The sequence below is a fragment of the Camellia sinensis genome, chromosome 14 (assembly GCF_055761805.1).
Source record: "Camellia sinensis isolate YWXY chromosome 14, ASM5576180v1, whole genome shotgun sequence".
NCBI lineage: Eukaryota > Viridiplantae > Streptophyta > Magnoliopsida > Ericales > Theaceae > Camellia > Camellia sinensis.
This window is the reverse complement of record NC_138974.1, coordinates 43,307,767-43,379,855: the sequence shown is the minus strand read 5'-3', so window position 1 is coordinate 43,379,855 and position 72,089 is coordinate 43,307,767. Positions and strand designations below refer to the sequence as shown.

Sequence of the window (72,089 nt, the reverse complement as noted above, 5' to 3'; positions counted from 1 at the left end):
TAAAAAAATTAATAGCTAAATCATGTACTTTTGCCAACTAATATAATTTTTGGTCACAAATTCCACAACTTTTGGTAACTAAATTTTTTTTAACCACCGCAACTGTAATTTCCTATAGTGACAGAGGGCTTGATTTTTGTAACTTAATAGTTATATTTTGTATGAAATTATTAAAAATGTTTCGACTATGTAATACATGTTGGACTATGGTTTGTATGGAATTTTATATTTACAATTATACATTTTGGATAGTTAGAAGTGAAATGGATGGAAATCTATTGTGGAATGGTTGATAATAGATGTATTGCTTTGTTCAGATACATAGTATAGGTTGCACGGAATACATACACGTTGAAGACAAATTATAATTTGGAGAAAAAACATAAAATTATGTTTTTGGCGACTAAACAATTCGTAGGCCAAAAAGAAGTATATAATTTAGCAACTAAATAGTTAGTAGCAAAAAAAAAAAAAAATTTGGCCACTACAGGCTGGTTTGGGAACATGCTTTTTAAATATTTTTTTTGACTTTTTGACTAAAATATGATGTAAAAAAATTAGTATGCTTGTGATGACTTTTTAATTTTTTATGAAAATATGTGCAAAAAGTAGAAAAGAAAAGATAATTTTTGATTTTTTGGTATAAGTTGTTTACTTTTTGATTTTTTTTAATGACTTTTTGACTTTTAAGCTAAAAAGTGATGTTGCCAAACGAGAAAGTTTAGTAGCCAAAAAATAAATCACACTTTATGGGACTAAAATTTTTAGTAGCCACAAAATTGCAAACAAACAACAAACATATTTTGGCAACTAAAGATTTAGTAGGCAAAAACAAGTTAGATTTTAGACTATTAAAACTTTAGTAGCCAAAAAAAATCAAACATTAGGTGACTAAATTATTTAGCCTCCGTTTGGCAAGTTGGGTTGGGAGTTTTTTTGGCTATTTTAGCTACAAAAGACAAAATAGGTTATTTTAACCATAAAAAACAAAACATCACATCCAACCTATAATCATTACACTCTTCTCTCACAAAAAAAAGTCAAAAAAGTCAAAAAATCAAAAAACCCTTCCCAAACCAAGCTTTTTAACTCAGATTAAAATAACCAAAAAAAGTCAAAAAGCCAACTCACTTCCCAAACCAACCCTTAGTAGCTAAACAAAAACAATCTGAACAACAAAACATTTTTTGTGACTAAAGGTTTAGTAGGAAAATACAAATCAGACTTTCGGTGGCCAAGAGTTTAATAGCGAAAAAAAAAATTAAACTTTAGGTGGCTAAAATATTTAATAGATAAAAAACAATAACATGAAATAAAAAAAAATTATTTAGCGACTACAATTTTAGTCGTAAAAATTAATTTTCAAGTTTTGGCAACAACAAATTTTAGTCGCTGAAAATGTTATAGATAATTTTACTTTAATGCTTTTGGCGACTACAAAAATGGTTGGCAATTTATTACTTTTGGCGACTAAACGTTTTTTAGTCACCAATAACCTTTCTTGACAATTGTTCAGTGACAAACCCGGCGACCAAAACTTTTAGTTGCTAAAAACCTTTGCCAACTAAAACATGACTTCTGGCGACCAAAAATTTAGTTGCAAAAAGTGTTATTTGTTGTAGTGATGTCTTTTGCAACAAATTTTTCACTTTTAGAAATCAAAAAAATTAATTTCTAAAACTCTTATATGTTGCAGTGTTACATGTAAATTACGGTTTGAATTAGTGGAGAGAAGTTTTTTTCCTATAGTTTGGTCCGGCACACTCATACAAACTCTATTTTCATGATTTGAATTGTTTATTTTTATATGTGTGCACAGATTGTGCTTAAAAAAAAATTAATAACTTTAAACATATCATCTCGTCATATGTAATGGTCAACAAGTGTGAAATAAAAAAATAAAACAATTCATTTTTATTTATTTTTAAATTTTTTTGTTTAAAAAATATTATTACACAAGAATGATAATGATTTGTTTGAAAAATATTATTACACAATAATGATAATGATATGAAAACGATGAATGTTTCTAAATTTTTTCATTACCTTTTGTTTTTAAAAACACAAGGGAAAAACAAATTTTAAAAATGATAACAAATTAAAATTTTGCATTTTTTGGCCATATTATGAAATTTGCCAACACTTTTCTCAATCAGTTATTTAAGATTGTGATTAAATTTTAAATTTATAGCCAAAAAAGAAAGAAAGAAAAAAAAATAAAATAAAATTTTCCACCAATCTCTTCTTCTTTTCTTTTTCTGTTTTTTTTTTTTCCAACAAATTCATTTATAAATTGAAGATTTAACCATAACTTATTGTATTTATTTTTTTGTAATATTTTGGTCGACATTAAAAGTAGTAGTTGTGACTTGTGGTTGTTGAGGTGTAGTCCAACTAGTGGTTCATTCTGGTTCTAAACTCAAGTCCCCATCAATCAACTACAAAAATACACATTTCAATTCAAACCACAAATTCACCCAAGACAGTTGGTTGAGTTGTTATAATCATACAAGCCCATGTTTGGACTTTGCAGTTAAAACCTAAAAATTGCTTAACCGACCAGAAAATAAATAAGTAAATAAAACCCAAAAATTAAAAATTTATTTGGGATGACCTAAATAAGTGCGTTTTTTATCTTTTTATGAAAAGATGTGCAGAAAAATAGAGAGGTGATGTGATGAAAAAAAAGATAAAAAGATAAATTATTTGGGACTTCCCAAACTTGGCCTTAAAACAAAAAATTTTGGTAGACTTGCTTGTATACAAAAGATTTGATTGGTAAGTGATAAAAAATATTATAAATTGATCGATATTGATTTATAAATTGAAAATTTCAAATTGGTATTTTTTTTGGGCTTATTTTTTTTTTCCTTGATCGAATTTTTTCCAACTTTGAGTCAATATTGACTCAAAATTAGAAAGAAAAAACAAATATAGAACCAAAAAAAAGTAGGCTAAGCAATTTTTTATTTTTTTTTCGTAGGTTAATGAACTTTAAATTTTGTTTATTTATAACTTTTATGATAATCTAGTCCAGACAGATTTAAAAAAATTAAAAAATAACCCAAAATTAGAAAAAATTCACTGAAGAGAAAGAAAAAAAGAAAAATAAAAAAGTAGCTTAAACTAAATTTTACAGACAAGTTTTACATGCATTTACCGATATAGATTACAACATTTTGTTTTGATTTAATTTTTCAATAGATACAAAAATAATAGAGCATAAAAAGTTACATCATATAACGTCGAGACAAATGCAAATCAATTTTTCATAAAATAGAATCAAAAAATTATAATCTATATTTTATTTGAAGAACATCTTATTTTTACGAATTGTGGGTTTGATTACTCTTTTACTGACATTTCCCCATAAAAAATAAGTTATGATATAATAAAAAATAAATATTTTACATCTAGATAAGTTAAAATAATATATATATATATATATAATCTCTACACCTTCATACGCAGGAATTATCATCCGCGTGCTAATGAATCCATTGTCCATTGGACGGACTGGAAAATGGGGGATTAGAATCCATCGGACTTGAGTCCTGGGACTGTGAATCCCCCGGACTATTTGGTCGGATTGGATATGTATCCTGTGTTTGTTTTTTCATGGGATTAGATGTCTGGATAACACTATTTTCAGTGAATCCAATGTTTGGTTGGACGGACTGGATAGGATAAATGAACAAAATACTATTTTGCCCTTTTTCAATTGTTTACTAAGTAATAGTAATATTAAACATATCTTTAATATTTTAATTATTTTTAATTAAATAAATTTGTTTTTTTAAATTAAATAAATAAATAAATAAAATATCAATAAAATTTGTTTTAAATCATTACTGTATAACAAATCATTATTTTTTTTTACATACAAAACTTTACTGTGTTTGTTTATTTACACAATTAAATAATTTACTGTGTTTGTTTATTTACACAATTAAATAAATTTATTTTTTTACACAATTAAATAAATAAATAACCACTAAATTTGTTTATATTATTTTGTAATTGAAATTTTAAATAAAACACCTATTACAATTTAAATAATGAAATTAAATAAATTATAAACAAAATTTTAAAATAAAACATCAATAAAATATCTATAAAAAATTATTTTAAAAAATTAAATAAATAAAATATCAATAAAAAGTTAAATAAAATTATTTTATTTTTAAATTGAGACATTTAAATTTTATTGAATTTTATTAAATATAATACATAATTAAATAGTAGAGGGTCAAAATGGTCATTTTCGCATCTAATCCCAACAGTGGATAGTCCCCCACTTTCTGTCCCACCCCCCAGGACACAATAGTCCCCCATATGGGGGACATGGAGTCCGGCCGAACATGGAGTCCGGCGGACTAAAAAAAAATCAAACAACGGATAAGGAGCACTATTTGGATTACAATCCAAATAGTGGATAGTCCCCCCAATCAAACAAGGCCTTAAAGTTATGTTTTAAGTCTACAAACTCATTCACTGTGTTTGGTTTAAGTTTTCTGGATTATGTTTTTTGAAAATTGAATTTTTTGATTTTCGTATTTTTTTGTTTTTAGTGAATTTTTTTAAATTTTTAAACATTTTTTTTACTTTCTTAGATGCACCTTACTTAGATGTGTCTAAAAAGTTAAAAAATTGTGAAAAAATATCTTAAAAAATTAAGAAATATATAAAAATACAAAAAATATACTAAATTCTTGTATTTTTTTTTTTATTTTTGGTATTTAGTGAATTTAAAAAAAAAAATTCAATTTTTTTACTTTTTAGGTGTATTTATGTTAGGTGTGTCTAAAAAGTAAAAAATTTGCATAAAAAAATTCAGTAAAAATAAAAAAATACGGAAAATAAAAATGCAGAATTTTCTGAAAACTGTTTTTAAAAAATGAAACCAAACAAAGTTATTGCTTTTTCTAGTTTATATATTTTTTTATTTATACTAAAAACTATATTAATATTGTTTGCAAACTTTATTATTTCAGTGATGTGGAATTAAGAGAGCCTACACTCTTGTTGGTGTCAAGTGGAACTTCTTTTTTATAATGATATATTAAACAATACAATTATTGTTATCTTAATTAATTAGTATTAATGTAAAAGTAGAATAAAGAGTGGGGGGGGGGGGGGGGGGGGGGGGGGGGGAAGAATAATATTTACTACTTTTTGTTTCCCCTCAAAAGATCATAGTATTGTTGGAGAGAATAATATTTAAAATCATAACTTGGTTGTAATGCATGAAATGCTTTACTAGGACTAGATATTTTGAGCAAAACCTTTAACATTAAAAATCAATAATATATAGTGTTAGGGGACATTTTGCTCAAATGCTTGACTTTTAACATTCAAAATTAATCTAATTATTTTCTTTGTTTGTTCTATTTATATTGTTAATTTGTAATATATTTGTCCTTTTCACCGGTATTTAAACTTAATATTATCAATAATTTTTTTGAATAAACATCTCATACTTTATGCTCATGTATGGCTGATCTTTTTTAATATGAAATGGAGTATATACATACACATAATTATTTAGTATTAAATGCAATCAAATAGACACTTCCTTTTATAAAAATGTTATAGAAATATCTACTCTCAATAATTGGATCTTATCTTAAGAGTCATATGGTTTCATAATTCTTATATTATTTAATAGTTTACAATGCATTAACATGATAATTAATTATTCATTAATTTTTTAATATAGTAATTGATATTGTCCATACGCTACCAACTAATAACGCTGTGAAATTTTTATAAGTCTGACACTGTAGACTCATCTTTATTAGATAATTTAAAAATAATGAATAATCCATTTACATTGTGTTTGAATTGTGAATTTTTGTAAAAAATTAGCTTATATTTTATTTACATTTGCCTCATCTTTTTTCTTTTTTATTTTTTTCCTCCCAAATATCTACTTAAACTCATGATCCAAAAACACAATCTAGTGTATTTTGTGATTTATTACTTTTTGAGAGTCACTTAAGCAATATCACTTAATATTTTGGGACTAACTAATTAATTTTCTAACATAAAGAGAAAAAAAAGAAAGAAAGAAAGAAAGGAAAAAAGAAAAAAAAACCTTATCCAAGCACAAGTAAAAGGATAGAGAAAGTGCTTTATCAACTAATTCCTTAGACCATCTTCAATGGTTCACCAAAGTTGACATCAAATTTAAAATTTAGTGAAAAAGTTACTGTTTGGTGCTCCAACGGTTGCACCAAATCGATATCAAATTGAGATTTTAGCAAACGATTCATCAAACTGAGGACATAATACATATTTCATCAAAACACTGTGAGTGACCGTTGAAGCAGAAAAGCTTCAGAATTTTACACATGGGTCGACCACTTGGATGACCACCTGGTCGACCACCCGGTTGACCAACTGGTCGACCAGTGCATGCGAAATTGGCCTGGTTCAAACAGTTCAAAAAGGTAAAAAAAAATAAAAATTGGCTTTACCGGTCGACCAACCGGTTGACCCACGGAGGTAGGTTCAAACAGTTCAAAAAGGTTTAAAAAAAAAAAAAAAATTCCTCCTAATCGGTCGACCATCCGGTTGTCCTGAAGGAGATTTGATGAAGGTGAATCGTTGGAGCATTCAGTATCAAATTGAGGAAATGACCATTTTTTTACTCAGATTTGGTGAAACATTAGGTGAACCGTTGGAGATGCTCTTAGAGCTAAAAGGGAAATGAAAAGTTTGACAATTTTTTTATTATTATTCATTTAATTTTTGAATTATATTTCAAAGAGTAGCCAACAAAGATGGAGAGTGCTTTATTAGGGGAGGGGGGAATTACAACCCGGTGGAAGGCAGGAAAAAAAAATACAAATTGATGAAAAAATTTATAAATTTAATTATTAATATTTATAATTTTTTTTACTGATTTTTAATTATTTTTTGAAATATCTACTTAGAGAAAAAAGTAAAATAATTATGATTTGAATGTGACATTTTATCTTATTAATTTTATAATCTATTTTGTCTTTTAATAACTAATTTAATCCTAATTTTTTTGCCAAACAAAGTTTAAAGTAAAAAAGAACCAAATATAAAAGGAGAAAAGGGTAATTTAGCTTTACTTTTTCACGTGGGAAATGTAACAGTTTTTGTGTTTGAATGAAAAATACAAAATAAAATGATTTATTAATTGAACAATGCAAAAAACTTTAAAAATTTTATTAAAATTTTTATCATTTCCTATAAATGTGTAAGATCCACATTATATGAATCTTATACGAGTCTCTCGTATAAAACATTTAATAAAATTTTTAATATTTTTGGTTTTGGTATACATGCATGGGCAAAGAGCCAAAAGACACTAAATGTTGTCCCGTTTTGGATGTTTGGTAAAACGCCACGTTTTTTTATTAAAGAAAAAAAAAAACTTCCGGCCAAAAACGCCACAAAATTCATTTGGGAAACCAAAAGCGAAATTGTTGAAATTATAAATTGGAATCTATGACAAAAAAATAAAAAAAAAGTAAAAAACAAATGTTGGGTAAGGATATTTTGATTATTTTAATTTGATTTGATACTATAAACAAATATTAAATCAAAAAGTCAAAAATTAACTTTTTACTAACTTTTCAAAAAATTAAAAAATTTGATAAAAAATAAAAAATAAATTTTTTATCAACTTTTCAAAACATCCTAACAGAAGCTTAGTGCTGGCGTCACATCGCCACCGCCATGCACACAACAACAAAACAAAAGCGAACTGTTTAAAAGTAGCAAACAGCTCATCAAAACACAAGCACGCTCTCGCTCCCTCTCCAAAATACTAAAGAGTGGGCTCATCCGCCTCGTCGTCTCGTCATCAATTAATTATACCGACAAAATTATGTATAATTATATTGTATAAAATGTGAATAAAAAAATAAAAATATTAGAGATTTAAAATTTTGTATTCTTAGCATTGTTTATAAAAAAAAAATTAAAAAATATCATTTAAATGGAATGTAAAAAAAAATAATAGTATGTTAATGAAAAACTTCAAAACATTAAAAATTATTTTTATAATTTTTTTCATGAAATTGCTATTAAGCACTATTTGGCATAAATTAAATAAATGCACTTATTTAAATCATATCATCTATTTATTTTTCTGCATATCTTTTCTTAAAGAGTTAAAAAATATATTTATTTAGATCATTTCAAATAATTCCTTATTCCTCCAAAAACATCTAGTATAAAATAAATGAAAAATAACATTTCAATGTGATAGTCTCAAATAATATATGAATATTTTTTAATCGTATAGAAAAGACTTGTATCAATAGCGGCTCAAGATTTTTTGAAGTCTCCAACTAAATATCAAAATGAAATTTTATTTAACTAAACATTTAAAAAATTGAAGCATTCAACAATAAGATTTTTTATTTTTTTTTTATGAGTCAGGTGACATTTTAAGTAGTTTAATGGTCCAATCACCTCTAATTTGTATACTTTGTACAAGATATGACTTGCACCATCCATAAATGATATTACTTTGGGTTGTTTTGAGGAATTTGTTAAAAGTTGATTTTTTAATTTTTAAATTTTTTTATAAAAAATATGTAAAAAAAAAAAAAAAGTGATACGACCCGAAATAAGTTAAAGCCAAAAAATAACTTTTTACTTTATTCCCAAAAGAGGCCACCACTTTTTAACTTATTTGTAATTTTCCCTAAAATGAATAGCATCAATATGGGAGTTTCATCTCATTAAAACAAATGTATCCGATTATATGATCTCATAAACAATTAACAGAAATGGATAAATTACAATAATTTTTCATAAAATAAAAAATACAATAAGTTATAGTTTTAACATAATTATATCTTTTTAATTTATGTAACACTTAATTTTCTTTTCATCAATAACCATATAAATGAAAATTACTATTATCATATATCTTTCATATTAAAATATATATTATTTTATTTTAATTTTTTTAAAAAATTTATAATATTTGTGTAAACTTGAGGGAAAATATTATTTAAATTAATAATTATTTATTAGTTATGAAGAATGAGTGAATTTTGCTTTAAATACTAGAGAGAACTATATACAGGTAGGAGTTAAAAAAAAAAAAATATCACTACATGCTATAATATTTTATTTGTATCCCAATATATACTTATACCTCTCCCTCTTTACATATTTATAATTTTTTAAGTAATGCCAGAGATCCAAAATAAATTATGACAGATTTGATAATCCATTTGAGATCTATAATATTTTTTTAATTTTTTTTCCTGATAAATGTAGTTCTTCCTTAATACTTCTCAACAAAGTACGTCTACATTCAATCTCATCCTCCATTCAACAAAGTGCCCATTTTTTAAGTCCAAAACTCTCACACGACTCTCACAAGTGTAACCAACAAATCATATAGTATCAAGGAACAAAATATAGATATTATAATGTACTTATGTTGTAATGTAGGTATTAAATACAATAATGGAGCATGGTGGATTCCTTTTCTCTCTCTAAAATATTCCAGCAGCCTACTCATCACCCATGATCTTGTTCAAATGGTGTTGTATTGTGTAGTACACAGAGAGATAGAGAGAAAGAGTGGGTGTTGTGTTCTTGAGATCTTCTCTTTATAAAGGAGCTTTTTTGTGCTCTCCCAACTGACTTTCTTGCCGAATTTACCCAGGTCAGTATTTTTTGGATTTTCCATTGGGTTTCAGATTTCAATTTCACGGACTCTTTCTTTCTCTCTCTCTCTGTCCCCTTCTGTTCTGCATAGAGGTAAGTTATAATAGAAAGAGACAGAGAGATAGAGAGAGAGAGAGAGAGAAGCGTTCTCTTTCTCTTCGTGTTTCCGTGTTGCGTTTTTGATGATAAAAATCGCTTTGTTTTCATGTGCAATGTGTCCGCAGATTCTCTCTCGACGAACACCTATTTGTTTTTTTCTCTGCGACTTGGCATCGTTTTCGCGCATTTAACACTACAATCATCACCAGATGGTGAAATGCCCTTCTCACCATTCGATCTCTCTCGCCTAGACATTCCTAATCTGCACCGACTCCTCGATATCAATTACTCTCATCCTTTAAAGATTGATATCGATTATGGGCATGAGCCTCTTGTTCGCTGAATTCCCTGCTCTGTTTTCAACCCAAAACAATCTTCTGGGTGGGTTTCTGGGTTTACCCACATTGGAACTAGCGTCAATTTGCGTAAACTTGACATTGTTCTTCGTGTTTCTCTTCATTGTATCTGCTCGACAGATATCGGGGTGTGTTGGTCGAATTCGAATCTCCAAGGACGATTCAAATGCTAATTCAGTCCCAATTCGACGCGGCGTTGATGGTGAAATTCGGATTATCGAAATTGGTACTGGTTTCAAAGCTTCAATCTTCTGTTGCTTCTATGTGTTGGTTTTGCAAGTACTGGTTTTGGGGTTTGATGGTTTTGGTTTGATTAAGGGTTCAAATTGGGTCCTTGTAGTTTTGCCTGCATCTCAGGGTTTAGCTTGGTTTGTGCTGAGCTTTTCAACCCTTCACTGTAAATTCAAGGCCTCTGAGAAATACCCATTTTTGTTGAGGGTGTGGTGGGTTTTGTCTTTGCTCATTTGTTTGTGTACTTTGTATGTTGATGGGAAAGAATTTCTAATAGAAGGTACAAAACACTTGTTGAGTTCTCATGTTTTGGCAAACTTGGCCGCCTTGCCTGCACTTGCTTTCCTCTGTTTTGTTGCAATTAGAGGTGTCACCGGTATACAAGTATGCCGGAACTCTGATCTTCAAGAGCCATTGCTTGTTGAAGAAGATGCCGGGTGTCTTAAGGTTACTCCTTATAGTGAAGCAGGGTTCTTTAGTTTGGCCACACTTTCCTGGTTGAACCCAATTCTCTCAATTGGTGCAAAGAGACCTCTTGAGCTGAAGGACATTCCTCTTCTTGCACAGAAAGATCGTTCCAAGACCAATTATAAGATTTTGAATGCAAATTGGGAGAAATTGAAGTCTGAAAACCCTCAGAAACAGCCTTCCTTAGCTTGGGCTATTCTCAAGTCTTTCTGGAAAGAGGCAGCCCGCAATGCCATTTTTGCTGGCTTGAATACTGTTGTTTCTTATGTGGGTCCATACATGATTAGCTACTTTGTGGATTACTTAGGAGGAAATGAGACTGTCCCTAATGAAGGTTATATTCTTGCTGGAATATTCTTCTCCGCAAAGTTGGTGGAGACCTTAACAACCCGGCAGTGGTATCTTGGGGTTGACATTTTGGGTATGCATGTGAGGTCGGCTCTGACAGCAATGGTATATCGGAAGGGACTCAGGCTCTCAAGCTTGGCCAGGCAAAATCACACCAGTGGTGAGATTGTTAACTATATGGCAGTTGATGTTCAGAGAGTGGGGGACTACTCTTGGTATCTCCATGACATTTGGATGCTTCCATTGCAAATCATTCTTGCCCTCGCGATTCTGTATAAGAATGTTGGGATTGCATCTGTTGCAACCTTGATCGCTACCGTTATCTCCATCGTTGTGACTATCCCATTGGCACGAGTTCAGGAAGATTATCAAGATAAGTTAATGGCTGCCAAAGATGACAGGATGAGGAAGACTTCCGAGTGTCTTAGGAACATGAGGATTCTCAAGCTGCAAGCTTGGGAGGATAGGTACCGAGTGACGCTTGAGGAAATGAGAAACGTGGAATTTAAGTGGCTCCGGAAAGCTCTTTACTCTCAGGCGTTTATAACATTCATATTTTGGAGCTCCCCAATTTTTGTTTCAGCGGTCACTTTTGGTACCGCCATATTGTTGGGTGGTGAGCTTACAGCAGGTGGTGTTCTTTCTGCTTTGGCCACTTTCAGAATCCTTCAAGAACCGCTTAGAAATTTTCCCGACCTGGTGTCTATGATGGCTCAGACAAAAGTGTCTCTTGATCGGATTACTGGGTTCCTTCTGGAGGAAGAGTTGCGTGGGGATGCAACCATTGTCATACCACGAGGCTCCACGAATGTGGCTATAGAAATTAAGGATGGGGAATTCTGCTGGGACCCAACTTCTCCAAAGCCAACATTATCGGGCATCCAACTGAAAGTGGAGAGGGGGATGCGCGTGGCAGTCTGTGGCATGGTTGGTTCTGGGAAATCGAGCTTTCTTTCTTGCATCCTTGGTGAGATTCCAAAAATATCCGGAGAAGTAAGTTGTTTTTAGCTATAATTTTTATGTTCGAGAACTTAGACCAACGCTTTATTTGATATAGCTCACTCCAATGGTGAGAATAAAATATTTTCATCAACTCTTTTTAAAAATACCTAACCTATCCCAAAAACCTCCTCTAATCAATTTAGGTGTATAAAAACCAATATCCAATCCTACATCTTTTAACAATTTCATCAGACTTAAGTGAAAAAAGGGTGGTTGGAAATTTGGTGATTCATACATGGTTTGATGAAATATTTGGTGAAAACTTGATTTGATACTAGTTTGATGAAAGGATTGGACCTCATTTTCACCAAAATTTTCATCAAATTTAAATTTGATGAAGGATTGGAGATGCTCTTATGAGCTCCTTTGTATCTTGGATTTCAGTTCACAATGTAATTTCTTTTGTGTGTGTGTTTGTTTAGGTTAGAGTATGTGGTTCTGCTGCTTATGTCTCTCAATCAGCTTGGATACAATCAGGAAATATAGAAGAAAATGTACTCTTTGGTGGCCCAATGGATAAGGCCAAGTACAAGAATGCTATTCATGCTTGTTCACTGAAAAAGGACATGGAGCTTTTCTCACATGGAGATCAGACTATTATTGGTGATAGAGGCATAAATCTGAGTGGTGGACAGAAGCAACGTGTGCAGCTTGCAAGGGCACTTTATCAAGACGCAGACATTTATTTACTTGATGATCCCTTCAGTGCTGTTGACGCGCACACTGGGTCGGAATTATTTAAGGTTGGTATTACTTATTGCATAATCCACTTTGCAAATGAAATGAGTAGAGTTTGGCTAAGCTCTTGGCATGGAACTGCAGGAATACATATTGACAGCACTAGCCACAAAGACTGTGATTTTTGTAACCCATCAAGTTGAATTTTTGCCAGCCGCTGATATGATACTGGTATGGGATGAGCTTTTCTTTATACATTTATATGACATATTATTAATTGGGGTACATCATTTAAATTTTATTCTGAAGGATTTTTTAGTATGTCTGTTGGTTGTTTAAGTTCATTAATTTAAAGCTTTATAGCTGAACTGCTTTTGTTAGTCTCCGCCCCATTCAGAGTTTGTTTCATTTTTCACTCGTAAACAATTTTTGTAGTTTAATTTTCTGCCTTAATTTTGGGATGAGAGGCAGAACAATGGCTAAAATGGTGATACAGGTTTTCTACCTGGCTTATATTACAAGCTTGAGAATTTCCAAACCATAAGAGAAAGGAGAGAGGGAGGCTAAGGTAGAAGCATTCCTTATTATTGTTTGCAACATTTTATTTTCTTATGACTCTGGCCTCTAAGCCCAATGTAGCCACTTTTGGGTATCAACATGGAACTCGAATTTTTTTGGTCTTTTAAGAGCTGTAGTATTAAATTGATTCTTTTCCTTCTGTTTGCAGGTTCTTAAGGAAGGCCATATCATTCAGGCTGGGAAATATGATGAACTGTTGCAGGCAGGAACCGATTTTAAAGCTTTGGTTTCAGCTCACCATGAAGCAATTGAATCTATGGATATTCCCAATCACTTATCTGAAGAGTCAGATGAAAGCAACCTTCATGATGGATCTGATGATATATTGTGTAAAAATTGCGATGCAGTTGAAAATAAAAGTGACAGTTTGGCGAAGGAAGTACAAGAGGGTGTATCAACTTCAGACCAGAAAGCAGTTAGTGAGAAAAAGAAAGCAAAACGTTCAAGAAAAAAGCAACTTGTTCAAGAAGAGGAGAGGGAGAGAGGACGAGTTAACATGAAAGTGTACCTGTCATATATGGCTGCAGCCTATAAAGGCTTACTGATTCCACTCATCATTCTTGCACAAACACTGTTTCAGGTGCTTCAAATAGCTAGTAATTGGTGGATGGCTTGGGCAAATCCTCAAACTCCAGGAGATCAACCTAGAGCAAGTAGCATGGCCCTTCTTGTTGTTTATATGGCTCTTGCTTTTGGGAGTTCTTTGTTTATATTTGTCCGAGCTGTACTTGTAGCTACATTTGGTCTAGCAGCTGCGCAAAAATTGTTTCTAAAAATGCTTATAAGCGTGTTTAGAGCACCAATGTCCTTCTTTGACTCCACTCCAGCAGGAAGGATCTTGAATCGTGTAAGTTATATGTTAGAGCTGAAAGATATGTCCACTTCAACAACTATTGGCACTTCAGATCAACAAATTAGTGATGCCTTTGTTCTTGTCTCTTACCACCTGTTACCATTATTTCACACAATTTAATGTAATAAATTATTTTCAATTTTCCAGGTGTCCATTGATCAAAGTGTTGTTGATCTTGATATTCCTTTTAGACTTGGTGGGTTTGCTTCAACAACAATCCAGCTTCTTGGTATAGTTGGTGTAATGACAGAAGTTACCTGGCAAATCTTGCTCCTTGTTGTTCCAATGGCCATTGCTTGCTTGTGGATGCAGGTGATTAATAGTCTTCTGCCTTAAATTTGTAATCTAAAAATTTCAGTGTGAAACTACCAGCATGTAATGCACGTTTTGAGTTCTGAAAGAGGGTTCATCTGAGCTGAAGAACCATTGATTTGCTATTCATTTGGTGTTTCTAGCTGAAGAATATTTGTTAATCAGCTTTACAAAACCCAATATTTGTGTCCTTTCTTGATTCTTAACAACAATATTCATTAGCGTCTTTCTGGAGTATTCTCCTATTTATTCTTAAAACTCAACTTCTGTGTTTTTTTTTTAATTTTATTTTATATTATTATTCCTTACAAGTGTTATCCTATTTCTGGTTTGCTTGTGCTTGTGCTTGTGCTGTTGACCCAAAAGGCATGACTTTTCTTAAATCTGAGGTATATACATTAATAAAGTGGAGTGCTACATTTGTTGCCATTTTATGGTCATCTGAGTTGTCAAACCCTAACGATTTGTTTCCAGGTATTGACAGACTATCTTTTCGGAGAAATATCTTTGTGAAATCTTCATAATAAATGCCATATCGTAAGTTCATAAAAAAGAAGAAGAAAGATATGAGTTCATTTAATTTAATTGAGCATATAGTCCTTGACAAAGCAAAATGGAGAAAAAGATTCATATTGTCGACCCCACTTGATTGGGATACAAGGTTTAGTTTGGTTTGTGATTGTATTTAAACATAAATGTAAAGAAAGGGTAATATGAGAAAATAATGATTAAAATTTTAAACCTTCCAAACAAATACACAAATGGAAACTCCAAAAAAAGATAAGTTGTATACATATAATGGGATGGATGGAGTACTAATACCATGGGAGCTTCTACCTGTACACAACTACTTTTAGTACACACTGTTTCTGAATTTTTTTTTAATTACGTTTGTGTCCATTGAACAAATTAGCATGGAGGACAAAATGTACATGCCTCCCTCCAACCACCTCCGCTATCGGTCGTCACCCTCTGCCGCTCCCCACCTCTGCTAGTTGTCACCAGCCACCACCACTGCCCCCCTGCCCCCTGCCCCAGCCACCATCGCAACCCCCCTCACCCCTTACTGCGCCACCACATTGTAACTCCCCACCGGTCACAAAGCACCACCTTCACTGCCCCCACGTCAGCAACCCCCACGCTGCACAGAGAGAGAGAGAGTTTCTAGATGTAGAGTTTGAATGAGGAGGAGGAGGAGAGGGGGCTGCAGGTAGCGGTGAAGGGGGTTGCAGGGATAGAGATGGAGAGGGGGAGGTTGTTACATAGTTTTGGGTAGACCTCAACACCAAAAGCTAGATGTTGAGGTGAAAGTACACTTACGCTTATATGCTTAACATTACTTCCCTACTTAGGCGATGTGAGATTTCGCTTCACACCTTCCCTTACTGCAATGTACTTACTCGGTAGCACCTTCTGCATGCATGCCAAGGACATGCACCTTGCCTATCCCAAGTACTTTGGCTCTGACACCATGTGAGTTAGTTGAAAAATCAATATTGCATTAACTCTCAAATTGTGTTTACAAGAGTGAATGACTCGTAAATAAGTAGAAAACCTAACCATAATAGGAAAGCTCTTAAAATCAAAGTGCTAAATTGGATTCATTCACAAAGCGAGGCGAGGGGTGTCGGGTTGGGGAGGGGACTGGGATTATTGTGGAAGTTGAGGAAGGGCGGAGGAGGGGAGGGGCATGGCGGCCTAGGTGGCAACAATGGGTGGCTGATGGGTTAAGGTTAGGGTTAGAATTTGAAGATGGGGTATTTGGGGATAAATGATATGAATTAAGCAAAATTCAAAGAATCAAAATGTGTGTAGGTGTGAATTGAGTAATGGTGTGTACTAAGATAGATTGTGGTGTGTAAATAGAAGCTCCCTAATACCATAATCCATGTTAACATCTCAATTGTCAAACTTTCCCCCAAAGTTAACCTCATTTCTACTTTAAATTTTTATAATAATTACATACATGCTGCATCATGTTAACACCAGGATTATCAATACGTTGTTGCCTCACCCCTAATTAAATTGCCATACCTTTTATTCGGAAGGTTTCTTTCCAAAACCATGGGATCCTCTTTGGATTTCCGAGCTAGTTGTAGTCAATTTTTATTGACACTATCCTCAGCTCCTGCCTTTGTAAAAGCACAAACTTTTCTTTTCTGTGCTATAGCTTTGATGGTAAGAAAAAGTGGATGGAGTGGCTGCTGACTTTACCTTCCCTTAAATTAAGCCAGTCTATGGATGAAAAAGTTACCATTTAAGGATTCAAACAATTTAATGTAGCTTACATGGTCACTGGACTGGTTCCTGATGGAGGTTAAATTGAAATGAGAAAAAAATGGTCTACTTAGGAAATTGGCCAACGATGCTATTTTCTTCACATATCTTCTCATTTAAAATTTTCCCAACTTACGGTCCATCTCATTTGAGTTTACCAAATTAAAGTAATTTTACCTGCAAATAAAAAACATAGCAAAGGAAAAATTTGCTTTGTTTTTTCTTGTGAAATTCCCTTATTTGTCCTACATGCATCCCTTATGATAACCACCAGTGAGCTGATTTTTTCCCCTAACTTTAGGTCAGACGCAGCCACGGGCGGACCCATGTTTAGACCAAATGGGGCTGCTGACGCCCCACAGCTTTTGAGTAAAACCCCTTATATGCAATTTGTACAAGTATTTATGGATCTTTGTTCTTACGTGGCCCCTCATCCCCATTCGTTCTAACGGAACCATTATAGAATAGATAATGTATTTGGGATAACTTCTAACAAAGCATTGGCTTTTATAGATAAAAGGATTCATCTTGCATTCTTGTTCTGATGATGTAGCTCTGAAAACTAAAGCATTAGCTTTTTATGACGATAAGGACTTAAGGCTTGGTTTGGTTTGATGAAATACCTCCTGCATTCTGGTTTTTCTAATGTGGGGCAAGAGGCTAATGGTTTTTAAAGTTCTAACCATAATTATTTAATCCATGTGTATATTGAGTAATATTTTAATAATTATTTTATCCGTTTAAACCTGGCCCAACCCGCCTGCCTGACGGGACCCTCCAGCTTCTGTTCACAATTTTTAGAAAAGCAGTCCTTGCACTTTCAATCATTACATTTTTCAGCTTTGTTGGATATAAAACTTGTTCCAGGTTATACGTGTGCCTCTTGTTCTCATGCATAGAATGGAAAATTTTGGAATGAAGGTTGCAACTTGCATGTGAAACGCGATTACGTCTGCCTGTCTTGAACTATTAAGAGGCATCTTCGCATGGAAGTTTAGTTTTAATTGATTGTTAGAGAAGAGCAAGCATGACCTTATACGCAGTTCTAATTTTTCTACTTGATTGTTTTGACTTCTAATGCAAATTTAAGGGTTCAGCAATTTACATTTAATTTAACTGCTTAATGGTGTACAGTTAATATATCTCCTGATTAAATTATAATATCCGAGTTGCAGAAATACTACATGGCTTCGTCAAGGGAATTGGTCCGGATTGTAAGCATCCAGAAATCCCCAATCATCCATCTTTTTGGTGAGTCAATTGCCGGAGCAGCCACAATTAGAGGATTTGGTCAAGAAAAGCGGTTCATGAAGAGGAATCTTTATCTTCTTGATTGTTTTGCTCGCCCGTTCTTCTGCAGTCTTGCAGCCATTGAGTGGCTCTGCTTACGCATGGAGTTACTCTCAACCTTTGTATTTGCTTTCTGCATGATTTTACTCGTGAGCTTCCCTCATGGAAGTATAGATCCAAGTAAGTATACAAATTATTTAAATTCAGAACAGCTTTAGTTATTCTCACAAGGAAATTCACTGGATCTTTGTGTCATTAAAAAATTTGTGGTTTATAAGACATTATATTCGGCATGTTATTCACCCAAAAATATTCGGCATGTTTTGTGCCAATTATCAGTCCAAGTGGTAATGCAGAGTCACCATTTAAACAATACTGATACTAGGCATTAAAAAATAGGAGTAAAAAAAAAAAAAAAGGAACGTGATAGTTCGAAATTTAAATGGAGTTAATTGCTGTTATGACTTTTTTTTTTTGGGCATGTGAACTGTGAGATGGCTTCATCCTGATAACCTGAAAGGTAAATTCCCCAGATGGTCAGGATAAGTAAGATTGTCCTTTTTGAGAAATAATCAGCTGTCTTATGTATTATTAGGTATTGCTATAGATGGTTTGACATTGGTTTGTACTAAACCACAAGCTTGTTCTCTATGCCACACTTGAGAATCTTAAGACAACTGGACTGGTGGACCCTTCCTAGATATAAGTTCCTGAACTCGTAATGGGAAATGGCTTAAATGCCATTGAAAACCATCTAATAAAAAGAAGAAGAAAAAAAAAAAAAAACTAGTACTTAAAAATTGTTACAAAATGTCAGTTATTCTATGCAATTTCTGATCAAGTGTGTTTTTCCCATGTAGGCATGGCAGGCCTGGCTGTGACATATGGCCTTAATTTGAATACACGGTTATCACGATGGATACTTAGCTTTTGCAAGCTTGAAAATAAAATTATTTCCATAGAAAGGATTTATCAGTACTGCCAAATCCCTAGTGAGGCTCCACCAATAATTGAGGATTCTCGTCCACCATCGTCGTGGCCTGAGAGTGGAACAATTGAATTGATTGATTTAAAGGTATGCTGTTCACTTCCACCTTCTGCTTATGCCTTCATTCTGCTTCTAGATTAAGGTGTCTAGTGCTGGTAAAGAGACTTATCTGTTCTACTTCCTTTTTGTTGGAAACTTAATACATCTTTTATCTGCTTTTTGATTATATTGATTCATGGGATTATACATTCATCATGCAATTAGGTTCGGGTACTGAGATGGAAACTTACCCAATCTAGTTGATTTTTGTTGAATGCTTACTTGAGACATCTTTTATCTATTTATTGTTCATTTTGATTCATGGGATTACACATTTATTGTGCGATCAAGTTTACTTCTAAGTGATGTATAATATATTATTTATGCTAATTCTAAAAACACCGGTTGATGGGATTCATGTGTGAGACCCTGCCCTACGTGAGACGGGGGCAGAAGATTCAGCATTGATTTATTTTATGTATGCATGGTTTTAAGATTTCTTAATTTTATGAGTTAATTATGTAGTTTCATTTATTTGGGGATTTATATTGTTTATTTCCATATTTGGAACCTTGGGGTTTGCCTATAAATAGTCTGCTTATTGTTACTGGGAGGCACCTTTGATATTGAGAATAATGTTGAGTTCAGAGAATTGATTTTGTTTATTTTCTTTTATGCCTTTTTCCCTTTGCTTGTTCCAATTTCAACTGCCATCCCACGTCATCGATTTATTCCAAATAATAGAAATAGTGACCTCCAGCAACTTACTTGAAGTTTGTGTAGAATTTTCAAGAGTGATTGTACATTAATTGCATTAGTTTTATCTTGTGTTAAATGGAGATCTTTTTTCCACTAAGAGGCTCATGCCATGTGAGCCGCATACTAATGCCTTGACTCTTTCCTGTGAATTAGGCTTGTAATTCAATTTTTTTTTTTAATATATTATTTTTAAGAGTAAGGCTTTGTACTTGACAAGGGGCAGTCCCTTCTATTATAAAATATTATCATGACTATCTCTTGGAAAAGAAAAATCTAATCTGATTAATATCTTGTTTTCTGAAGGTTCGTTACAAGGAGAATCTTCCTACAGTGCTTCATGGGGTAAGCTGCACATTTCCTGGTGGGAAGAAGATTGGAATTGTTGGGCGCACTGGAAGTGGTAAATCTACTTTGATCCAGGCATTGTTCAGATTGATTGAACCAGCAGGTGGCAGAATTATTATAGACGGCATTGATATTTCAACAATTGGTCTTCATGACCTTCGTAGCCGTCTGAGTATCATACCCCAAGATCCAACCTTATTTGAAGGGACGATTAGGGGCAACCTTGATCCCCTTGAGGAGCTCTCAGATGAAGAAATTTGGCAGGTTAAAATCTACTTGGCCTTTTCTTTCTTTGTTTTGGTATATCCACATAACTATACAATTTTAGCAAGTCCTTAAATTTTTGAAGTTGAGAAATATCCCATATATTGTGGATATCTGAATTGATTTTAAATTAGGGAAAAGCGCATTTAAATGGTAACAGTTCAAAATAATTGCACTTTCAGTAGTGAGAGTATGTGTCCGGTGCAAGTGAAAATTGTGGCATGGGATGGGACACAACTCTCATTTGCTCCGGCTCGCACCTTTATGAAAGTGCAATTATTTTGATTTATTTCCATGTAAATGCAATTTTCCCTTTAAATTATTCCAAAATCACAGTGATCCCATTTTTGTTACTTGACTTGCACTTCCCTCAATTTCGTTTTTGAACTCTTCATATGTTCCTCAGTTCCTTTTATAAATTATTGCAAAAATAAGTACATAAATAAATAAAATTGTGCTGTTAAAGTCTGGCTTTCCAGTGGTTTCATTTATTTATTTTTGGGGAATCTCAAATCTGTGAGACTGTGGTAAAGTAATCTCATTTTCATGGGGGTGCAAGCATATCCTATGCACCTAAAAGATTCCCATATGTAGTGCAATTGTCTTGGGACTGTCCCACTGAAATGCCATTTCCCCTTTATTTTTTGTTCGCCTGTTTAACATAGTACCAGAGATGACTTGCTTAGCACATGTCCATTTTTCACATTGTGCCCTTTTAATTATCGTATTTTTAATTGGCACAGGCACTTGACAAGTGTCAGCTCAGGGAGATAGTTAGGCAGAAAGAGCAAAAGCTTGACACACCAGGTATGCTAAATATTTGAGTATTAAATTTAAGCTCTATTAATATTAATCTGGATGCTTTCCTTGTAGCGTTGTCTGTGACTAATCAAGATATTGTATTTTCTTGATATTTTAGTCCTAGAGAATGGAGATAACTGGAGTGTTGGACAGCGGCAACTTGTTTCTCTAGGCCGGGCTTTGCTAAAACAGGCAAGAATTTTGGTTCTTGATGAAGCAACAGCTTCAGTTGATTCAGCCACAGATAACCTTATTCAGAAGATTATCCGAACAGAGTTTAGGGACTGCACTGTGTGCACTATAGCTCATCGTATACCAACTGTTATCGACAGCGATCTGGTTCTGGTCCTCAGTGATGGTGCGTACAGTAAAACTTTGTTCCTATTTCTTCAATTTAGGCCTTGTTTGGGGTATACTAATAAGTACACACTTTTTATTTTTTTATCTTTTTTCCATCACATCACTCTCTACTTTTCTGAACATCTTTTCGTAAAAAGTCAAAAAGTGCACTTATTTAGATCATCCCAAACCACCCCTTAGTAGACATGCAAGCTAAGAAGCACCGACACTCCAATATGGGTGCCGTGTCCACGTGTCCAATGTGCTGATTTTAAATTATTATTTTTTGTAGGACACATTGGGACATTTGATGGACATGCCCTAGTACATTTATAGTTTCTTTTATTTTTTTAAATAAAAAAGGTAACGAAAAAACAATTTAGAAAGCTGATTTGGGATTAAATTAAAATATATGGGAAAAAGTAGAGAAAAAATAAAAATACATTCAAATATACATTTGATGCCTCTTATAAAAATATATATTTTTTGGCTGTAACCCCATTGTGTCCGTACCCTATTTTTTTTAGCGTTGTTTGAGATATTCTAAATAAGTGCACTTTTTGATCTTTTATGAAATATGAGTTGGGTTTGAAGTGATGTGATAGAGAGGTGATGTGACTTAAATAGGATAATGACTTTTTAACTTTTTTAGGAGATGCCAAACCTAGCTAATGTGTGCCATGTCCATTTCTGTGTCCATGTTCATGCTTCTTAGCATGCAAGTTTTGTTGCAATTCCACATAATTCGCCTTAAGACTTGTTGATAATTTGCATTTAGCAATGTTATTAGTTTTATCGTACTTGGTTTTGGGATGTTTTGCAGGTCGAGTTGCAGAGTTTGACACTCCAGCTCGATTATTAGAGGACAAGTCTTCCATGTTTCTCAAGTTGGTGTCGGAGTACTCGTCTAGATCAAGTGGTATGCCGGATTTCTGACTAAGATGTCATGAAGCGGAGCACCATCCCAGAAAAGAAACGGACCAGCGGCTGCGGTCGCATCAGTCAGCAAATGGAAAGAACGCAGGAGAGGTATGCAGCACGCTATCGGATCAAAACCCTGTAAGAAGGAAATAGGGTTTCATGTACTGGCATACTCTACTCTTGAGCAAAAAAATAAGTTGGGCCAGCTGAGGTATAATATTAATAGCTACACCAAGCTGGAATGGGGGCTGTGATTCTGTAAATGACAATGTGCAATAAAAGCAGGGTTTTTGCGTTGCAGTAGCTAGGTTTTAATGTTATTTAGCTTCTTGTAGACAGTTAGACACCGTACATGTTTATCTATCTACTGTTTTTCCACTAGTTGAAAATGCAAGTTTTGGTCTCTTCGTTGTCGCTGATTTCCGCGTTGCTTGCACAGGTTTTCTTGAATTTCTCTTCTGCATATGTGTGAGATTAATATAAATACACACGCGCACACAAACAGATAAATATGAAAGAATGTTTAATCCTCGTTAGTAGGATGGGAAATCCTTCATTTCATGTTGTTCTGACTTTGTAGAAGACTTGAAACAGGGCACCGGAAAGTATCATATATATGCCCTGTTTGGGAACCTGAGGTTCAGGTTATTATAACCTAGCCTGTGTTTGACAAGTGGGTTTGCAGGTTTTTTTGGCTATTTTAGCCACAAAAAACAAAATAGGCTATTTTAATCATAACAAACAAAACATCACATCCAACCCATAATCATTACATTATTCTCTCACAAAAAAATTCAAAAAAGCCAAAAAGTCCTTCCCAAACCAAGCTTTTAAGCCCAGGCTAAAATAGCCAAAAACGCTAAAAAGTCAAAAAGCCAGCCCACTTCCTAAACGGAGGCCTAAAATGAGAAATAAGCAAAAAGGCGGCCCTGTTCACAGTTTTTCAAAAAAAAATAAAATAAAATAAAATAAAAATATAGGCCGCAGCCCACAGCCTCAAAATGTTACATCGATGGCTAAATTACCATTTTGCCTCTTTATATCAATTTTAAAAATTATAATTTTAAGGACAAATTTGTCATTTTAAATTCAAATATCATTTCAACACATTTTTCAATACAATAGCTCAAATAAAATTCATCTCATCTTTCCAAATACAAAAATTAAAATAGCCTACTAAAATAGTCAAAAAACCAAATAACCTACTAAAATAGCTACTTCCCAAACGAGGCCATAATGTGTGTGAAGATGTGTTTTTGTTAGCCAACAGAGAAAGGACTACACAGCAGGGTCCTCGTTTGGGAGCATCACTTTTTAGTGTAAAAGTTAAAAAGTCATTAAAAAAAAGCTAAAAAACCAACAACTTATATAAAAAGTTAAAGATTTTCTTTTCTTTACTTTTTGCACATCTTTTTGTAAAAATTAAAAAATCATTCTAAACATATTAATTTTTTTTACTTCATATTTTAGTTACAAAGTCAAAAAATTATTAAAATAACATGTTTCTAAATGAGACGGTCATAATTCATGAATGGAGGTCAGGGGTGGTGGAGTTCAATCCCAGACACCTGAAAGTACATCTAGTAACTTTAATGTGATTGAATTAGTATTTTCTATGAGCTCATTGAGATTCTTTTATCTTTCAAGTTGTTTCAAAACACTATAGTTAAGAATTTAAGATTGTATTTGGATCATAAATTTAGAAAAGAAAAGGAAAATAAGCAAAAATTTCGGCTAATATTTTATTTCATATTTTCTTCACATTTTCTCTCTTGTTTTCCCCTTCTAAATTTCTATTCAAAATCCATAATTTAAAGATAACCTAATTGAATCAACCCTCAAAGGAACTCCAGCACAGGGTTGCTCTTTGAGAAAACATCAAGACAGACCAACTACAAGAAAGAGTTATGGTAGTTACTATTATACTCCCTTCATTTTTGTGTCATGGTATTTTGTGTCATGGTTAACTGTGAATGATGGGTGGATTTATGAAAAATGAAAGTAGACACACCAGGTGGGCATTTTGAAATAATTATAAACATTTCATATGGGTTGAAACTCTGAAACCATTTCACCCATTTGTAATTTTTTTTTGTCCTTCAATTTTGCCTTTCAAGTTTTTAATTTTTTTTTAATTTAAATGACTATAACCTATAAAAAAAAGGATAAAATACATTACGTGAGATTTGTTTAAAAAACGCATTGTTTCATATAGTTTGAAAGATTATAAATATCTTATTGTTAGAATTTTTTATTTAACAAAATTAATTAAAAAAATAAATTTTCTAACTATTCTTTCATACTATAATAAAATTACCTGAATTGTTAATTAAAATTAATTTATGATATCCGTTAAAAATTGTTAATTAATTTGATAATTTATTAATAAAATAGATTATTTGTTTTGAAATTAAAAACTTTAAAGGAGAAGATGTAATTTTTAAAATAATTTGAAGCAAATCTCAAGGTATATTTATAATTTATCCTAAAAAAAAAAACTAGGGTAATTTACACTTACACCCCTGAGATTTGGATTCAATACATATTACCCCTGACGTATAAAAAATTACATTGACCCCTTGTCATTGTAATTATTTAGAGGGAATTAATGTTAGTATCAAAAAGATATTAAATTCATACACTCTTTATTTTCTTACTTTGCTTTATTTCTTCTATTTTTTTTTCCTCTTTGCTTTACTTTTTTTTTTTCCAATGTAATTTTATTTATTTTTCTATTAGGAGTTGTTACTTTTTATATAAATAGGAGTTTGTGAAATGAGACTAGTAACTACAAAGGTGAGAATGTAATTTTTAAAATATTAAGTGATGATATGTATTAAATCTAAATATCGGGTGTTAGTGTAATTTATCCAAAAAACTATAAATTAAAAAACCGACCCAAACAGCGCCTTCAACCACCGGCGCAATAGAAACCCTTGCCATCTGCGCAGTTGTCCCCAGTTCGCAGACCGATCTCTCTCTATGTTCACTCCGACTGAAGAAGAACAATGCAGGTCGTTTCAAGGCAATTAGGGCACCAATCTTTGAAGCTCTCACCTGCAATTTCATCTCTCAACTCCATCTACCAGCTCACAGATCGTAAACTAGTGATCTTGGTTGCAGATTATGGTAACGATCATCCGCGATACGCATCTACCCTTACCACCAAAGGTGTGGGACATCTAGTTCGCAAGGGCACAGGTGGAAGATCATCTGTCAGGTAACTCTTCTTCAAATCTACTCTCGTGTTTCGATTTTTTTTTACGTCATATATGCTGGGTTGGCTTTATTAGAATTGGGTTATGAAATTTTAATTCTCATGATCTTAGATTGGCTTAGGGCATCTCCAACCGTTCATTTATTTTTTCACCAAATCTGAGTAAAAAATAGGTTTTCTCAATTTGATACGGCTTCCTCCAATGGTGAGCATCAAACGACAGAGCATCAAACCTGTTGGTCAATCGGCCGGTCAACCGGTAAGACTAATTGAGGGAAGGGTCGACCGGTTGGTCAACCGATCGGTCGATCGGTAAGACTAAATTTTTTTTTTTAACCTGTTTGAACCTTTCGACCTATTTGAACCTACCTATTTGAAAGGGAATCGGTCCGAACGGTTGGTCAATCGGCCGGTCGACCGGCTGGTTGACCGGTTGGTCTCCCCCAACGGTCACGCACGGTAAAATGGTGAAACTTGGAGCCTGTTCTCACTTTGATGAATTTTTTGTTTCATTCTCATTTTGATACCAATTTGTTAAAACCATTGGAGCTCCAAAAAGTGACTTTTTCATCAAATTTCAAATCTGATGCAAGGTTTGATGAACGGTTGGAGATGGCCTTACTAGTTTAATTTGATAATTTTCGTAAGTCTGTTTTATCCTAAATAATTTTGCAACTATTCCGATTAATTATTATTAATCTGTTTGGTTAATATTCTGGAATAAGTATTAACTGAACTATGAGCCAGTTTTGAAATTACAAATTCTATATGAAAATCCTAAGTGATTCGTGATTAGATCAAGATTAAAATATTTTAATTCCCAATCATTCAAAACACACAATTTAAATCATTAAGCAGTTACGAAAGTGATTTAGATTGCTATTTTCGAAATAAACAATAAATCGACACAAACGATTTTTACGTGAAAAACCACAATTGAAGAACCTTCAATTGTAAATTTGTAATAAAAAATCACGGGCGAAACGCCACTAATCAATCCACTACTGAAGAAAGAAAGATTACAAAGATAACAAACAAATTACCCAACTACTCCAATTTGTCTTCAAATCTTCTGTAACTCTTTCACCAAGCCTTCGTCTCGGAACTGATTAATCTGAACTTGTCGAATCAACGACTACGTACAGAATCAAACTCCTTTGAAACTCCACGTTTGAATCTTCAGAATCCACCGAAAAAGACTACTCTTGTATGTAATTAATCAACCTCCTTGATATGTGTATCTTAGATCATAGGTTACAAACCCTCTCAAATATATCAAAGAAAACTCACCAAAAATTTCAGAAGAAAACCTCAAACAAAACCCTAAGACCCTTAAAGAAGATCTAGAAAAAGTAACCCTAGTATTGAACCAACACACGAATATATAGTAACTAAGATCGCGCGGTCCGCTCGAGCGTGGGAATGCCCGCTCAAGCGGAGACTCCATATTGCATGTTTCATACAAGGTTCACGCTCGAACAGAAGATCCCACGCTCGAGCGTACAATTACAACACCCAGTAGTTTTGCAGACGTAACAAATGCTGTGAGAGTGCAAACCCCGCTCGAGTGTCACTTTCCCCACTCGAGCGGGAAGACAAAAACTGGAAAACTGGAAAATTACAACTTGATTACAACCTTAGTTTTTTTCCATGGAATTTGACAACAAAGGGTCCTAACAATCTCCCCCTTTGTCAAATCTCGGACAAAACCATTCTAAAACAATTTTCCTATCACAATCACCAAGAAAAAACAAACACAAACTAATCCCAAAAACCATGCACTTCTGTAATCAAAGTCTCTAAACAATTCACCTGAAAGAAAAGCAACCACACAAGCCAACCAAAATCTGTGGAACTGTATTAAATAATTGAGAAACATAAACATACTATCCATCCATAAAAAACATACTATTTGCCCATCTATTCAACTGTATCAAGTCAATAACTAAGTATATAAACAAGTATATAAACTGTAAGCAAAAACCAAAAATCTATCTAGTATCAAGTATGAACAGTGTCACGGACATGAACAAACCCCACTCCCTTTTTTTGTCCGGGAGGGATCAAAAATCAAGAAAAATAGAACTAGATATCAAGACTGGACATCAAAGATCATGGAGCGGGTGGCTGTGACTGCATCCGAAGCAGAGACAAGATCTGAGCCAACTGAGAAGAAGACTGGACCACAGACTCCTCAATGCGCCGTGTAGAAGCCTCCAAGGCAAGGAACCGAGCATGAGCAGTAGGCTCGAGATCAGTGAGCCGGGCCTCAAAAATATCCATCCGCCCCTCGAGTCGGTCAAACCATGAAGTAACAGACTGCTCAAAAGACTGAAGCTGGTCACGAATCGTACGAACCGGAGGTGGATGCTCCCCCTCACTAAGAGCACCAGCGGCAACAACGGCGTCATACTCAGCCTCTTCTGCCATAGCAGCAACATCACCTATACCTGCACCAGACCGACCTGCCCAGTGTTTTTAAAGGCTCAAGGCGCACTAAGGCGCCGAAGGTCTCTTGGAGCCTAGGCGCAAGGCTAGGCGCGGGCTTTATTGAAGTAAGGCGCACAGTATTCGTAAAAAATAGAAAAATTAATATAGACTAATCATTCATAGTACTAAGACAATTTTTAAAAAATAAAAAGTAATCAAGATTCAAGACAAAATATAGAATAATTCTCAAAGCCATGAAAGTGCATATTACATAACATTTCAATTTTTAAAGATCAAATAATCCACATTCAATAAAATAAAAACATAAACACTAAACATCTAAAACATAAATATCCAACAAATACTAATATATGTCTTAACACTTAAAAACATCAATATCAAAAGAAAGAGTAGGTTAGGTCGGTGTCAGTCAATCATCATTCTCAGCATCAATGGCAAGCAAACTATCATCTTCTTCTCCATCAGTTGATTTGTATCCCTCAACATCTTCCTCCTCTGTGTCATCTGAGCCCGCTTCCTCTTCATCTATTAATTGAAGTGGAGTCAATGTTGATGATTTAGATATCCTCGGTTGTGCCTTTGAGCGTGAACTTGTTGCTCTACTTGCATGGCTACTTTCTTCTACTCCAGAAGCTCTAGCAACAGTGGCCCACGTCAAGCCATCATCATCATCAAACACAAGCTCATTATCTTCATCTGATTCTCCATCCATCCTCCCAAGCAACCACTCATTGCTTTCATCAATATTTTGCAAAGATATGGGATCAAGAGTGTTGCGCATGTCATACCTAAATCTCAATGTTCTATTGTATTTGACATACACTAAATCATTGAGACGTTGTTGTTCCAATCTATTTCTTTTCTTGCTATGAAGCTGCAATTATTAAAAAGATATTAAATTCTATATAATTAGAATAAAAAATATTTGAATTGAACAAAAAATTAGTTAGAATGTTAAATACTCACATGTTCGAATACACTCCAATTTCGTTCACAACCCGATGAACTACATGTTAGGCTAAGGACTTTTATGGCAAAAGTTTGCAAGTTTGGAGTATAAGAACCATATGATGCCCACCAATCAGCTGTGATAATCCACTAGTTAGAAATAATTGTTACCAAATATTAAGTTTTACTAAAAGTATTACTAAAAATAAATTCTATGAGTCTATAATATATTACCTGGTGCTCTTGTATTTCTTTGCCTAATCGCAACAGACTTGCCAAAAAGACTCTCAGCCTTCATATAAATACTCATCTCATTAGTGATCAAATCTTGAACAGTGACATCCGGGACCAACCTTTGCATGCATTCATAAAACCCATTCATCACTTCATGATCTCTTTGCACCTCTAACGCTTTTGGGTAAAAGAATTCTGGGTTAAGAAAATGTGCAGCTGCATGTAAAGGTCGATGCAATTGAACATCCCATCTTTTGTCAATGATTTCGAAAATTTCATTATACTTCTCTTCTTTATGATCAAATGAACTTGCAATGCATTCTTTTGCCCTATCCATTGCCTCATAAATGTATCCCATGGGAGGTTTCTTCTCGGTATCAACCAATCTAAGCACTTTGACAAGAGGACCCGAGACCTTAAGGGCAAACACAACAGTATTCCAAAATGAAGGCATCAACAAAGTTTGTGCCATTCTTTTACCTTGTGGCTCCTTTGCCCATTTGCTTGAGGTCCAGTCTTCAGAGGTGACCATCTTTCTCAAATTGTTTTTTTGTTGATGCATCCTAGACAAAGTCAAAAAGGCGGTTGCAAATCTAGTTTTTGCAGGCTTGATCAAATTCTTCAAATTTGTAAAGCGCCTCATCATGTTTAGCAACGTAGGCCGATTGTAAATGTAGCCATGTACTGCAATACCTCTTTCAAATGTCTTTTTCAGTCTAGGTATCTTGAAAATGTCTTCTAACATCAAGTCCAAACAATGAGCAGCACATGGTGTCCAATACAAGTGTTCATACTTAGCTTCCAAAAACCTCCCTATAATGTAACAATAATGAAGAATTATTATTTTCAAGTTTTTAAATTTTAAATACAAAACAAACTATGAGTAAACAATTTTGATGTAAGGAATGAGGAAATATTCTTACCCGCCAACACATTAGCTGCAGCACTATCAGTGATAACTTGCACCACATTCTCTTTTCCAACTTTCTCCACAAACTTGTCTAGTAATTCAAATAGCTTTTGCCCATCCTTTGAATAGCTAGAAGCATCAACCGACTCAACAAACATGGTTCTTCTTGGACAATTAACTAAAAAGTTAATCAATGTCCTTCCTCTCTTATCAGTCCAACCATCTGCCATTATGGAACACCCGTATTTTGCACAATCCTCTTTACGATACTTCATCAAATCTTCAGTATGTTTCACTTCTTTTTTGAGTTGGGTAACCCGCACTTCATGGTATGTCGGTGGCTTCATACCAGGACCATATTGGCCAATGGCTTCGATCATTGGTCCAAAACTCTCATAATTTACTGCATTAAAAGGGATGCCAGCATCATACATCCACCTTGCAAATCTTTGTAGTGCTCGAGCTCTCATTTCTTTTTTGTAAGGGTCATTTGCATCAATTTTGATTTGTTTCCCTTTTGCTTGGTCTTTTCAATTTTTCACCACTGATTCAGGATTGGGTGTGAAGTAAACATCCATAGGCCCTTTTCTCTTTGGCGTTTTTGATTGGATTTGGATTTGGATGAACCTTGGCTACTACTTGTCAAGTTGCGGTGTTGATTGACATTGATCTCAACGACATCTTCATCTTCATCTTCCATGTCCATGTCCATGCCATCGAAATCAGGCAACATGTTCATTTCTTCTTTTTGTGTCTTTTTTTTGGACATGAACTCTCTAATCTCTTCTCTTACATGAGAAGGACACTTCGGGCAAGCAGTGACATTCCTATAACCTCCCGCAAGGTGTTGTTTCACCCGATCAACACCTCCATTTGATACTTTACCACAAAAATTACACTCAAACTTGTTTAAATTATTCTCCTCCACCAAATGGGCATATTGCCACGCCGGATCTTTTCTATTACTTTCCGATGTCATTTTCTACTTAGTACTTACTACACAACACAAAAAATAAATAACAATGAATGTAATGCATGTTATGTGATGAATTAATTAATGAATGTAATGTATGAATCAATTTTCTATTTTTTTAATTAATGATGAATTAATTAATTAATGTACATTCCATTACATTTATTCCTATGTTACATTCAATTTTCTATTAATGTATAATGTATGTAATTTAATGTATGTAATGTATGAATTAATTAATGTTATGAATCAATTTTCAATTTTTTTAATTAATGGTGAATTATGTTACATTCAATTTTCTATTAATGTATAATATAATGTATGTAATTTAATGTATGTAATGTATGAATTAATTAATGTTATGAATCAATTTTCAATTTTTTTAATTAATGGTGCATTATGTTACATTCAATTTTCTATTAATGTATAATATAATGTATGTAATTTAATGTATGTAATGTATGAATTAATTAATGTTATGAATCAATTTTCAATTTTTTTAATTAATGGTGAATTATGTTACATTCAATTTTCTATTAATGTATAATGTATGTAATTTAATGTATGTAATGTATGAATTAATTAATGTTATGAATCAATTTTCAATTTTTTTAATTAATGGTGAATTAATTAATTTCAGTATAATGATGAATCAATTTCAGTATAATATAATCATAATAAATGTAAAATATCTATTTTTTTATTTATGTATGTATGAATTAATTAATTAATTATTTGTTTATGTAATAATCAGGGTTATGAAAGTCAAATAATTGAAAAAAAAAATTATTTATTTATTTATCATAATCAATTTATTTATTTATTTATTTATTTATGAATGAATTAATTTATCATAATCAATTAATTAAGTTATTTATGAATTTATTTATCAATTAATTAAGTTATTTATGGATTTATTTATTTATCATAATCAAAAGAAAAGAAAAGAAAAAAAAATAAAAAATAAAAAATAAAAACAGATAACCTTCAACGAAGGTAAAAGAAAAGAAAAAGAAAAAAAAAAAAAAAAAAACAGAGAACCTGCGAAGAAGACGATCGAAGAAGAAGGAGAAGGGGAGAGAGTCGATCTGCGAAGCCCAGACGTTGTCGATCGAAGTTGAACTCGAGCCTGCGAAGTCGATCTCGAACCTGCGAAGTCGAACCTGCGAGAAGTCGATCGAAGTCGAGTCGCGAGAAGTCGAGTCGCAGACTTCTTTTTTGGAACACAGGTTCGTAATCGATCGATTAGGGTTCGTATTTGTCTCATATGCTACATGGGTCGTAATCCTCTGTGATTACGAGCCATTCGAAAGGTTATCTGAGTCGTTAGATCAGATCTACGACTTGAACACTGAGTCGCGCCTAGGCGATCGACTTGCGCCTCTCTCGCCTTGATCAAGTCGCGTCTAAGGCGAGCGCCTGGTTCAATCTGCCTCGCCTGGTACCTGTACAGGCGCAGATACTGAGCCTCGACTCGCCTTGCGCCTAGGCGTGCGCCTAGGCGCGCCTTTGACAACACTGGACCTGCCCCAGTAGAAACCCCCCGAATGTGAGAGACTGACTTTGAGAGACAGTCTTTTTGATAAAGGGTCGGGTAGGAGAACCAAACTCATCCTCATCAAAAGACGGGACCTCAAACTTGGCGAGAAGCCGGTTGATTAGGCACCCGTAAGGTAAACCAAGGTTATTGCGCTCATATGCTGCAACCATTTTCTGGATGATCAATGTGGCAAGATCAATGGAGCGATTTTGAGCGAGACACTGGAGGACAAACCCTTGGTCCTGGTTGATTTCGGAATTATGGGTGGTGACGATAACATTTGCACACACAATGAGGTTAAGCAACCTAAGCTGAGGGAGAAGCTCATTTTGTTTGATTAAGGAACCGGAGGGCCAAGGACGAGGGAAACCACATAAGGCATGGGCAACCTCATTGAAGTCACAAGTTGGGCGCACTGGAAAAGGATAAAAAATGAGGAATACTTTACTAATCCCTAACAACTCTCGAAGAAGATCAGTGGTAACAGTAATTGATTTTGACCTGACCCAAGTCTTGAAGGATGGACCAATATCATCAAGACTTTCCATGTTATAATAAAATTCTCGCACCCAAGTTAGGTTTTGAGAACTAGAAAATAAAAAGACATTATCCCCACCCAAGGGATCAAAAAGTGAATGGATAGGGATAGACTCGAATGTGTTGGGTTGAACATTACGTTCAAGATGAATGGTTCGGGTTGGATAAGACTCGTGAAACAACTTGGCTTTCTCAGCCGAGGGAAATCGGTCAGAGTTAAATGTAGGGCGAGGGGCAGTAGACTTCCGTCTCTTGACTACAGCAAGACAAAGAAACAAAACCAAAACACACAACCCCTAACCCAAAACAAAAATAAACCAAAAGAGAAAACACAAAACATTAGTAGCACAGTTTGATATAGCAACATGAGTCAAGTAGATAAGACTAGGATGCAACAATGTTGTCTCAAGAGAACCAAATATTTCAAATATGAATCAAGGTGAGCATGAAAATCAGAGAAACAATCAACAAGAGAAGACCTTAACTCATCTCAAAGTGCCAAAGACTCACTTAACACAGACCAAGAGACACTCGATTAAACAAACCCAATCAAAATGAACACTAGGAAACAAAAAATGACAGAAAGACTATAAAAAAAAAAACGAAAAAAAACAGAGGAGAAAGCGATGAGAGACATACCTTAGGTGTGCAAACACACTGAAATCACCAAAGAAGACACCAAGGAAGAGCAGTGGACTGAATCGCCAAGGTGCCCTAGGAGAGAGAATGAAACTTGGAGAAAAAAATGAACTGAAGAGTCGAGGGAGGGAGTTTTAAACCAAACCAGTCCGCTCGAGTGAGAGTATGGACGCTCGAGCGTGATCCAAAACACGCGTGGATACGCTCGAGCTCGAAAACAGACGCTCGAGCGCCAAAACAACCCTCGCAGAACTGTAAAACAAGGCACAAAATGCTGCAAGATTGAAATCAACGCTCGAGCGTGAGATCTGCCGCTCGAGCGGGGACAGAACACCTCCAAACCAATTTTGTTTTTTTTGTTTTTTTTTTTTATTAAAATAAAGAACGACTCAACCGAAAAAAAAAATGCCCTGTAAACAGCGAGGAGGATAATTGAACTATAACACTCAAATAAGATTATCCATCACCCATGAATCCTGAAAACTTGTACAGTAAAACAAAATATGAATCATAAGATCATGAACAAGTCAGATAGAATTTAATCAATGAGCATAAACAACATGAGAATGCATAACTCAAAAACACACATGAGAGCTCACGAAAATAATGTGTGTGTGTTCAATCCTTGAGAGCCACAAAGCTAGAGTTAATCCTTGTAGTGATCGGATGGTTGGACCTCCGACAAGAGTAACTGAACATCACAGAGAAAAGTCAAACCACTGGGAATCACGGGGTATTTGTTGAGTAAATGCGGAGACTCCCCCTCAATAAATGATTTTTCTTTTTTTATTTAATTTTTCTTTCTTGTGGGCACTCACTGGTGGCATTCACGCTCAAGAGTATGGATACCAAACCAGAGAAGAATGAAATAAAAAAGGATGGCCTGGTTGGTGTCTCTGAGGTAGCCTTTTCCTAATGTCCGGATTTCAATGAACTGAGAGAGAAACCATAGAAGTGAAAAAAAGATGGTAGATGGTTAAGAGACTCAACATCACCCAGGATATACTAGTATAGGTCAATTCCTCTGAAAAAATACAAGAAACACTGTTAGTGGTCCATAGAGAACTTTGATCACTTGTGCAGAAACCCCTGCAACAGTTTATCTCAAGGATGTGTACAGAACATGGTTGTTAAAATCGCGATCTGGATCGTACGATCCTACGATCCTACTTTGCCAAAACAATCCAGATCGTTATAGGATCGATGTTATAACAGGATCGCAAGTAGGATCGTGTAGGATCGCATGGGATCGTGTAGGATCGTATGAGATCGTATAGGATCATAGGTAGGATCGTAAGTAGGATCATAGATTTTATGATTTTTTACCTTATTTTTAATATGTATCATTTTAATTTTAATTTTTATCTTTTTTTTAATAGAAAGTAGGATCTTACGATCATCGATCCGATCCTACGATCCAATCTACCAGACCCTCTCACCGATCCTACTTAGGATTTCGATTTTAACAACCTTGGTACAGAATGAGATCATGAAGTAAATGAGTATGGGCATTCAGAATGAGCTATGAACAAAGAAGAATGAGATCTTGTAAGCAGCATGAGCAGTGTTCATATTCATTTTTGATGCAAAGATAACAGGAATCAATGACATTGAGATTATGATGTCCAAGTATACAGAAAGCCAACCACTCACACCCACTTGAAAAAAAACAAAAAACACCCTAGTTACTGAGCACCACACACAAGGTCTTTCTAAGAAACTCAAACCAAAGAAGATCAAGGGGTTTTGTAAAAATATCAGTTTTTTTATGCTCAGTGGGCACATGTTCAAGAGCAACAAGGCCTTCTTCCATTAACTCTCGAATAAAGTGATGACGGATGTCAATGTGTTTGGTGCGAGAGTGTTGGACAGGATTTTTTGAAATGTTTATGGCACTTGTGTTATCACAGAAAAAAGTGAGAGTGTTCTGTTCTATCCCATAGTCATGAAGCATTTGCTTCATCCACAACATTTGTGCACAACAACTCCCAGCATTTGTGTTTTGGTTTTGTTTCTTTGTCTTGCTTTAGTCATGTCTACTTTTAAGAGACGAAAGTCTACTGCCTCTCGCCCTACATTTAACTCTGACCGATTTCTCTCGTTTGAGAAAGCCAAGTTGTTTCGCGAGTCTTATCCAGCCTGAACCATTCATCTTGAACGTAATGTTCAACCCAACACATTCGAGTCTATCCCTATCCGTTCACTTTTCGATCCCTTGGGTAGGGATAATGTCCTTTTATTTTTTGGTTCTCAAAACCTAACTTGGGTGCGAGAATTTTATTGTAACATGGAAAGTCTTGATGATATTGGTCCATCCTTCAAGACTTGGGTCAGGTCAAAGTCAATTACTGTTACCACTGATCTTATTCGAGAGTTGTTAGGGATTAGTGAAGTATTCCCCATCTTTTATCCTTTTCCAGTGCGCCCAACTTGTGACTTCAATGAGGTTGCCCATGCCTTATGTGGTTTCCCTCATCCTTGGCCCTCCGGTTCCTTAATCAAACAAAATGAGCTTCTCCCTCAGTTTAGGTTGCTTAACCTCGTTGTGTGTGCAAATGTTATCGTCACCACCCATAGTTCCGAAATCAACCAGGACCAAGGGTTTGTCCTCCAGTGTCTCGCTCAAAATCGCTCCATTGATCTTGCCACATTGATCATCCAGAAAATGGTTACAGCATATGAGCGCAATAACCTTGGTTTACCTTACGGGTGCCTAATCAACCGGCTTCTCGCCAAGTTTGAGGTCCCGTCTTTTGATGAGGATGAGTTTGGTTCTCCTACCCGACCCTTTACCAAAAAGACTGTCTCTCAAAGTCAATCTCATATTCGGGGGGTTTCTACTGGGGCAGGTTGGTCTGGTGCAGGTACAGGTGATGCTGCTGCTATGGCAAAAGAGGCTGAGTATGATGCCGCTTCGGTGGTGCTTTCGGTGAGAGGGAGCAGCCACCTCCGGTTCGTACGACTCGTGGCCAGCTTCAGTCTTTTAAGCAGTCTGTTACTTCACAGTTTGACTGACTCGAGAGGCAGATGGATATTTTTGAGGCTCGGCTCACTGATCTCGAGACTACTGTTGATGCCTGGTTCCTTGCCTTAGAGGCTTCTACACGGCGCATTGAGGAGTCTGTGGTCCAGTCTTCTTCTCAGTTGGCTCAGATCCTGTCTCTGCTTCGAATGCAGTCACAGCCACCCGCTCCATGATCTTTGATGTCCAGTTCTGTTTTTCTTGATTTTTAATCCCTCCCGGACAAAAAAGGGGAGTGGGGTTTGTTCATATCCTTGATACTGTTCATACTTGATAGATTTTTGATTTTTGCTTACAGTTTATATACTTGGTTATTGACTTAATACAGTTGGATAGATGGGTATATAGTATGTTTTTTATGGATGGATAGTATGTTTATGTTTCTTAGTTATTTAATACAGTTCCATAGATTTTGGTTGGCTTGTGTGGTTGCTTTTCTTTCAAATTTTTTTTAAACTGTTTAGTAAACATAGCCGTCATCTCAGACTCTAAATCAAACTCAGTCTTCGGAGTTTTTGCAGTCTTATGAGCACTAGTAAAAGCCACACTATCTTTTTGTTTTTTCTTAGAAATCTGGTGGACTTCATAAGTCTGCAAGTTTTCAACCAACTAATCAAGCTTGAGGGTATCAACATTCTGAGCCTCCTCAATGGCTGTCACTTTTGATTGGAACCTCTCGGTTAAAGACCTCAAAATTTTTCCAACAACTTTAGCTTCAGGGATTTTTTCACCGAGTGCACTAAGTTTTACATAGAAATCATCAAACGTCTCATCATCACGCATAAAAAGGGTTTCAAAGGCAAAGGTGAGACGTTGAAGTTTTGACCTTTTGACAGAAGTAGTACCTTCGTGAATTGTTTCAAGAATGTCCCAAGCCTCTTTTGCTACCTCACACGTGCAGATACGACGAAACTCTTCAGATGTGACGGAGCAAAAAAAGGGAATTGAGAACCTTGCTGTTCCAACTCGAATTTTGATAATCGGTTGTGTCCCATTTATCAAGAGGTTTGGGAATCTCAATACCATCAATGGTGACAGTAGGTTTACTCCACCCATAGAGCACACAGTGCCAAACTTTCTCATCGATGGATTTTAAAAACGCTCTCATACGAGCTTTCCAATAAGAATGGTTTGTACCATCGAGTAACAGAGGTTTATGGGTCGAGTTACCTTCACGAATTGAATCCATATCACCAATCACACAAAATCACACTCCTATAGTTTTGATAAAAAACAAAGAGTGACCTACTCTAATACCAATTAAAAATCCTAAGTGATTCGTGATTAGATCAAGATTAAAATATTTTAATTCCCAATCATTTAAAACACACAATCTAAATCATCAAGCACTTACGAAAGTGATTTAGATTGTTGTTTTCGAAATAAACAATAAATCGACACAAACGATTTTTACGTGAAAAAACCACAATTGAAGAACCTTCAATTGTAATAAAAAACCACGGGCGAAATGTCACTAATCAATCCACTACTAAAGAAAGAAAGATTACAATGATGACAAACAAATTACCCAACTACTCCAATTTGTCTTCAAATCTTCTGTAACTCTTTCACCAAGCCTTCGTCTCGGAATTGATTAATCTGAAGTTGAATCCACAACTTCACTTGTCGAATCAACGACTACGTACAGAATCAAACTCCGTTGAAACTTCACGTTTGAATCTTCGGAATCCACTGAAGAAGACTATTCTTGTATGTAATCAATCAACCTCCTTGATATGTGTATCTTAGATCATAGGTTACAAACCCTCTCAAATATATCAAAGAAAACTCACCAAAAACTTCAGAAGAAAACCTCAAACAAAACCCTAAGACCCTTAAAGAAGATCTAGGAAAAGTAACCCTAGTATTGAACCAACACACAAATATATAGTAACTGAGATCGCGTGGTCCGCTCGAGCATGGGAATTCCCGCTCGAGCGGAGACTCCATATTGCGTGTTTCATACAGGATTCACGCTCGAGCGGAAGATCCCATGCTTGAGCGTACAATCACAACACCCAGTAGTTTTGCAGACGTAACAGATGTTGTGAGAGTGCAAACCCCGCTCGAGCGTCACTTTCCTCACTCGAGCGGGAAGACAAAAACTAGAAAACTGGAAAATTACAACCTTAGTTTTTTTCCATGGAATTTGACAACAAAGGGTCCTAACACTATATATCTGTATATCTATATATTTTTGGAACTAATCCAAATTCTATAGTTGTGAACTTAAATTGGATTCTTATATAATTTGAAAGTGTTCTGTCTGGCAGTGGCGTCGTCGCTACAGTTTTTGGAGCTACTGGGTTTCTTGGGTGCTATGTTGTGCAACAACTTGGTGAGTTGGATCGTTAACTAACTCTTTCAATTTACATAATTTTTCTTCCCATTATATTATATTCAAGAGTCCCTAACTGTATCTCATGTTTGGGCTCAAGTTAATAAAATAACGTCTCTTGGCAAAATTTGTGACACAATAAATAAAATGGAGTTTTCTCTTTATAAAGATTGTAGACACATAAACTGAGGTTTTATGGAAGGCATATGCATTGGTTGCTTGGTAATCCCCATACCAATTTGGTAGAACAGATGAAAGTTGGCGTTTGCAGTAATCGAGACTTAAAAGAGGAAGGACAGTTTTGAAGTAACTGAAAAATATGAAGATAACAAGAAGACTTTGAAGTAAAGGTGGAAGTGATCTCTCTCTCTCTCTCTCTCTCTAGAATTGGGTAAGCAGTCATCTTCTCTTTTATTTGTTTGAGGAAAAAAAATCAAGTTCTGCCGCATGAAGAAGGGAGAGGCTGGTAAAAATGGTGGGATAAAGAGTGATTTAGCAGCACATCTTCTTGGTCAATACGGAATACAAATTTGCAGAACTGGTGCCCAAACAATTATAGTTTTGTTATGTTAATTGCTAAAGGTGGTGCACTTGTCAACCGATGAAAACTCATGTAAGGAGGAGAAAGTGTAGCAGATGGGGAAAGAAAAGAGAGGCATGTTGAGTAGTAGGAAGAGAGAAAAAAGGAGGGAGTATATAATTGCTTACTCTCTTTGCACAAAATACGAATAATATTAATTGTTACCTTTCAAGTTCCAACTATATTTGGCTATAATTTTTATTTATTTATTAATTTGTAGTTGTTTAGACAAATCAGATATTTTCTAACTGAAGACCATGCAGGAAAACCACCTTCTTGCTTGATTAAATAGTATGAATTTGCTATATTCATTATCAAAAAAATATTCTTATCCTGAATTTGTTTTCTTGAAAATATATGTTTTTAATCCAAATTGATGCTTATACTTTATTTTCAGCTAAAATGGGTTCTCAAGTGTTGGTTCCTTTTCGAGGTTCTGAAGATGCTCATCGTCATCTCAAATTGATGGGTGATTTGGGACAGGTAAAATGGAACATGACTTGCTATTCACACACGCACACGAAAGAGAAAAACAAAAACAAAAATATGAGGTACAGGTTTGTTTGATTGGGTGGATGTTGTATGCAGTGCCATTCATTGTTTACTTGAATTCAGTCCTTCTCACACTTATTTTGCAAATAGTTCCGATGAAATACAACCCAAGAGATGAAAATTCAATCAAGGCTGTAATGGCAAAGGCTAATGTTGTTATTAATCTTATTGGTATGCAATCTTAAGCTGCCACTAGACCTATCAATACCATATTCTTTTGTTGCATTGAAACATTTTTTACTTATCAACTTCCTTTTTGGTAGGAAGGGAATATGAGACTCGCAATTATAGCTTTGAGGAAGTGAACCAATATATGGCTGAGTAGCTTGCAGTGGTAGATTCTCTCTCTCTCTCTCTCTCTCTCCCCCCATAAATGATTTTCCTTACAACAATGATAGGTTGTGTATGCCAAATATGAAAATGCCAAATACACCCATTACAGTCTGAACTATGGTCTATGTTGAGGCCTAAATGGCTAAGACTGACAACCAATTAGGAGATATTTAATTGATTTTTATTTTTGAGAGCAAATTGCCAGACTCTAAGGAGAGATGTCAACCTCATATATGAAATTGATTAACGTGTAGAAGTAAATTTAACATTTGACGTGGTTGTTTGAAACAAAAGAGGCTAGATTATGGAAATAAAGGAGACCTCACTAACCTAATATGTAAGGTTTATTGCCCACATGATTAATAAGGGAGAAAAAAGATTTGAATAAGACAAAGAACCTTTTTTTATCTTGATCAATTTCCGTAACCATCATGACTTGCAGGGTAGTAACAACTCTGAAACATTTGTGACATGCACTGTACCATACCATCACATAATTACTGAAATTACTAACCGTCTCTCCTGGGAGCATCTGCTGTATTTAAGGTTTCAAATTATGTTGTGTTTGCAGATTGCTAAGGAACATGGTGGTATCATGAGATTTATACAAGTTTCTTGCTTAGGGGCTTCTTCATCATCTCCATCCAGAATGTTAAGAGCTAAAGCTGCTGCTGAGGAGGCTATCATGCGAGAAATACCAGAGGTAAGGTTATGCCCGTGGTCTTTTTAGTAAGTAAAGTTTTATTTATTTATTTATTTTTAAGGCTAGCTGATGATTTTGTTTTGAAAATTTATCTTGTAGTTGTCTTACTTATTGGTAACAAATATGAACCAAAGTTGTACGCTCTTTAATGCTGGGTGCAATGTAGCCTTTGATCTCAATCTTGCTTTCTTGTGATTTTTTAGTTGGAAAATCATTATCATTACTAAGATCATGACACCATTTATGCAAATGTGAGGCATTGCTCTATATCAGAAAAGTGGTTATGGAGACAAGAAGAAGGCAATGCAGCCTTAATGATGTGGCAATGCTTGAACTTTTATGTAAGATTTTGAGTATCAAACTTTTTAACCTAACTCTGAGAGATAAGACTGTCAGTTCTAATATCTTGATGAATTTCACCTTTAATTTTGTTCACAAGTCTGTAATGTTGTCAAATGGCCAAGGTTGCACACAGCACATGTTTATTTTTTTGTGGCCTTGCATATTTGTATAATTTGAAGAGGTACTAATTCATGCATTTTGCAACTCCGGGAGAAAAAGAATTATAATATATATTGTTATTTTTTCTTTCGAGATAGGAAACGATACAGATTGTGTTAAAAATAAAGAAGAACCATGAAGTAGAATCAGGTTTCTAATTTGTGGATCTAGGAATCTTTTTATGAAGCTTGTAAACCAAATATTGTTGCAGTTCAGAAACAAGGCAAGAAGGAACCAACAGATCAAGTCTAGTCCAACTCCAACCAACCACAAACTTTAAAATGTCCACAATCAAATGTTTTTGGATTTTCAAAGTCCAAACCATTGCTTCCCAATGAACTTGGAGCAGAAATAAGATTTCTGCTTTAATAGTGAACACCACCTGTTTTTTTTTTTTTTAAAGAAAAAGGTAAGTTAGACCTTGTTTGTGTTGATCTTTGGAACCTCATCCAAATTGTCTTTGGGATATGGGTGATATACTGATTGAGAACTTACTCTTACATGATATAGAATAGGGAAATGCTATCACATTGAGGGTGAAGTTTCTTTATGGTTTCATGTTGTCACTCGATAATATATCCCTATAAAGTGCTCATGTTAACTGCAATGGTTTTATTTTATTTGAAATGATGCAGGGTTCAATATCTCTATTTTACACCTTTCCATTTTTTAATGTTATTGCCTTCTTTTCAGAGGAGACTTACTGATATAGTTCTGCCTTCAGGCCACAATATTGAGACCTGCAGTAATGATTGGTACAGAAGATAGGATCCTAAATCGGTGGGCGCAGTTTGCAAAAAACTACGGCTTCCTTCCACTCATTGGGGATGGATCCACCAAGTATCTCTTCAAATCTATTAACTGAAAATTCGTTGAAATATAAATGTGATATGGGATAATAGGAAACTTCAGCTCTGTCCAAATCTTGTGGATATTTTTCTGAAGGGATTGTATTGCCGTATTCAACCTGTATATGTTGTTGATGTCGCATCTGCAATTGTTACGGCCTTAAATGACGATTGCACCAGCATGGGGAAAGTGTTTGAACTTGGTGGACCAGAAGTCTTCACTGTGCATGAACTGGTAATTTCTCTGCCTATCTCCTAATCTTTTCGTTTTCGCACCAAAGTTGTCAGGTGGAGTGGATTTTAACGATTTTCAAGGGTGCTGCAGGCAGAGCTTATGTATGACATGATTCGTGAATGGCCTCGCTATGTGAAAGTTCCTTTTCCCATTGCTAAGGTAGGGAGTAATCAGACACTATATGAATTATGTGTTGGTCTCTATGAACTTACGTTGTTTTCGTCATTGTCACTCGACTCTACAACTCAGTCATATGTTTTTTTTTTTTGTTAAATAACACAAACTCATTCTTATGTTCTCAGTTATTTGGAAATTGTAAGGAAATTTGTTTAGCCTATCTGTGATTTGAGGATAATTTCTTCTATCAACTCATAGGTTTCTTGTGAAGTCCCCTACGTAGGATTGCAAAATTAAGGATTTTTTTTCAAGAAGGTTGTATCCTGGGTTTTTTTCTATTAAATTAAATGTATAGATATTTCTTATGTGAACATATAATTTGGCAAAATTTTCATTTTATGTTATTGTTAAATAGGAAAAAAAAATAATGTACCTAAGATATGAACATGTGTAAGTATAACAGAACTTGAAGATGAGGGGCTCGTTTGGTTTGATTTTCTGAAAAAATTTTGGGAAATTTTCTCTACAAACAAGTTTTCAAAAATAATCAAACCAAACAAATTTTCCCAAAAAAATTTCTCAAAACTTGTAAACCAAACAAGTTTTCCAAACAAATCTCTCTCTCACACATATCAAATCAATCACTTTTTCCAAAACTCTATCTCAAAATAATTTTCCAAAACATCTTTTAAAAAAAACCAAACCAAACATGTTTTCGTACTTTTTATCTCTAAAACACATCTCTCAAACACAAACCAAACATACCCGAGATGTTTGGTACTCGCAGTGCATTTATGGGCTCCATTGTTCAGCCCAAAACTGCTGCAATTACATTTCTTTCTATTTATCAGGTTCGTGACAAGTCAATCCTGACATCAGATGCAGTATTCAACTCAACATCCTTTTCCTTTATATGCAAAGTAACTCGTCAGAAACTGATGTGCTTTTTATTAGCACTTTGGAGGATCTTTTATTGCTTTACAAACTGAAAGCCACCTCAATTTTTTCCTTATTACGTATACTTAATTAATACACACACGTGCGCGCGCGCGCACACACACACACACACACACACATATATATCAAATATTGTCCTATTTGCTTTAAGTTTTCAAAGGATGATCTGTTCCCCAAAGGTTGGGGTCCGCCCAAGTCACTTTCCTGCAGTGCCAGTAAAAAAAAAAAAAGCATTCCTAATAGTTGCATGCATACGCGTCTTTGTGCATGTGTACGTACTGAAAAGTGTTTTCTCTAGTAAGTGTGTTATGGTATTGTTCATCAGCAAAGTCTACTTTCGTTTTAGGTGGTTTCATCTTTCTCTCCGTGGTCATATGAGTGTTGGTACAGGCTTCAGGTATAGCACCATCAGGTGACTAACTTTAAGTGTTGATTTTTTAATTTTCTATTTATTTCATGTTGGTCTTACTGATTTCAGGCGATTGCAATGCCTCGGGAGATGTTTCTCAATAAAGTTTCCTTTCCGCTGCCCACTCCTACCATATTGAATTTAGATGAAATGAATGCCCTTACTCAAGATACAGTTGTGTCACCAGATGGTTTGTGCAATAAATTTCAAGCGCTAAACTCCGTCATTATTTTTTTCAATGACATTTCTGTAATTTTTGTATGTAGGCATTTACACCTCTGATTTCTCTAGTGGGTTTTGCAGCCTTAACTTTTGATGATCTCAGTATTATGCCGCATAAGCTGAAGGGATATCCTGTTGAGTTTCTTATCCAATACCGTAAGGGTGGGCCACAATATGGCTCGACTGTCAGCAAAAACGTTATCTCCAGCTGCATGGCCATCAAAGTCATCGGTTCTTTAATTTTGAACGTGTTTTTCCAATTTTGACACCTTCAAATGTATCCCTCAATTTCATTATACAAAAATAATTGCTATTGCAAAGCTTCTGCTTCGATATATTCATGATTTATGAGAAAATATTTTGTTATCTTAACAATGCTGTTAATTAATTTCTTAGATCTGTGATTAATTTATATGATAACAGCAACCTTAATTTCCATATTGATTTATTTTTTTTTTGGAAAAATTTCCATATTGATTGATGAGCGAGTCTTTTAACCATAGGTTTCCAGAGAGTGGTTTTTGTTGACACATGTAATGAATAAAGGAGGGTCCTTCAATGATTGCATTGTACAATTTTGAGAATACTCTGATCACTTCTTGTTCTACTAAAGGGCAGTATTTGGCCTGCTTGTCTAGCCTTGGTTTTAATACAAGTGAAGGAACAAAATTTGTATTTATGCATGGTTTGGAATGGAGTACCCATCTGTTTGCGCTTTTTATTTACTTATTTTTTCTTGACCGAGTGGACTACCCATATGTTTGTTTGATGGGTAGGTTCTACAGTGATTCCTTCCAGTTGGATTTTGAGGCAGACCTATGGCTTTTGTAGCCAACCCTGGATTATGATGGAGAAGAGTGTTGATTAAGTCATTCCAAAGGAATTTTACTTTGCTTGTAGTTAAAGAAAAGTACACATTACTGATGGAGTATTCAAAGAATCAAGCTGTGCGAAGTGGGAAAGTCCACAATGAAAAACTTCTGGGGATGCAAACAAGAGGAAGAAGCTGCAACTATCAATCTATTGAAATTAATCAGTCATCTCATGTCCGGACAAAGCGGCTATGGATCTTTTGAACGTGTCAATCTAGAAGGAAAGAATGTTGGTGCAGCAATGATCAACCGCCGTGGCACTTCTGGTGAGTCACCCAATTGTTGTAATATAAACATTTACATAAACAACAATATTCAGGGGGTGAACAACTCGGTTCTGGTTGGTAGTGAGGTAAAAATGGGAGACCCCGGTGTGTGCTTGTCTCTGAGTGATGTGAAGCTGGGTAAGGCATTTCTGGAGCCAAAAAAGAAGAGTTCTAACCTTGGGTTTTATGGGATGCTTCTATTAGTGGCCATTGCTATTTTCTTGTTGCGATCGTTGTTTTAGCATTAGATCTGTAGATTCAGATCTTATCAAGCCAATTGCCAAAACAGATTCAAAGGTCAGGCCGAATTATCCTATTTTGTTGCTCACAATTATCATTTTCCTTTAAAATTTTGGATTTCTCTTTTGACGGGCATCCTATTTTGTTACCCACAATTATCGTAGAACGATTTTTGTTGAGTGCGACACTTCAATCTGCATTTCCATATTGTAATGAGCCGATGGGTTTTAAAATGTATTGAAGTTTCATCTTTTCAATTAGACTCAAATGAGCTTCAGTCTAACTGCTATTTAATACCTTGGATTTTGTCTAAGATAAGTTTATGAGTAGATTTTTAATTTATATTAAAACTTTGTTTATAATAACGAGTCAAATGAGTTGAGCATGCATATTTTGATTCATTTTAAAGCAATAATGGCAACATCCATGGTGTTGTGTTTGGAAAGAGATGGATCTCTGTCTGGGGACATATGATTTCTGTGGTCATTTTTCTTCGGAGTCCCACAGATGTCGGGTAGTGAGGAAGAAAGGATCCTTTCTCCGGCGTCCCATAGTTTTCCATCGTTTTAACACATAGTGCACAAGTTTGTCTTGTTAGTCTTGAAATTGAGTTATACATACTATGACAGTTATACACTTGTAATGAAACACCTAATCATCTAAACTAAACCAAATGGTAAAAGAATTTTGAAGCTTGCCTTCCTTCTTCTCCAATTGGGTGGGCAAACGTGCTGCAAGTAATTAGACAATAATGCATGGTATGTTTGGGGGGTTGTTGGGGTTGAGAATTGACAAGGAAGGTGCGGTGGAGTGGCATCCACGTTAAATACCTTTCTAATCTTTTGACATGGTCTTAACAGGAACAACCATCCACTTCTTTTCATTCATGTTTACATCCAATAATCCATATGTTATTGGTAGGATTAGAGATGATTATATTTCTCATTTATATATTTTTATCGTTTCTTAATTCGTTACTTGTTTTGATTATAGAATTAAGATTGATAGTTTATTGGTATTTGTTAATCTTATAAATGGTAAAATTATCAATACCACGTGTCTCCTGTGAACGCATGTTTTTTGCTTTACACTAACTATCCTTCAAGTTTTAAAAAATATATTTAGTCCCATAAATTTAGTATAATCACATTGACTTGCTCTTTAGTATTGCTAAAGCGATGGAATTAATGAAGATGATTGGTAAACATAAAAACAAATATAAATAAAATATAAAATTTAATATAAAAGAATTGATATATTTGTTCGATTCATATATTTCAATATAAAAGATTTGATGTTTAATTTTATAAAATTGTAAGAAGGTTAATTAATACATATAGATTGATAATGCCAAAGTAAATTATGCATAGATATAAGAAATATGCATTTTTTTTTTTTTTTTTATAACTCTGGGTGTCCGGGCCAGCTTGTACGCACCTCGAATAATCCCTGGGAGACCAATCCTACCGTCCACTAGCGGGGGCCCATTTAAAGTCAAAGCAAGAAATATGCATTTTTTTAATTATGTTTATTCAGTTATTTTAATTTTATTAATCTAAAACTGTCAAATTCATATCTAAAATTCATAACTAAAATATTTATATTCTTTAAATGTGTTATATCAAATCAATTCATTTTAAATTCATATGTTCCATTTATTTTTTTTATTTATGACTTGGGATTGTTTTGAGAATTAATTTCTTAAATAATTTTTTATTAAAAATATGAAAAAAAAAGAAAAAAAAAAGAGTCAATAATAATAATAATTTTTTTTTTCACTATTTTAACTAAAATTTGAACTTCCGAAATAGGCCTTAATGTAATTTATACAACTATTAATTATTAGTAAAGTTTCTACCAAATGTCTCACATGAATGTTTCATATGGATCCCCACACTCATACAATACATTTGATAGAAATTTTAATAAAATTTATTCAACTATTAATGATAAGTAATGTTTTTATCAAAATTTTTACAAAATGTCTCACATGAGTGTGAAACTCAAATCATGTAAGTTTCATGTTGATTCCACACTCATGTGATATATTTGATAGAAATTTATTCAACTATTAATGATGAGTAATGCTTCTACCAAAATTTCTACTAAATGTTTTACATGAGTGTGAAACCCACACCATGTGAGTCTTATGTATATCCCACACTTATATGATACATTTAGTAGAAATTTTAATAAAACTTATTCAACTATTAATGATAAGTAATGTTTCTACTAAAATTTCTACCAAATATCTCACATGAGTGTGAAACTCACATCATGTAAGTCTCATGTGGATCCCACACTCATGCAATACATTTGATAGAAATTTAATAAAATTTATTCAACTATTAATGATGAGTAATGTTTCTACCAAAATTTCTACCAAATGTTTCACATGAGTGTGAAACATACACCATGTGAGTCTTATGTGTATCTCACACTTATATAATACATTTAGTAAAAATTTTAATAAAATTTATTCAACTATTAATGATGTGTAATGTTTCTATCAAATATCTCACATGAGTGTGAAACTCACACAATGTGAGTCTCATGTGTATCCCACACTCATGTGATACATTTGATAAAAATTTTAATAAAATTTATTTAGCTATTAATGATAAGTAATATTTTTATTAAATTTTTACCAAATATCTCACACCATATGAGTCTAATGTAAATCTCACTCATGTAATATATTTAGTAAAAAATTTAATAAATTTTTTAAAATTTCCAACATTTTTTATTAATGATAATTTCACATAACAAAATCGATTTCACATGATTTTTTTTAAAGAATTGGATTCGAAGTTTTATGGACGGCCAAGATGAGCCAGAGATGCAGATCTATCTCCATCTTTCACGACGTCTCAGCCAATGCAATTACTCCACGTACGCAACCCAGAACTCCACTTCCAAAAAAGCCCTCAAATCAGACTACGTGATTTCAGGAAACTGACGTCATCAGGGTCCCACGTGGCACCAAATCCAGCGGTCACCGACACAAGAACATCCCACCCCCAGCGCACCATTCTAACTTACGCGTCCTTTTTCACGTCCCGTTTATATACGCCTCCTTTGTCACCTTCTCCACACCCTCTCTCTCTCTCTCTCTCTCTCTCGCTCTCTATATCTAACAGTGAATGCAATCAGTCAATCACTTCAAAAATCTCTCTACAACTCTACGTGTATAGGTAAGTACTCATTTCATCGACCAATCTTTGTTCGGTTTTGCAGTTAAATTTTAGTTCTACTCGTTTGAGTTCGATCTGCTCCGATTTTCCCTGCTCAAAATCAGCAGCAGATCGAACTAAATTCAGTTGATTTTTCTCGTGATTCGTGCTAGTTCATTTTCATCTCATACGGATCTCTTATATTCAGATTCGATTCAGTTTTTTTTTTTGATTTCTTATTATTATTTGTTCGCTGTTCGATTCATAAGAAATCCGGATGATGAGCTGTTCTGATAAATCAATAGTTTTTAGCCTTAATTGTTGAGTTCCAGAACCAGAATCGAAATTAGGGTTTGGGTTTTTGGTGTGTCTTGAAGTTTTGAATATAGGGATTGGGGGTTTTTGTTTGCATGATGTTGTTATTGAGGTGAGGGTATTTGGTTGTTTGTTTGAAATCTGATGAGACGTCGCTCGCCGACGAGCTCTCCTGTTGATCATATGGAGAAGGGTACTGGAAAGAATCAACAGTCCCGGCTTTGTTTGTTGGCGTTGTTGTCAGCTTTCTTCTGGTTCTTGTTATTGTACTTCCATTTCGTTGTCCTAGGAGGCAGTACAGTTAGTGATCTAGCACAGTTGAATTCCATTTCTGTTATTTCTGAGTCACTCAATACCCAATCGGTCAGTGCCAGCCTTAGAAATCCCCAATCAACACCCATTAGTCATCCGAACGATGCCCAACCTACACCTGTTACTCGGCCTAGCAATGGCCAATCATCTCCTATTAGTCGCCCGAGCAATGCTCAACCATCTTCCATTAGTCATTCGAGTAGTGCCCAACGAACCCCTGTTAGTCATCCAGCAACTACTACCCAACCAAAGTCACAGAACTTCCCATTTATGAGGGCATTAAGAACCAAGGAGAACAAGAGCGATCCGTGTGGTGGGAGGTATATATACGTGCATGACCTTCCTCCAAGGTTTAATGAAGATATGCTTAAGGAGTGTAGGAGTCTCAGTCTTTGGACAAACATGTGCAAGTTCACTACAAATGCCGGGTTGGGCCCCCCGCTCGAGAATGTTGAAGGAGTGTTCTCAGATAGTGGATGGTATGCAACAAATCAGTTTGCTGTTGATGTGGTCTTTAGTAACCGAATGAAGCAGTATGAGTGCTTGACAAATGACTCTTCTCTTGCCGCTGCTTTTTTTGTACCTTTTTATGCCGGTTTCGATATCGCACGGTTTCTTTGGGGGCATAACGTATCAATGAGGGATGCTGCTTCTCTTGCTTTGATGGATTGGCTAGAGAAGAGGCCGGAGTGGAGTATTATGGGAGGAAAAGATCATTTTCTTGTTGCAGGAAGGATTACTTGGGATTTTAGAAGACTGAGTGATGTAAATTCAGACTGGGGTAACAAACTTCTCTTCTTACCCGCTGCAAAGAATATGTCCACACTGGTGGTAGAATCTAGCCCGTGGAATGCAAATGATTTCGCCATCCCATATCCCACTTACTTTCATCCAGCAAAGGACGCTGATGTGTTCACTTGGCAGGGCAGGATGAGGAAATTGGAGCGGAAGTGGCTTTTCTCGTTTGCTGGTGCCCCACGTCCTGGCAACCCCAAATCAATTCGGGGAAAGATCATTGATCAGTGCAAGAACTCACAGGTCTGCAAACTGTTGGAATGCGATTTTGGGGAGAGCAAGTGCCATTCTCCAAGCAGCATAATGAAGATGTTTCAGAGCTCCCTTTTCTGCTTACAGCCTCAAGGTGATTCATACACGCGGAGATCTGCTTTTGATTCAATATTAGCAGGTTGTATACCTGTCTTCTTCCATCCCGGTTCTGCATACACACAATATACTTGGCATCTTCCAAAGAATTATTCTCAGTATTCGGTATTAATTCCGGAGGACAGTATTCGAAAGGGGAATGTTAGCATAGAGGAAAGGCTGAGTCAATTTTCTCCTGATCAGGTAAAGCAAATGAGGGAGGAGGTTATAAGTCTTATCCCAAGGCTGATATATGCAGATCCTCGCTCTAAATTGGAGACTCTTAAAGATGCCTTTGATGTAGCTGTGCAGGCAGTTATTGACAAAGTTACAAGGTTAAGGAGAGACATTATTGATGGTCGGACAAATGATGATTTTATTGAGGAGCTCAGTTGGAAATATGCTTTGTTAGAGGAAGGACAATACATTGGTCCTCATGAATGGGATCCTTTTTTCTCAAAACCAAAAGGTGGTAATGTGGATTCCAATGATGCATCAGCAGAAGCAGCAAAAAATTCTTGGAAGATTGAACAAAGAGGACACTCATGAGTTGGCCACATTAATTTTGTTGACCAAATTTCATACACCCAGTGAATACAATCTGGAGCTTAAACTGGATGCTACACCAGTAGTTAGATTTGGAATGCAGGTATGAGCTCTTATCAGGGCCCTTGTTGGGAAATAATTTCAGAGTTAAATCTAGTTTGTGTCAACACAATCTTAGTCTAAATGCTAAGCATACAAATATATGTATTTTCTGCTACAAGTATAAATAGATGTTTGATCTTTGTTTTGAAATTTTTTTTTTACTTGTTTAAAAGTCTCATTTTGAATTTTTTGTAGTGATTCCTTGTACTGTGTTTAATAATGATATTTTCATCCATCTGTAAGCCTTTTTGTTTTTAAATTTCCTCTTGTGGAAAGTGTTTCATACTATCTGTTTTGGTACTTGACCTATTGAACTAGGTGTAGCAGTGTGTGTGAGTGTGAGCATGTGCGCGCGCACACGTTGTGTGTTGTGGTTACATGGGTCCTGAGGGCAATGTTTTTGAAGGGTAGTTAAAGTTATGCCTTAAGCCAGCCATTTATAATTGTTTACAGGTATTTACACCTGTTTGAAACTTGGTCTCTTCATTTTTTGCTTCTAATATACGTGAATGTCTATTTGAAGTTTTGGTGTAGGGAGCCCATCAAACTGTGGTATCCTTTTTTGCAACTTGCAAGGATTATTCATCCTTTTCAACCATATGTCCTGTTAGTGGTCGTATAATTCGTATAAAAGTGAGGCAGCTGACGATTGATAGTTAACATGGGATAAAATGAAACTGATTTAAGTTAAAAGAGCTCTTAGCTCTACAATTAGATGTTCTCTATATATTATGACAAAACTTCAGTATTTTCCAATCAGGACTATTGGAAGTGAAGTTACTTTAGTGGGTCGTCAAGATTTAGTTCAACATATTCTATATATATATATATATATATTTTCTTTATAGGAATTCTACTACTGAAATAGTAATGTGGTATACTAAATTACCTGATAGGGCGTGTTACCTGTGTCACCATTGTTGGTTGTATATTACTTTTAGGAATTAGGAATCAGTTGTTTCCTACCATCCCCAAACTAGAAATAATTGGTGCCGCTGATTCTGTGAATTTTGTCCTCTCTTTTGTTATGGACTTAAACCCCCATCATCATCATTTGTTATTTATTCAGTTTCTGCCATTAAAATAACTACTTTTGGAACGTCACTCACATGTAGAGAAGACAAGCTTGGTAGCCAAGTCATTTTTGTGTAAGAATTAGAAAAGAAAGCACGCACGTGAGAGCAACTACTAGTTTCCATGGAAAAAGGGAATGAGTTGAAAGTGAAAATGATGGGCTCTACTTTGAGATCAAGAGAAGCTGGGGATATAATAAATCCAGATGAGTTTGCAGTGACCATGTGAGTTTTTCATTCTTTCTTTCTTTCTTTCTTTCTTTTGTAGGAGTAATAATTGCGGTGATTGATTAATATTGATAATAAAGGGAGGTGAAAAAGGTTTTGTTTGATAACTATTGGTTCCTTCCCCTGTTATTCCTTGGATCCTTGCTTGACTTGCCTCTAGGTACCCCTAGGATATCCATTTCTTTTTTTTGTAATTCACACACAAAGAGAGTAAAATAATGGGGGCCTGCTGAATATATTAGCAGTGAGGGAAAATCTAATTAGGCAGAGAGAGAGAGAGAGAGGACCTTTCTCCAAGAAAGTAGTAAAAAAATGGGAGCTGGTTGAATATATGTGTATATATATTAAGATTGAGGGAATCTAGTTAATGTTGGGTTGAGGGTAAGCTCTACTTTTGTCGGGGACTTGCACATTCGTTACGAAAACATATTATTATTATTATTATTAGCTGGACGCCGTCTCCCTTAATTTTAACTCACTTCTCTGGAAGCGGAGTCTGTTGCGCTTTAAACGGCACTGTATCTGTAATTTTTGTTTTTTAATAAAAAAACAGGTGTTTTCTTCAACTAAATTTGACTCAACTCAAGTTTAAAGTGCCAACGGGTCCAGTTACCTCTGCCTTTTTTTTAATTCCTTCATTGCTCACCCCTTTTGTTTGGAGACAAGTTTATTATTCCCTTAATTAGGGGTGTTTGTGGTTCAGTTGCGCTTGAGAAACCTTCAATCTGCATCCGTCCGTCAGATTGACGGATGCGGATTGGCGGACAGATGTGAATCTGTTTGGCGGTTTAAATTTTCATAAATTTTAAACATAATACAAAAATTTGTCAACATTTTGTTTTTTGGATAACAATTACATAACAAAAAAATTATCAAGTAAATTATCAAATATCAATAATAAATACATATAAGAAAATTATGCATTATCAAAATTATTTCATTACTTTTTTTATTCAAAAATTATTTAATTTGATTTTTAAAAAATGACAAAATTAAGCTTTATATTTTTTATACAAAAATATCAAATATTAACACTTATCATTTGATAAAAGAGTTTTCAAATTAAAAACAAATTGAAAACACAACAGAATATGTAAACAAATTGAAAACACATAATCTTACAAATTACTATGAGGGTTTGCAGTTTGGCGGTTCGGTTGCGGCTAAAAGAACTTCAAATCAGTCATTCGTCCAAAACTAGGTAGATTGAAAAAAATCAATCCGCAACTATTCGTTCGTCATCCCACAACTATTCGTTCGTCATCACGCAACTGTCCAAAATGCGGTGGATCGATTCGGTCGGTTAAAGAAGTAAATTTTAATTTTTTTAAAAAAAATAAAAATAAAAATGTGATGTGACTTAAATAAGTTAATAAGGGAGTTTTTTTTTTTCTAGTCGTCAAAATAGACCTGAGCCTCGACAATGAGCTAATCGGCCTGGTCCGAACTTAAAATTTTAAGGCCCAAGCCCAAGTTTATAGTTTTGAGTAGTCCACTGATTGGACCCGGCCTGCCCCATTCTTTATTTTTAAAGCCTCGTGAATTTAAAAATATGAGTAATGGCTTTGGACCCAGTTTGGCCCATCTTTTAGGGTAACGTTAAGTTGGGCCGTCTTTGGGCTGCGGTCGAGCCCAGCCATGGGCGCGGCTCTGTCGTCACAAACACAACTAAACATACATTCACGAGAAAAAATAAATTAAAATTATTTATAGATATTCATTTGTTATGTGTAATTGAATTGAAAATAATTTTTTTACTTTTTATTTTTTACAAAGAACTATATTTTCTTTTATTATTAAATGCACTCCCCTAATTGAATGTTGAGGTGAAAATATTGCAATACAAAAATCTTCAAACACAATCGTATAATTAAAAATGTATTGAATACAAATAAACTTGAATTTTGAGGACAATAAGCATTGCCCTAGCGATTGAACCCCTAACCACATAATATTAGGGCCAATGATCATCCAATTTAAAACACATAAATGAAAGCTAATTTGCAAATTGAAAATTTATGTAGAAATCAAATCCGAAATGATGTGTCAAATTGTCAATAGCATTTTTTTGAAATTATGAGAACAATTGTGAGTATTTTGATTGGAAATAAATGAATCACAAGAATAGCATTGAAAAAAAAATTCTATACAAAAATTATGTTTGTATATCACTAAATCATGTGTCTCAATCAGTCTTTTTTCGCTATTATACTATATGCTTGGGGATTGTTTGACCCGTAAAAAAATTAAGAAAGTTAAAATGTCACAATATATGTATCAATCAATCACTTTTTCTTTTTTTTTTTCTCACAACTATATATTTAACCAAAAATATTATTTCGAACACCTTTTTTTTTTTTTCTCACAATAAGCTAAAAAGTCAATATCAAGTTTCCAAATGGACCTTAGATTCATAACCGACGATACAATAGTCGTACTGTTTTCCTTAAAAATAAATAAAATAAAAAAAAAATCTACAGGGAGGCCTGCCAGAGACAAATGGTGAGAAATAAATAGCAATGTCATTGCAGTGGAGCCACAAGCTGCAGGTGCCAAAGAGCCCCGTGTGTGAAGAAGGCAAAGTAGAGCGTGTCAGTTAATGCAGTTGGAATGAATGAACAATCCACATTCAATTTCATAGTACAGGACAGACATTCACACACTCCAAACTGGGAAACAAAATGTTTTCAAAAACCACTACTAGAATCAGAATTAAACCCATCCAAAACATCCCGTGAAAACACCCCTTATACGCACCATACTTCAGCTCTGCTCCTCCTCCTCAAACACGCAACAAAAGATCCTCGTGATGAAGAGCCCTCCAATTTCACGAGTTAATCCTTCTCTCTCTCATACCCAATTTTGAATTGTCTGTCTTCCAACACCTTCAAATACCCCTCCAATCGGTTGCCAGAAACATGTCTGAAAAACCAAGCACCACTCCACTCCTACTGACATTTCCATGGCGGCCAAAACCCAACTCTTCTTTTCCACTCTTGTACTCTGTTTCTTCATTTCCCTCCATAATGCCCAACATGATCTCCAAACCTACATAATCCAACTCCACCCACTTGGAATCACCACCACTTCTCATTCCTCCAAGCTTCATTGGCACCTCTCACTCCTCCAACGATCTCTTTCATCCCAAGATGACCCTTCTTCTCGCCTTCTCTACTCTTATCACTCCGCCATGGAAGGCTTCGCAGCTCGCCTGTCTAAAAATGAGCTCGATTCATTGCGAAAGTCATGCGATGTCATAGCAATTAGACCAGACCGGCGGCTTGAGATACACACTACTTACTCTTACAAGTTCTTGGGACTAAACCCCACCGATCAAGGTGCTTGGTTTAAGTCTGGATTTGGCCGAGGATCGATAATTGGGTTGCTGGACACTGGAGTTTGGCCTGAGAGCCCGAGCTTTGATGATCGTGCAATGCCTCCGGTTCCCAAGAAGTGGAGAGGGATTTGCCAAGAAGGCCAAAACTTTAGTTCTTCCAATTGTAACAGAAAGATTATTGGCGCGAGGTTCTTCAGCAAAGGTCACAATGTGGCTTCATCCTCACCGTCAGCAAACACTGTTGTCGAATACACATCGCCTCGAGATTCTCATGGACATGGGACTCACACATCATCGACCGCTGGCGGGGCTGCGGTTTCAATGGCGAGCGTGATGGGAAATGGAGCCGGAGTGGCTCGAGGGATGGCACCCGGGGCCCACATTGCCATCTACAAGGTTTGCTGGTTCAATGGCTGTTACAGCTCCGATATATTGGCAGCAATGGATGTGGCAATTAGAGATGGAGTTGACATACTCTCCCTCTCTTTAGGCGGTTTCCCATTACCGCTCTATGAAGATAGCATTGCTATTGGGAGTTTTCGAGCTATGGAGCATGGAATTTCAGTTGTATGTGCAGCTGGAAATAATGGCCCAATCGAAAACTCAGTGGCCAACGAAGCTCCTTGGATTGCTACCATCGGTGCTAGCACACTAGACAGAAGATTTCCCGCCATAGTTCGATTGGGTAATGGAAAATTGTTATATGGGGAATCCATGTACCCAGGAAATCGAATACCAGGTGCTGAGAGAGAGCTCGAGGTGATTTATGTAAGTGGTGGGGAGAGGGGAAGTGAATTTTGCCTCACAGGGTCTCTTCCAAGAGCAACAGTCCATGGCAAAATGGTGGTTTGTGATCGAGGTGTCAATGGGAGGGCAGAGAAAGGTCAGGTTGTGAAAGACGCTGGAGGTGCTGCAATGATCTTAACGAACACAGCACTAAATTTGGAGGAAGACTCTGTTGATGCCCATGTACTTCCAGCAACTTTGATTGGCTTCAATGAATCAATCGAGCTAAAGAGTTATATGAACTCTACTAGGAGACCGAGAGCAAGAATTATTTTTGGAGGAACTGTCATTGGGAGATCAAGAGCACCAGCAGTAGCTCAGTTTTCGTCAAGAGGACCGAGTTTCACCAACCCTTCGATCCTCAAACCAGATGTGATTGCTCCTGGAGTGAACATCATCGCTGCCTGGCCTCAAAACTTGGGCCCCAGTGCTCTTCCAGAAGATTCTAGACGAGTGAACTTCACTGTCATGTCGGGGACTTCCATGGCTTGTCCACATGTCGGTGGAATTGCTGCTCTGATCCACTCAGCTCATCCAACATGGACCCCGGCAGCTATTAAATCTGCAATCATGACAACAGCGGAAATCACAGACCATTCAGGAAGGCCAATAATGGATGGAGACAAACCTGCAGGAGTTTTTGCAACTGGAGCTGGACATGTAAACCCTGAGAGAGCCATCAATCCAGGACTGGTATATGATATCAGGCCAGATGACTATATCACTCATCTGTGCACCCTGGGATACACAAAATCAGAAATTTTTGCAATTACTCACAGGAATGTGAGTTGCCATGAGACTTTGCTGGAGAACAGGGGTTTTAGCCTCAATTATCCCTCGATTTCAGTAATTTTCAAGCACGGGAAGATGAGTAAGGTGATTAAAAGGCAATTGACAAATGTAGGGAGTCCTAATTCCATTTACTCAGTGGAAGTAGTGGAACCTGAAGGAGTCAAAGTAAGAGTTAAACCGCAAAGACTAATATTCAAACATACGAACCAGAACTTGAGTTACAGAGTTTGGATTATTTCAAGGAAGAAAATAACAACACAAAATATGAGCTCTGCTCAAGGGCATTTGATATGGGTGCACTCTGACAAAGGTCTTTCCAGGGTTAGAAGCCCTATTTCAGTGACATGGGCATCTCAGAAGCAACGGCAGTAATTATGGTGGCTGCAATAATAGCAGTAGTAATGTCAGCTTATAATACCTTCTGGTTTTTGACTTGGAAGGTTGAGACCAATGAAGATCTGATGATCATTTTGTATTTTGAATTCTAGAAGAGGAAACTAGGGCACAATTTTATCATTCAATAAAGACAGAAGAATTTAATATAATTGAAGAATTCTGATAAATGTTTCTTTAAGGCAAAAGGGGTCTCTAAATAAGCAGGTCAGCATAAATTCTCACTATCATTCTTTCTGTCCACTTATCACGATTTTTCAGAGATAAACAAATAATATTCACAGAAATGAAGCCAAAGCAGAACATCAATCTGCCCAAGTATGAGCATTGACTTCAACAAGCTTCAATTAAACTTAACAGCCGTGGTATCAAGAAAACTACAGATCAGTTTGCAATAGTATCACATGCAAAAATTCTCTACGGAAAATATACACATGCAGATATGCAAGAGAACTAACAATAAGAAAAGATATTTCAGAAGATGAAATCAATGCGGCTGTTTAATGCGTATCATGTTAGACAAGCTACATTTATTGATCATGTTGTTTTTCCTTTTTTAGAGACAACACGTGATAACATGCAAAAGAAACAAGCCCATGAAACCATGAAGGCAATCTGTTAAATGAGGGAACATATAGTATGCATCATCAAGTCTACAAGGACTACAAGTTACTTCAAAATTTGAATTTTCACTTGATCCAGTTACAGTAGATGAAAATGAAAGAAAGGAAGGGAAATAGGATATACATTGCCACATTTTTTGATGAACTACAATCCATTCTAATTAGCATATCTCTTCATGAATCTCATCAATCTATCCCACGCTATTGGACTTCGCATTATGTACTTTGCTTCAGTCATTTCAGAAACATTGACAAACTTGGCACTTACATCAACTGACTGAAGAACCCCATCCTCGTCAATCATGTAGAAGCCAGTGATATCACCAACTTTGCTGGACGAGTCAAAAACAGAGGTTGATCAAATCTGGGGGAGTCAAAAGCCAGTGATATCGCCAACATTGCCTCACATCTGGAATTGTTTGTTTGTCGGTTCCTTGGATGAACTGAATTTGTAGGTTTAACCATCATTATACCAAGTGTAGGAATTCGATAATTTCTTTTCCTTGAGGCCCAACATGAATGATGCAGTTTCAGAGGTTGACCACTGAACAGGGATTGTGTACTTTGATGAACTGCCCCAAGGCCCCCAACTGCCTATGCAAAACCAAAAAATAAAAAATACAGGTGCTCTATTTAACATCAATTGCCAGCCAACAGATTGTACTCAACAAGTCTTCCACTCTCTCCCCCATACAAATTTTTATAATTCCACATAAAATTATAGAGTAATGATATTCAAACTCCATTTTAAACATTTCAGACTCCTTTTGTCTTTTAGCCTGTCACAAAGGGGGTTTGAGAGATACAAGTCAAGTATGATTGTCATTGTGCAAGTATAATAGGGAAATGATAACCACCTAATGTTAATATTTGTGTAAAAAGTGTATATAACTATATAAAAATGTATGAGAATGTGTATTGGAAACTTTTTTTGACATTATTTAGCTCTTAACCAACGCCCAATCGGTGGTTGTTAGCATGACCCTCTATCATATTTTCTATATTTGCCAACCACTAGTTTATATAATTGCAATTATGTAAAACAATTTGAAGAGAAAATCCACTACTTCTTAGTTTGTTCAAATTGGTGGTGGGTTTTTTTTTTTTATTATTGAATTAATGTTGGGTTTATGATGCATTTGCACAATCGCACAAAAACTTTTTTTAGATGATTTTGTATTGATAATGACGTTATAATGCGAGGCAATTACAAAGCATATATATATATATATATATATGTATATCATGAAAAACAATAACATCAATGCCTTCTGACTTTCATTTATTTATTTTTTATTGGAGAATTAGAGTTTAAGTTTTTGCTTGACCCCATCTACAAAATATTCTGGAGGCACACTAGGATGAAGGTATATGAAGTGAGGCAATGTCGAAATTTGTTTTGCTCTATGGGGTATATACACAAACACTTGGTGAACCTCAAGCAAAAAACCATAACTACACATTTCAGCTTCTTCTGTTTCCTAGTGTATACAATAGTATATTGCAATAACTACACAAAAGCCATAACTTTATCGAAATTAATCAACTAGGGTTTTCATCAACAGCAAATAATCGAATAATAGGTACATGTATTAGGAAAAAGAAGAAGAGTACCTGAAAAAATATCGAATCATGATGTAAACACCGGGAGATTGGGGATGTGTAGAGAGAGAGAGAGAGAGAGAGAGAGAGAGAGAGAGAAACAGTCAAACGGAGACTCTGGACACCCTGTGTGTGTGACTTTGTCTGGTATGAAGACGCGGGAAATCTTTGTAGATGGACACGTGGCAACCTACAATGATTGGACTGAGAGTTATTGGGCCCAAATCTACGGGCCTGTCAATGAATTTGGGCCCAAATTGGACAAGCCACTCAAATCCAACCCTTGTCCTTAAGGATTTGGGCTAACATTCTTCACCGGTTTAAATTATTTTTTGGGCTGTACGGCCTTCTTCTTTATTCAACCCGTTTATGTGGGTTGACTCGTCTCAACCCAATGGACTCACACATTTAATGATATTTCTCTTTTTTTCTTTTTTTGATTCAAAGGAAATCAAAGCAAACAAGAGTTCAAGAAGCCAAAACAACATATCAGAGGGTTAGTCCCTCACTACACTAACTCCAATCATATTATCTATGAGTAGAATTGTAACTTCAGTTGGGGGATCTTCAAGGATCATTCTGGGTTATTCCTATATTAGCTAACATATCAACTACCTTGTTTCCCTCTCTCAATGTGTGACTCGGTGAACAATTACACCTTTTCAGAAGAAACTCTGCATCTTCAATGAGAGCCTTAAAGGGTGAGTTTTGGCTTGGGCCATATTGAATTTGATGGATGGCTTGTTCTGAATTAGTTTCAATTTCCACATTTGTAACACCTCTTTGGAAGAGTATGGTGAGTCCTCTGTATACTGCCCATATCTCTGCCTCCAAACTTGTGCAATGACCTATCCCATAGCCAAGTGCCTGTTTCATCTCGCAAAAGTCCCTCATATCCTGTTTGACCTGGGTCTCTTTTTGAGCAACCATTGTATTCAACTTAAGCTTGCTCGCAATTGGAAAACACTATTTAATTAGTCTAGGTACAGAAGAATGAGGGTAGAGAGGGGATTGAAAAGTCTCATCAATTATAGTGATTCCGATTTTGACCCATCACTGAATGTATTCCGGACTCGGGTTGGTATGGTTTTGAATGGTTATTCATATCATGTTTCCCTTGTCTTCCCCTTATCTTGGTTATCGGGTTGTAGTTGTGCGTTTGGAATAGGTTGGTTACTTGTTTTTCCAAACCTTTGTTGCCCAGATTTTGGCTCTTCCGCTCGAGCGAGCTTCACAAATTTTGCTTCTCCGCTTAAGCGGCCATTCTTGCACTCGAGCGGGATTTGTCAACTCTCTGTATTTTTTTACAAGTCTATAAATACTGGGAAAGTGCATTGGACGCTCGAGCGTCCAATCTCACGCTCGAACGGGGTCTTTCATTTGCAAAACTTATGGAAGTGCGTATCTTACACTCGAGCGCCACTTTTCACGCTCGAGTAAAGCATTGTGTCTAACGCTCGAGCTTCGTTTTCCACGCTCGAGCGAACTGCGTGTATAACAGTCTGTGAAGATGATGTTCTTGTTCACATTTTCATTTCTCTCTCTCTCTCTAAAACTTTTCGAAAAGCTAAATCTTGAGTTTCTTTCTCTAAAACTCGCGTTCTCTCTTCTATTTCATCTAGATCCGTTGATCTCATCACATTGGTGCCTTTGAGAAAAAGGTAAAGCGTCTCAATATCTTCATTTTGATCTAAATAGAAGCAGGTTTCGGTGTTCTTGGAGTTTCGCTCTTGCTTGGCTCGTCTTCTCTCTTTGAGGTAGGGATTTTTCTACACCTTCATATGTTATTTAGTTTAGATATTTGTCATTTGTGTAACAACGGTGTGATTTGAGGATGTTTTAAGCAAAACCTAGGGTTTGGATATAAAATGGAAAGAGGGGTTTTTGGTGAATGAGAAGAAAATGATTGTGGGGTTTGAAAGTGATGTTGTGTGATGTCAAGATTGTTGATTTTGGCACTTGGTTGAGATTTAGGAAAAAGAGGGAGTTTGCCCTATAATGAGTATTATATTTATTTTGTATAAATAAATGAAATTGATGTTGTAAACATGGAATTAGACAAGTATTGAAGTAGATGGTGAAATTGAATAGGTGATATGTCTCACCTTTGGAAATTTTGAATAAATTATCTGTCATGAGATTGTATATCTGTTTAGAAATATCGATATTGGGCTATCGGTGGAGGATAGCTTTGCTTGTTGTAGAAGTTGTATGTAGATTAGGTGAATCGAAATTAGTCCATGGTTGGTTATCATTGAATATGATTATGTTGTGAATACATTGTATGTGTATGATTATTTGGGAGGAGAAAGGGGATGTACTCCATGTATGATTATGTGTTTAAATACATTGTATATGTGTGATTATTTGGGAGTGGAAAGGAAATGTGCTCCATTGTTTGAAAGGAGAAAGGGGATAGACTCCTTTATAATTAAGTTGGCTGGAGTGTCCTGGGTGAAAGTCCCGAAATTATACATGGGTGCCGATCTCGTGAACGAAATATCCGTAAAATGGCAAATTGAAATTATACATGGGTGCCGATCCCGCAGACGAAATATCCGTAAAATAGCAGTTTGAAGTGTTTATGTATGATTTGTATGATTGAAAAACCATTGAGTTGTAGTCTTAGTTTGTTTGTTGAAAAATAATGAAATTGACTCATGAATTGAGGTAAATAATGAATTGGAGGAAACTGGACTATGATTTGAAACTTGATGTATTATGAGTATAAGAATTTGTGGACATTTTATCACAAGTATTGTATATGCATATTATACTTATACCTTTGCTAAATTTATATAATGTGTTAGATGATTCCTACTGGGCTGTGACTCACCCTATTTGGAAATAACATTTTCAGGTGTTGGTGATATGCCTCCGCCAAGGCAATAGCTTTAAGGGACTTTTGGAAGCAAGAGATTCTTTACTTTTGATTATTTCTTTTTGTAAAGCCTAGGGCTTAAAATGTATTGAGCGAAACTCATTTTCGTTGTTACCAAGTCAAGACTTTGAAAGGTGTAAGCCTATAAGACATTTATTTTTGTTACACCCTTTTGTATCATTAACTCTATGTAATGAAAGAACAATACATTCCGATTCATACTGTTTTATATATATGTTCTGGGGATGCATTTATGTTTTTATTTTGGGAGCGTTACAACTCTCATGGACATAATCCCTATATATTCTCGAGACTGGTTTGGATTGGGTTCATAAGGTTTACAAAAACCATTTTATTGCGATCTTTCTAGATCTGCCAAAGAGTAACAACAAAAATAAGATACCAGTTTGCCCCATAAAAAGGTTTTTTGATTTTCATATTAAAGGACACCCAATCATACAGAGGCTATTCAAACCCTTTCTCCCACCAAATGTTTCTTTGGATGTGGACCCAAATATCCTTGAAGCTAACACAGTCTCTAAGTAAAAGTTGTAAGTCTTCACTAGATTGGCCACATCTACAATATAAATCTGAAGAAGCCATATTTCTCACAAGGCGTAATTGGTCGGTCAATAGTCTCTCTTTTAAAATACACTAGAGAAAACATTTCAATTTTTGAGAAATTTTGACTTTCCAAATTCATTTCCAATCCCTGCCATCCACAATTAAGACTGTGTAAAATATCGTCAAATCTGCTAAAACCGCATCAATTCGCATCAATCCATACCGCTTTAATCGCTAACTGTAATTTAAATTTTAAAATTTATAATTTGTCTTCCAAACCGCTCCACTCCACTATACTAAATACATATATATTTTTTAATCTCCAATTAAATATCAAAGTAAAAATGAGTATGAGAGAAATTTCAGATATGAAATTTATTACAAATTAGTAATTATATATATGAAACATATTATGTAAAATTACTTTGTGTTATATACATAAAAAAAATACTATACAAATTGTTGTTATATATTATGTAAATGTATGATAATTAGTTAAAATATTTTTCAATCTGCTAATTCGTCAAAAACTGTTCAAACCGTAATTTGTCAATCTGTTAGTCAACTATTCAGTTTGTAATTTTACTTTCAAACCGTGTGAACTGCACCGCGCACACTCTTATCCACAACTGAATTAGTAATGATTTTATAAGCAGAAATAATAGTGAAATTACCACAAGAATATCCAACCCAGGTAGGTGCATTAATGAAGGTTACAAATCTAGGCCTATAAATCTTGAGAATTCCGTTAAAATCTAGCTGATTAACAGGGGTGGCTAGTCTACCGGTATCCCAATTGCCCTCCTCATCCAAGATTGAGCTAACCTGGGCAATCGAGAGTACATTTCGCTTTGGGATGATCGGTGGTGTGGGAAATAACTTTTATATCAAATGAACAACACTTACCAAGCAAATAAAAATTGATAATTCTTACAACATACAAATCATGAAATAGTAAGGGTTGATTTGGAATGTTCTAAAAAAGTGTACTTTTTAACTTATTAGTTTATATAGGTTGGGTTTAATGTGATGTGTTAGAGAGGTGATGTGATTTAAATAAGATGATGTGACTTAAATAGGATAATGACTTTTTGACTTTTTGTATTATTTAAGTCATGCCAAACTTAGCCTAAATTATGTTATTTATTTATTTATTTAAGTACATTGAAAGTTGTAATTCATAATTGTGAGTTTGTATTCGGATCTTGGGCCAACCCGGAAAACTTTGAAAGTGAAGTATTTTTTTATATTTAAAAATTATTTATAATTAGTAAATATTTGATCAAATAATTAGTGAGAGATTCATACTATAAGATTTGGAGTGCATATTTAATTATGCATATCATCAATATATTATATAAGGAAAATGTGGTTTTTAGTGAGGAGTATTGTGAGAGTTGCAATACCTCATACTAATTTTCTTAATTTTAAACAATTAAAAAAAAATCCATTAGCTAGCTTATTAGTCTATAATTTATTTGATGATCACACATTGGGGAGAAGAAGGAAAAAGCGAATTGTTTTACTCATATAAAGTAAATTTTATACTCTCATTTAATATTATAGTGTTGTACATATTTTAATTTATAATTTAAATTTTAAAATAAAATTTTTAATTTTTAATTAATTAACTTTTGTGTAAGTTGGTTGGTTTTTTGACCTAGCTGATTAGGCTGACTCATTTTTTATTTGACTGATTCTTTTATCAAAATATATTGATTAGATTTGTTTGATTCAAAATAAATTAAATATTGACCTAATTAAAGATTGAACGACTGAGATTGCTTGATTAAAAATAAACTTCATGTATAAATAATTGTTAACTTTTATTTTATAATTCCACATCGAAAAAAAAAATGAATTATTTTACTTATGTAAAGTGAACTTTAATTTTGTAGCGTTGTGCATGCTTCAATTCAAGTCAATTTAAATTTTAAAATTTAAATATCATTTAAAAGTTTTAATTAATTAATTTTTGTATAAGTTGGTAGGTCATTTGACCTAACCGATTAAGTTGGACCGTTTTCAGTTCAAAACATTGGAAGAATTTCAATATCTAATACTGATTTTCTTGATTTTCTTAATTTTAAACAATTAAGAAAATTTTCATTAAGCTAGCTCATTAGTCTATGATTTATTTGATAATCCCACATATGGAGAAGAATAAAAAAGTGAATTGTTTTACTCTTATAAAATGAATTTTATACTCTCATTTAATATTGTAGTGTTGTGTATGTTTGAATTTAATATAATTTAAATTTTAAAATAAAATTTAAAAGTTTAATTAATTAATTTTTGTGTAAGTTGGTTGGTTTTTTAATCTAACCGATTAGGTTAAATCATTTTTTATTTGACTGATTCGTTGGTTTAACCACGATGGTAGTAGTTTGATTAAAATATATTGATTAGATTTGTTTGATTCGAAATAAATTAAAGAATGATCTAATTAAAGATTGAACGACTAAGATTGCTTGATTATAAATAAATTTTCTGTCCAAATAATTGAAAACTTATATTTTATAATCCCGCATCGAAAAAAGAAGGAAAAAATGGATTGTTTTACTTATATAAAGTGAACCTTAATATTATAATATTGTGCATGTTTCAATTCAAGTCAGTTTAAATTTTAAAATTAAAATATCATTTAAAAGTTTAATTAATTAATTTTTGTATAAGTTGCTTGGTCATTTGACCTAACCGATTAGGTTGAACCGTTTTTAGTTCATTTAACCATATAAAAATAAAATTCTAATTAGTTTATAATTTATTTTATAATCCCACATCGAAAGAAGAAGAAAAAAAAAAGTGAGTTGTTTCACTTATATAAAGTAAATCTTATACTCTAATTTAATATTGTATTGTTGTAGATAGTTCAGTTCAATACAGTTTAAATTTTAAAATAAAAAATCTAATTAGTCTATGATATGATTTATTTTATAATCTCACATCGGGAAAATAAAGAAAAAGTGAGTTGTTTTACTTATATAAAGTGAATTTTATACTCTCATTTAATATTTGTAGTGTTGTGCATATTTCACTTTAAGACAGTTTAAATTTTAAAATAAAATTTAAAATTTTAATTAATTAATTTTTGTGTAAGTTGATTAGTCTTTTGACCTAACCGATTAGGCTAAATCATTTTTGATTTGACTAATTTGTTAATTTAACCGCGATTTTAGCAGTTTTATTAAAATATATTAGTTAGATTTATTTGATTCGAAATAAATTAAAGATTGACCTAATTAAAGATTAAATAATTGATATTGTTTGATTCGAAATAAATTTCTTGTCCAAACAATTGTTAAATTTTATTTTACACAATTCCACATCAGAAAAAAAAAATGAAAAGTGAGTTGCTTCATCAATTATATAAAGTAAACATATGCTCCCATTTAATATTGTAGTGTTATGCATGTTTCAATTGAAAATAATTTAAATTTTAAAATAAAATAAAATTTAAAAATTTTAATTAATTAATTTTTGTATAAGTTGGTTAGACTTTTGACTCATTTTAAAAATTTTATCAATATATATATGTATATTGTTTTATATCTAAAAGGTATGTTTAACTTTTATGGCAAACTTTAATATAGTGTAAACTAAAACTAAAAAATTTATAAAATGAAATTTATTTTTATTTTATCATTAACATAATTTTTTTTGTAATTTATTCTATTTTTTTCATCTTTACCAATTATTTTTATTTTATGACATTTATTTTTTATTATAAACTTAAAATATATAATTAATGACATAATAATGGCAGTATATATATATATTCTAATAAAATGGTTAAAATTTAATTTATTTTAAATTATTTTTTTATATTTTTAAATAAATTTTATATTATTATTTAATTTTAAAATTATTTTTAATTATTTATTTAGCCCGTGCATGGCACGTTGCTAGTATATGACATATAGACGTTGATCAAAAATCAAACAGAGAGGATAATTGGAGGGAGGCCCACGATAGGGCCCAGAGCCGACAGAAAATGAGATGATTGGGCCCAATATTACGAAACTTACAATAACAGCTAGAGTCCTCCGTCGGAAGTGTCTGTGAAGTTATGAGCCGGCTTTGAAAAAGGTGTCATGAAACTTTTGACTTTACCACTTATTGTTAGATACATGACTTGGGAATTTAAAAGATTAATATTATAACGATAAATAAATATATAAATGAGAGATACAACCGTGTGTATTTTTAGAAAGAAGTATATGTATAATTTATGAGAATATGTTGTCTTCGGTTCACTAATTAGATTGGACAGTGATATTTGAATTTTTGAGATTTAGGTTTTGTTTGTCCTAACGTAAAAAAGTCAAAAAGTTATTATTCTATTTAAGTTACATCATCTAATTTAAGTTATATCAATTTTCTACCACATCATTTCAAACATAACTTATATTTTATAAAAAATTTAAAAATATACTTATTTAAATCATTCCAAACAACACCTAATTAGGAGTCTTGTTTCGAACATTTGAGTTGTTTATGTTTTAAGTTGATTATTCAAAAAAAAAAAAATAGAACAATCTAATATCTATAGTTATATAATTATCACATTTATCTTTTAAAAAATAGTGAATTACACTAACAGCCCCTATAGTTTGAGTCTTGTGTCACTTTGATTGCTGACCTTTCAATTATAACACATTTAACCATGAATTTTAAATCTTGTTCCAAATAAGGACAATTGAAGATATTATTGTTCAATTTCAAGGGCAAAGTCGTCAATTTAATAAAATATAAACTAATTTGATAAAAATAAATATCAAAAAATATTTTTGAATTTTTCAAAATTATTTCTACCCATCAAAGATAAAATTATGTAAAATTAATAAATCTTTTACATATATTTTTTTTTTTACCAAATTAATTTTTGTTATGTGTTTGGATGATGATCATGTAATGGGTAGTTATTAAGTTTTTAATGTGTAATCAATATATTTAATATATGAAATATTTTTAGTTTTTGATTTTTTTATTTAATGGATTGGTTTAATAATGATATCAAAGTTGTCGCCATATTTGACTTTTAAAAAAACAAAAACTAATTTAATAAAAATAAAAACAACCACATATTATATGATCATCATCAAAGCACATAATAAAAATTAATTTGATAAAAAATAAATAAATGTGTAAAATATTTGTTAATTTTATATAATTTTATGTTTGGTAGGTAGAAATAATTTTTTATAAAAAAAAATTGACATTTATTTTTGTCAAATTAATTTATATTTTATTAAATTGACAATATATTTTCGAAATCATTCTTACTATTTACATTTTCGAAAACAAATGTGATAAAATTATATAGTTACATATATCATCGACTAAATTTTTTTTATATTTATGATCTACACCAAGTGATCTAAAAAAATTAACAACTTAAATGATCAAAATGAGATTAACGAGGTGTGTCTTACGTGCTCAAACAATTTCGTACAGTTCAATTAATAAACTAGAGACAACACATTGTGGTGTTTTGAAAAGTTGGTAAAAAGTTTATTTTTTAACTTTTTTAGTCTATTTTATCATTTTGTAAGTAAAAAATGTAAGAAATAATGTGATTCAAAAAATAAAGCTTCGGACCCCTAGTGAGGGTGCTGGGGGGGTCTGTTGTGATTGGCCTAAAAAATAATTTTTTTTTATTTTTTTTATTTCAGCCAACCTCAGGTCGACACGTGTCACTTTGGGTCCCTAGCATTGCTGGTGATTAAAAATAGATAAAAAGTTAAAAGTTAATTTTTTTTTTCTTCCCAAAAAAGACCCCATTATCATATTTTATAACTATTTCTGGGCAACGATTTTTAGAGAGAAAATTAGAAGATTTTGTAACTAAATTGTACTTTTTATTTTATTTACAATTGGTTCTTAATAGGGCTGAGTAAGGAATCCGTAAAATTCGTAATCTGATTCAGTCCAGTCCAATCCGATAGGTTTGGATTGGTTTTTTGAATCCGCGGTTCGGTTCTGGATTGAAGAATTAAAAACCCGTAATCCACGGATTGATTCCGCATTGAACCCCACGGTTCCGGATTAGAACCAATTCGGACCGTATACAAACAGTCTATATTTTTATTATACATCCTCCTTCATAGTATCTTCTCTTATTCTATATAAAATCTAAACTCAAACCTAAAACCGTATAATATCTTCTTTTATTACTTTTGTTTGTTAGTCTCTAGTTTTAATTTGTAATGGTCTAAATGTTTATGGTGAAACTAGTTTTCTTATGATTGTTTAAATTCTAGAACAGTATGTTGCTATTATAGAAAAACATGTTGCTATTGTGGAACTAATATAGCGCTATGTTTATATTTTTATAAAATTAAAGTGTTATATATATATATATTTTTGTTATTTAATTATGTGAATCCGTGGTCCTAAACCGATTCAATCCGTATTTAAATGGATTGGTTCCATGATTTAAACGGATTGAATTGGTTCTAATTTTTCAGGAACCGTAGATAACGAATTGGTCATGATTTTATCCAAATCCGGTCCAATTCGGACCATGCTCACCCCTAGTTCTTAATTCTTTTTCTTTTTAAATTTATAATCAAGTCTAAAATAAAACCTAAGCATTAATTTTCTTAATAAGGTACCCAAAAAAAAAAAAAATTTGAAAACAAAGGATTTGGAGTGGGGTATAACAACTACTGTTGTGCAGATAAATAGACATATTTCGGGATTTATTTCGATAATCTAAATCGTTCATATTTTAGAATATATCAAATGAAATATATTTATAAAAAATCAAATTAATTGAATATCATTAATTCTTTCATCTACTCACATTTATATTTAAATTACAATTGTGATTTAAAATATTAAAATAAATACAAATATAAATAAATAAAAAAATTAACGATATTTAATTAATTTATTTTTTTATAAATATATTCTATTTAATATATTTTAAAATTTATTTTTTTATAAATATATTCTATTTAATATATTTTAAAATATAAATAATTCAAATCAACAAAATTGATATCAAAATTTGTTCATTTGACTGTGATGTGCCACCCCAAATACAAATGCCATTTTGTCGGTTACATTTAAGAAAGGAAGGAAAGTGCAAAAATATTTGTTATAGTTTCCTATACGGTAGTATAATAATAATAATAATAATAATAATAAATAATGGAGTAGGGTGCGGTGAATTGTTGACAAAACGCTCCGCACTCCTCTAACTGTTAATCATAGGTTAAATTTTAAATTTTAAAATTTATTTTTTAAATTGTTCTGTTTACTGTATTCAATACATATATATTTTTTAATTTTTAATTAAATATTAAAGTAAAAACAAGTGTGAGAGAAATTTAAGATATAAAATTTATTACAAATTAGTAGTTATATATATATGAAACATATTATGTAAAAAAAATTTGTGTTATATATATAAAAAAATATTATACAAATTAGTGTTATATATTATGTAAATGTATGATAATTAGTTAGAATATTCTTCAATCCGCTAATCTGTCAAAAGCCACCGAAGCCACAATTTGTCAATGTTGGAAAAAATAATTTTTGGTGACTTTAATTTAATATTAAAGTGTGGTGACTTTAATTAAATATTAAAGTGAGTCTCAACCTTTTATTGTGTTAGGTCCAAGTGAGCCAAAAATCATTGGATTTTGAATAAGAAATTGCCTCATGATGTTAGATTCATAAATAGGATTTTAAAGAGTATTTAAATCATTTTTCTTTGCTAAATGGTATGAATCCTTTGGGAATCCAAAATTTCATCTTTTTGGAAAGGGGCTATGGATGCTTGGTGTTTTAATGACCAGCCTTAAAGGCTGGAGACTCTTCTTCTCTCCCATTTACATATATAAATTGAGACCCTCCTATCAAGTTTCAATATAAAAATTTTTTGCTTCCATTTTACAAGTCAGTTTGCCAGAAAGTTCCTATTTTAAGACAGTGCTGCCACTGT

General features: G+C 34.0%; 6 protein-coding genes across 7 annotated transcripts; 5 read left to right on the top strand and 1 right to left on the bottom strand.

The window, feature by feature from the left end:
* Positions 1–9,312: 9,312 nt before the first annotated feature.
* ABCC5 (multidrug resistance-associated protein 5) lies at positions 9,313–23,037 on the top strand. Of its 2 annotated transcripts, XM_082906965.1 has the most exons (12): positions 9,313–9,667; positions 9,894–12,164; positions 12,596–12,916; positions 12,996–13,082; positions 13,579–14,277; positions 14,431–14,595; positions 18,048–18,342; positions 19,023–19,237; positions 20,252–20,557; positions 21,301–21,364; positions 21,477–21,716; positions 22,521–23,037. In XM_082906965.1, the coding sequence occupies exons 2-12, from the start codon at positions 10,086–10,088 to the stop codon at positions 22,631–22,633; spliced, it is 4,584 nt and encodes a 1,527-aa protein (XP_082763091.1). In that variant the 5' UTR covers positions 9,313–9,667; positions 9,894–10,085; the 3' UTR covers positions 22,634–23,037. The 2 variants fall into 2 exon arrangements, with proteins under 2 accessions (XP_082763091.1, XP_082763092.1); XM_082906966.1 differs by lacking the exon at positions 9,313–9,667 and having other exon boundaries at positions 9,694–12,164.
* A 2,469-nt stretch (positions 23,038–25,506) lies between these two features.
* Positions 25,507–45,320, top strand: LOC114295168 (NADH dehydrogenase [ubiquinone] 1 alpha subcomplex subunit 9, mitochondrial). Its single transcript, XM_082906583.1, is given in 11 exon segments — positions 25,507–25,838; positions 39,363–39,427; positions 40,405–40,486; positions 40,642–40,730; positions 40,823–40,893; positions 41,464–41,595; positions 42,821–42,937; positions 43,057–43,179; positions 43,270–43,338; positions 44,732–44,852; positions 44,966–45,320. Coding segments are annotated over 11 exon segments (1,266 nt in total). The 5' UTR covers positions 25,507–25,626; the 3' UTR covers positions 45,151–45,320.
* On the bottom strand, positions 28,506–30,889 carry LOC145807769 (uncharacterized). Its single transcript, XM_082906582.1, has 4 exons — positions 30,392–30,889; positions 29,469–30,281; positions 29,253–29,371; positions 28,506–29,160 (listed from the first exon to the last, which is right to left on the bottom strand). Exons 1-4 carry the CDS (start codon positions 30,846–30,848, stop codon positions 28,696–28,698), a joined length of 1,854 nt encoding a protein of 617 aa, XP_082762708.1. The 5' UTR covers positions 30,849–30,889; the 3' UTR covers positions 28,506–28,695.
* Positions 45,321–45,853: 533 nt separating the features above from the next.
* On the top strand, positions 45,854–46,264 carry LOC114295175 (uncharacterized). The gene has a single exon (XM_028239370.2). The coding sequence runs from the start codon at positions 45,854–45,856 to the stop codon at positions 46,262–46,264; it is 411 nt and encodes a 136-aa protein (XP_028095171.2).
* A 2,812-nt stretch (positions 46,265–49,076) lies between these two features.
* Positions 49,077–52,003, top strand: MUR3 (Exostosin family protein). Its single transcript, XM_028239364.2, has one exon. It carries the CDS (start codon positions 49,895–49,897, stop codon positions 51,752–51,754), a length of 1,860 nt encoding a protein of 619 aa, XP_028095165.2. The 5' UTR covers positions 49,077–49,894; the 3' UTR covers positions 51,755–52,003.
* A 3,445-nt stretch (positions 52,004–55,448) lies between these two features.
* SDD1 (Subtilase family protein) lies at positions 55,449–59,867 on the top strand. The gene has a single exon (XM_028239363.2). The coding sequence runs from the start codon at positions 56,117–56,119 to the stop codon at positions 58,439–58,441; it is 2,325 nt and encodes a 774-aa protein (XP_028095164.2). The 5' UTR covers positions 55,449–56,116; the 3' UTR covers positions 58,442–59,867.
* Positions 59,868–72,089: the final 12,222 nt, after the last annotated feature.

Excerpts from the sequence above, each read along its gene's own strand:
- ABCC5 (XM_082906965.1), top strand. The coding sequence starts at position 10,086 with ATGGGCATGAGCCTCTTGTTCGCTGAATTCCCTGCTCTGTTTTCAACC. Across the intron at positions 12,165-12,595 it reads TTCCAAAAATATCCGGAGAA|GTTAGAGTATGTGGTTCTGC; the intron begins GTAAGTTGTTTT and ends GTGTTTGTTTAG. Across the intron at positions 18,343-19,022 it reads TCATGGAAGTATAGATCCAA|GCATGGCAGGCCTGGCTGTG; the intron begins GTAAGTATACAA and ends TTTCCCATGTAG.
- LOC145807769 (XM_082906582.1), bottom strand. The coding sequence starts at position 30,848 with ATGAGAGCTCGAGCACTACAAAGATTTGCAAGGTGGATGTATGATGCT. Across the intron at positions 29,372-29,468 it reads AAGAAATACAAGAGCACCAG|CTGATTGGTGGGCATCATAT; the intron begins GTAATATATTAT and ends GGATTATCACAG. Across the intron at positions 29,161-29,252 it reads ATTGGAGTGTATTCGAACAT|CTTCATAGCAAGAAAAGAAA; the intron begins GTGAGTATTTAA and ends TAATAATTGCAG.
- LOC114295175 (XM_028239370.2), top strand. The coding sequence starts at position 45,854 with ATGAAAAACTTCTGGGGATGCAAACAAGAGGAAGAAGCTGCAACTATC.
- MUR3 (XM_028239364.2), top strand. The coding sequence starts at position 49,895 with ATGAGACGTCGCTCGCCGACGAGCTCTCCTGTTGATCATATGGAGAAG.
- SDD1 (XM_028239363.2), top strand. The coding sequence starts at position 56,117 with ATGGCGGCCAAAACCCAACTCTTCTTTTCCACTCTTGTACTCTGTTTC.